Genomic DNA, 60,948 nt, shown 5'->3' on the forward strand with positions numbered 1-60,948 from the left:
GAATGATATATTTTTGTGCACGCTCTCCCTCTCTCTCTCCATTCCTTTGAGCCATTTTTAACCCAAGCTAATTCAGCTGGAAATATTAATAACCCTATAAGGACGCCACCTCCTTGTAATGAAGTGTAAAGGTCACTTCTGCTCAAATCACACAACTCTTTCATTTTGTTCTCTGCGAAGAACAGCTCCTCTCTTTAATTATTCAGTTTGCTTTTATATTGCAGTCGCTGCTCTCTTGTCTCTAATCTCTGACACTTCCCCATTACGCAAGCCCCCGGGAGGCTGGGCAATGTGGCCTGCTGGGTCACACCCGAGGACCGCGGATGCTGTGAGCAGCAGTCAGGACTTGCCTGGGGGAGGAAGAGGAGGCTGAATGTGGAGCAGGAGAGAGGATTCTTGATTTTCAGAGTTATTTCTTTGATGGTGTGGGTCCGCCAGTGTTTCTTCAGGGTGTGGGCATTGTAAAATAAGTTAATTTTTGGTTGAGCTAAATTCTTATGTGTGAGATGCCACTTGATGTGATGGGAAGGAGAGAGGCAGGAGGGCAGTTGGGGCATTCTTGTACTCTAGGGTCACCTTATGGGTGGATGGAGGTGGGAAGCTTACAAGGCCCTGAGATAAAGCAAAGCCTCTGGCATCACTGCGATGTCCTCAGTCATCTCTTGGCTCATGATGCCCACGGCCAGGAAGAACAGAGGGAGAAATCACAGCAGCATGCTGCAAACATGAGCTGTCTTGGGACAGGCTATGGGAGTCACCAGCACAAAAATGGGTGAGGGATTTGGGGAAAGCCATTCTCTGGGAATGAATTTAGGGTCATGTACAAGTTCTTCTTGGACAGGTGCCCCTGAGAGGGCTGGGGAACACGTCCAGCAGGACCACACCATAGCTCCCCACTGCCCCCAGAGAAGCTTTCATTTGTCAGTCCCTCAGGGTCCTTCCCCACTTCATGCTGGCACCCAGTGAGTCCTCCTAGGAAAGCCGCAGCATCCAAACCATGTGCTCGCTGCTACCCTCCCACATGGGAGCAGCTCCCATCGCCCTCCACCCCAGACCCTTGTTTATGTGTCTGGAGGGTGGTGGGGCCCTGGCTGGAGTGGTCCTTTCTCCCTGCTGGGGCCACCAGCCTTCACTTTGCCAAGGGTGCAGTAGGGAGTCTAACACCACAGAGGCAAGAGACCGCACAGGAATCTGTGAGGTCCTGTAAGATCTTCAGGGGCTGGAAGGGGTTATTTCAGTGGCTGAGAAGATTATTGCACTAATTATTACTGTAGCATCCTAAATAATTAATAACCATAATTAATTGTATGGACTCGAGAGAGGCAGAAACAACTTTTGCGGTGGCTGTAACCCCTCCTTTCCCTGAGCACTGCTCCCTCCAGAACTCCTCTGCGGTGTTTTATCTCCCTGAATGTTTAAATGACTTGATCAATGTGGGGTTTCCACCATTTCCCCATGGGACTCCTGGTTCTCTGCTCTAATTATAACCCCGCAGCAGCTATTAATGCCCACAAACAAACACAGGTCCTCGGTAGCTGGGATGAGTTAAGGTTTATATAATCATGTGAAGATTTGAGAGCTGAAAAGCCTTTCACTGTGCACTGCATTAATTATTTAAAAGGAGCCTGACTGATGGTTTTTGCATGTGTGTGTGGTTGTTTCCTTTTCTCCCCACTCCCCACGGAGTCCAGCTGTTCTTGGCTACACACGGTGCGCTCGGCACCAGCCAAGACATTGCTAAAGCCAAAATAATTTCCGAAGACTCATGTTCACACTAATCTGGTGAGCTGGCTGGCATGCCAAGTCATGCACTGTGCTGGTAGTAAAGCAGCATACCAGGACCTCCGATGAGTATGTGTAGAAGTTTTGCTTGTTAATGGTAGGACATGCTTCATGGTATAAGAAGTCTCACACTGAAAGGATAGAACTGGCATGGTCATTTCCAAATTATAGCTGGCAACTGAGGCACAGAGATATGATGTGACACTGGCACAGACACATGGGAAGTCTAATGAAGACCACAGCACTGACCAGCTCTTTGGCTGAGGATGGAGATGTCTTCTTCCAAGCTGTGCTAGTGCCAGGGGCTTGCCCTCTCATGTCCCTCACATGCTGCAGGGGCAGTAGCACCATGGTTAAGTCAAGCTACCAACTTAAATTTTGAAGCTATTTTCCCTGATGTTGCCTAAACACTGGGCTTCAACAGCAGCCGTCCTTGAAACAGCTAGTGCAGAAGAACACTGTTGTCCATAGCGTAAGTTCTGTACTAGCATCATCCCTCACTCCCTTCCTTTCTGTGATTGCTCCAGCAGACCATTAACAGCAGTGCAGTATCCAGTAGCGTGGACCAGATTGGGGCACAGTTTGCTCTGTGGGGAGCTTGGTTCCAGCTGACAGGCTTACATGACCTCATCTCTATAAAACCTGATCTTAAACATGCGCCACTCATTCATTCAAAACCTCATGTGGATATAAAATCCAGAGTTCAAAAGCTGTAACTTTCCAGAGACAGGAGTGGTGGTGGTGAAATAGCTGGGTTTTAGGCGAAAATCCGGAAACATTTGACTGTGGTTTTGCAGATGTGATTTCTATGCTGCATCCAGGATGAACTTCGGAGGTTCGACATCTCTGCTGCCACCGTCCTCCTTTCAAGCCCTTAAGCACGGCTCATGGTAATGAGATTTAAGGATATCAAAAAGTCCTAGAAGAGCTAAGGAAAGATAATCAGGGTTAGTGTGCTGACAATGGGGGAAGAGGCTGAAAGTCTAGGGGGGGCTATGGCCAGGGTGGCTGAATTGCCACTTTCCAGAATCATCATTAAAGCAAACCCAGTCCTCTGGCTGAAGATGTGGACTGTTTTAATAATGGAGACATTGGGATTAGAAACAGAAGCTGAGCAAACAAGGGGACTGGCTCAGGCCTATAGGTAGTAATGCTCTGGGTAATTCACGTCCTAAACCTGTTTGTCTGAAAGCATCTCTGCTGAAATTGATATAGCAGGTATTCCTACGGTAACCGTATGTTATGATGCCTTCTGGTCCCAGCCAAAGGCATTGCAATTAAGGAAACAAATGTCGTCTTTTTCTCATGGTCTTGTTTAGTACCCCAGATGTCTGGTGCGGTACTCTCTTGCTCTTTGGTGGATGGTCTGTGCTGCACAGTGACAGCCCTCACCTGAGTGGAAACACTAAGCTCTGGCATGCAGGGGCTGGCGTAGCTGTCTGTAACCCAGGGGAACAGATGGCACTGCCTGACAAATGCAGACTGTCCCCCCCACTTCCCTGCTCCTTTCTGCTGCAAATTGAGGCCTTAAAAAGGATTGATGGGGCTAACAACAACCTCATCCGGGATGACTCTTTGGGGGATTAATGACTAGTCGCTGGGGAAAGGTTTAATGGTCCAAAGAGATCAGCAGTCTCAAACCAGTTTATTAATCAGCTGGGGCTAAGGCCATTACAGCTTAACGGCTCAGCTTTGGGGGGGCAGAGGAGGCGAGGGGTGGCAGTGATCCATCCCTGCGCAGAAACAAACCAAAGAAAGCAAGGAAATCCCTGGAATCCAGTATAGAAACTTGCTGATTGTCAGGGACTAAGATTTAGCAAGGAAATGCAAAGAGAAAAGGGAGTGATGGGCTTGTTTAATTTATGCCTGATACACGGCAGCCCACCTCACTCCCTCCCTGCTGCAGCGGCTCCTGAACAAGCCCGTGGGCTTCCAGCCAGCTTTGTCTCTAGCGATGACCGCTAGACACCCCTAAACCCTATGCTGTGGCATGGAGAAGTTGTGGACTACTGTTGGGCAAGGAAATTTTTTTCTAACACCTTGTTCAGAGATCAGGTTTCTGCCTGGGAGCGTGAAAACTGAGGTACTTATTATTTTTCTCACAGCAAGTTGAAGCGCAGAAGCTATTCTTATTCATATAAATGTCTAATCCTACTCTGATTCCTTCTGAGCTGTTGCATTTGCTTTGATTACTTTTTCTAGTTATAGCCAAAATAAATTTTGCAGTACAATAATCTGCCTTTACAATACAGCAGGCCCTGAGATGAGGAAAGGAGGCACCGAGCAAATCCCGCTATGGACCCTGTCCCATCTCAGGGCTCAGGGGAGGCTTGGCTGTGTCCTGGCTGCCCCAGAGATGTTAGATGCCATTTGTATGGAGGAGGCGGATAGTGCTATTCCTGGACTACCTAATGCAGGGTGGCAATGCCTGAATCTAATTATTTGCTCTTCAGTTTAGACCCCTTGTGGGTAATCTATAGCACGATGTCTAAATACAGCATAGGGATAAAGTCATTTCCCCTGGGGCACAGTGTGGGCGAGCAGTAGCATTGCTGGGGAAGGAGACCTGCTCCCAGATATCGGAGTTCTATGGAGCAATTTTCACCTGCCTTCATGCAGTGGGACTGGGCAGGAGCCACTGACTTATTCTGGCCACAGTGGAATATTCTGGGAAATATTGGCTTGGGTGGCTTGGGGTCAGTAGGCTCTTTACTTGCTTGAAAGTGAGGTCCCTGTGCTTCATCCTCACAGAGTCTGTTTTAAGCAGGCCACAAAGAGCCCGATCTTCTGACGAGAGCTCTGTCTTTGCTTTAGAATCTGATCACAGTGAGAAATTGTTTCTGTTCTGATACATTTTTAGGTGGCTGAAATTTCATATTATTTTTGGAAATTTTTTTTTTTGCTGTGCTTGCTCCATCCAAAGTCATGAACTACATGGTAGAGCAGATGCCTCTCATCAGCTGCCTTTTCAGGTAAAACTTCTTCTAAAGTCATATTCTGCTCTCCCTCGTTCTTTCTGTATCGGTCATACGCATTTCTGCACCCTTGAGACCCTAGCTGATTCACTCTTGCTTCCCTCAGTAGAGCTCCTGGACCTCTGGCTGAACTAAAATGGTGAAAACCAGCATGCCCCACACGCTCCGGTGCCCCAGCCTGAGCAAACGTCATGTACAGCACTACAGGTCTCTCCTGACTCGGTGTTTTCAAGAGTCTTTTCAAACTCTTCCCTGGAGAGGAGCCTGGACAATCAGCAGGTGAAAGCTGTTTCCGCAAGAGGTAGTTGGTTGCAAAAAATGTGTGTTTGTGTGTGTGTGTGCACGTGGCTTATGGAACAAAGAGGGTGAGCAACCTCCTGTGTCTTTGGATGGTTTCTGCACATCACTTAATAAAGATTCCCAGTTGGCAAGGGCAGTAGCCTGAATTTAATGAATTACAGAGCCGAAAGAAGGTGGCAGGCACGAGGGACAAGCTGAATTCATGGAGTTCCCATTCTGGAGTGCTGTGCCTGAGCCTCACTGTTTTTTATCCATCTTTTCACCAGTGGGGCAGTGCATGTGGACTCAATTTGCTGTAGTTTTGGATCCCAAGAGTTCCAAAGTAGACGTTTCTATTGCTTTAACTACTGAAGGATGGGGATCAATGTGTAGCATGCTGTGAGCTGTGATTCCACAAGATCAATCAAAACTCAGTTACGAGATTTGTAGCATGTGGCAGAACGTCATGCCACTAGTTCAGCTTCAGAGGTGACAGTTCTTGGTGGTCTTGCTTTTTATGGCTATAGAGACTCATGCTATTGAGTCTGATAATGATTTTGGTAAGGCAACACGTGGACCTATCGCTGAAGTTAATTCAGTATAAAATCTGCTGCGTTCTGACTCTTGAAGACCAAGGGCTGCAATAACTGGGGGAGCTGTAGGAGCCATCAAGTAACTCCTTTATGTGAGCCTGAAGTCTGTGTGCACCAAGCGGAATTGGAAGAGCAGAGCTTCCTCAGATGGAGTATGCTGGCCCTGCTTGGACCTCCCCTTAGACCAAATTCTGAGGTTCCCTGCAAGATGAAGAACGCATTGAGGAAACCACGTTAGAAATATGCTGAACTATGTTTCAACCTGCCAAGTTTTCCCCTAATACAAATATATGTGCTGAATTTAAATTCAGGTCCTAAATACTGTAGAAATGCTGGCTACCTATAGTCCACATGGAATGGTGACCCTATAACCCCTGAACTCAGCAACACGTATTAATGGCTTATCTGAAGTCTCTGGCAAACACGTCAGTCTCTTCAGACAGGGAGAAGTGGGTTACTTTGTGAATATCAATGCAGATCAAATAAAACTTATCTCAAGGACAAATGTATTTGTTCTGAAAATTTGGCCGTAGAAATCAGAAACGGTTCTTTAAAATGTATCAGCCTAGAGCAAGTTTTCATCTTCCTTTTTGAGCAGTGAAAGTTGGTGATCAAGCCATAATTGGAAATATGTGGTAGGATACAGCAAAACCAACGCCATCAAAAATGCCTTGCAGTTTGGACATATGGGATCAGAAGATTTGACAAAAACACTTTCGGCAGACATTGGGCTGTTTTCCTTTCATTTGACTTCATATATATTAGCCACCCTGGCTTGTTTTGCACTGATCACAACAGCTCTTGTGTTCTCTTTGATGAACCCACTTGTTTGGTTTATTTCATTTGGTTGGTTTGGGTTGGTTTGGGGTTTTTTTGTTGTTGGTGGTGGTTTAGTTTGGTTTTCTTGGGGGGGGGGCATTATATTGGGCATGATGGCAAGTGTTTTGGAAAAGGGATATTATTTTATTTCTTGCATTTGGCATAACTGGGCCATCAATCTCAGAAGAGCAAGTACAAGGTGCCTAAGTAGAGAAGATACAAAGATGCAATTGCTGTTTTCTTCCTTTACTTATGTAAAATGAAAGTAAAAGTCTTGCCGTGTTTGAAAAACTTCTTTTCTCCTCTGGGGTGAAGTGGTTTATGCCTGCAGCAGGAAAAGGTACCTTCTGGTTCCAGGCTGCATGGAACAATCCTGAGGCTATCAGCAATGTTGGAAAGGGAGAAGGAAAGGAGGGAAGATGATGAGTCACAAGAAGTTTCCTTGTCTGTTATGATTTGGCTTTGTTGCTTTGTGTTCTCTGGATGGCTTAGGGAGAGATGCTCTTCCCTCATCTATAATTTGCTGCCAGATTAATATATTGAGAAGCAGAAAATCGAGAAATCTCGGGAAGCTAATGAGAAATGCCTGAATGAGCTTGGTATGTTTCTCCACTTTCTCCACTCCAACCTCCGCTGTTAGGTTTTCATATAGCAGTGGTGTTAGGGACAGGGGGCACGCAGGGACTTTGAGATGGTTCCACAAGAGTTGTGCAGTTCCTTTTGCTTTTTGGTTTAGTACTAAAATAGGACAGGGGGTAATGGTTTTAAAATAAAAGAGGGTAGATTCAGACTAGATATACGGAAGAAATGTTTACGATGAGGGTGGTGAAACACTGGAACAGGTTGCCCAGAGAGGTGGTAGATGCCCCATCCCTGGAAACATTCAAGACCAGATTGGACGGGACTCTGAGCAACCTGATCTAGTTGAAGATGCCCCTGCTTATTGCAGGGGGGGTGGACTAGATGCCCTTTAAAGGTACCTTCAAACCCAAACTATTCTATGATTCTACCTGCTTGGTCAAAGCACAAACATATCGTCTTACTCACAGATTTAATCACCTAGCATTGTACATATTCTTTTGAGATGTGATAGTTCTAACTTACTAAATTCTTCCTACAGCTTTTTCTTCTCACATGTCTTGGCTTTTTTCCCCAAGCTGTTGATCTCTGTTGGATGCTGCTGGGGTCTGGCTGAAGCTCTGTGGTAGAAGGGTTGATTGGTGAAGAACGTATCCTGGAGAAGAGCAATAAAGGATCTCCCGAATGGCAAGGACCACAGCAGGTACCTACCATTTTCAAGATGCTAACTGTAAACTCTTGGGTAGAGATTTCTATTTTTCTGGCCTGGTGAATCTTTGCTGCTACTGGGAGTTTCTGTGGCTACAACGGGAGAACAGTGTAGGTCCAGTTCTGCCTTAAAATTGATTTCAGATCTGCTTGAACACGGTCCAGCTGTCAATATGGCACAAGACTTTTGGCTTTATGATGGACACAGCTGAAAGCATGGCTGCCAGAAGCCATGAACTGTGTGATCTTGAAAAACAGATTGCAGTGTGAATGCCTGAATTGCTGCCACGGGTATTTCTTTGACCAGATCTAATGTATTTCTCCAGGAAGAGTGAGGTATGCAGGGAAGCTAGTACTCCACTCCCAGATGGGAAGTTTTGCCTTCAGCTCAGCTCTGATTCAGGTAGTGTTTTACCCTGAGGAGATGAAAACACCAAGAGAAGTAGAATAACGTGAGGGAGAGATCTGTGTTCCACCTTGCATTGGAAAGGGGAGATGTCAGAAAAGATTGCCTTAGGAGGTTTGTCAGGGTCAGGAACATGTGAAAGACGCAAATCAGCCCAATTGCAGCCTGGCAATGGCTGAACCTTTCCCTACAGCCTGTTTTGCTCACGTGTGTGACAGAAGCTATCGCAAAGCTGCCTTTCTGTGTTACCACTACACAAGGGACATCACCTTCCTGGGGCCTTTCATGCAGGAAGAGATGCAGCAGTGTCATTCAGCAGCTAGGGTAGGAACCTTCTCTCATAGATGACCGGGTGTCTCTGACATCTGATTTCAAAGTTGTCTGCCTCGCCATGTGGTGTCCTGTGCCTTGGTTCAGAAGGCAGTGAAGAAGCCTGAGTTCTCTCAGATAAATGGCTCAGCTTGGAGCACTGTGGCTTGATGTTCCTGAAGCTGCTAATCCTAATTAACAGCTTTTCTGAGTCCATTTTATAGCACTCTAGGAGCCCAAGTGGGCTTTAAAGTGAATGGAAATGACCCCATGGAGAGCTCTCTCTGGAGATGTTGCTATGCCGACCTGCTTACAGCAACTATTAAGGCTTTGGTTGCGTTACTTCCATCCTGTGGTGTTGTTATTGTCATATGGGCTCAGATGGTGACAGAAGTGTGTCTGGGACAGATGAGGCCTTGACTCAAGTACTTTTTTGGAAGACGTGGGGAAAAGGGGGAAAAAACAAGGAGGCAGGGGTAAAATCATACCAGGCAGCAGTATAAAGAATCAGCAACAGCAACAACAACAAAAAAAAATCCAACCTGAAAGACCTGAGATTCTTCTGACAGAAAACCGAGTCAATTTTCTCTTGCACAACTGTTAAAAAAAAAAACAAACCCAAATTTTTTTTTCCCCAACACACTTCTTTATTGAAGGCCTGCAGGCAATAGGGCATTTCCTCTGGATACTGGGGTTTCCTCACCCAGTCTGATGGGAACACGTTATTATACCCCGACACTTTCCAGCAGGTTACCTCCTGCCCCTCATGGGCTGCCAGACGTTGTGCTCTGCTGTCGGGCGATGGATGCCATTTCTCCAAGAGGAGACAAAGGTAGAAACGGCTGTGGCGTGGCCGTCACCCTGGCATGGGCCTGGGGCTGCAGCCCCCGTGCCAGCCACACCGGGGCTGCGCTGCCACAAGGGTTTATGTCTCCCCTCTTGCCCCGCGGCGCACAGCTTGAAACATTTTTGGCCACGCTCATTCTCCTGAAATTCAATCTTCCCAAAGCCGATAAATCTGAGGCATTAAGAGGAAGACAAATTATAATGGATGTATTTTAGGAGTATAAAAAGTAACGACTTAATATAACTTTCTCTTCTCCCCTCTTCCTCCCTCCCCCCCCCCCCCCCCCCTTCACCACCTCATGTTTTTAACATTTTGGGAACTGTCAAAGCTTGAAGGGGATATAATGTGTGCTGGAGAGAGGGGGTAGGTTTTCCCTTTCGGGACTGGTGTGAACTGTGCCTGGAGGGAGCTTCTCCCCTCAGGCCCGGCCTTTGGCCCCAGGGCACACGGTCACCCCGGCCTTCCTCAGAAACCACTGCCCTCCCTCGCTGTGCTTCAAATAAAAATAACGACGCATCCCGTTGGCACTCAGAAGTGGGGAAAGAAATAGGGTGGGGGGTGGGGGGGGGGGTGGGGGGTGGCGGAAATCACGTTAAAAATACGATGTATTTTAGGGTTCAAACACCGGCGGCAGCGCCGCGGCCTAACGGTTTCCATGGCGACGGACCCGCTCCGCGCGTGCGCGGGAGGCGTTGTCCCGGGCCGGTCGGCGACATGGGCCCGACAGTCCTCGTCTGTCGGGAAAACCCCGGGCGGCCCTGGACAGGGTGGGGGGGCAGGAGGAAACCCACAAAACAAGCCCCCAAAGGAAGATTAAGGAGAGGAAATAGCTTAAGGGGCCGGGAGGTGGCGTGGGCTGCGGCCTCAGGGAGGTGGCTCAGCCCTCCTCCATGTTGTGGGTGAGGCGAGGCCATGGCGGGGCCACATCTCCCCGCAAGTTCGTGAAGCACAAACAGGTTGTAGAGGAGAGGTGGAGGAGTCTTTTAGGGTAGCAGGCCATCTTCAGGCAGGCCGTGTACGATGCTGTGTGCGTTAGGGCAATCCTGTAGTGTTTTTAATGGTCGTGTGGGGGGCTTTTTCATTAGCTTTAATGCTCCCTTTCCTTCTTCCCTCCGTAAATTGGATGTTTAGGGGAAATTCTAGGGGACCTTCAAGGCCCAGGGAATGGCGGCAGCATGTCAGGGCTGCACAGGATACAGGGAGGGAGACAGCACTGAAGGAGGGAGACGGCGTTTGTGTGGGGGATAGCAAGAGGCCAATTAATTTCCTTAGCGCATCAGGCATGGCTGATTAATGCTTCTCCGAAGGAGCAAAGGGTGAAGTTTCATATATGGGGCTGGATTCGGCAGCCACACAGGCACTGCTGGGCTTCGCTCCTCTGTGCGGTTTGGGGACAGGACGTTGGGTGGCTCCTGGGAAAGGCCTTCTTCAGAGCTGGGGTTGTCCTTTTGATTATGATCACCCCAAAAGTTACCAGCATTACGATGAGGAGCAGAAAGGCCAAAATAATGTTCATCAAATATTAATGCCAATCCCGCCACCCAAAAAACAGTTGGGGAAACATCAGTATTTCTTTACAATGGCAACAGACTGAGAGGACAAAGCAAGGGTTTCTCTTCTCCTAGAAACAATGATTTTAAACAGTAGAGACTGTTTCTGAGCAGTGTTGATTTGAAGCAACTTCTGTTTTTCTTTAAAAAAAAAAAATAAATCAGAAAAATCACCTCCTCACCCCAAAAGTCTCACACCAACATTTTTCCTCACTTTCCAACCAGATATTTTTCCCTGGGGAAATAAAAATATTAACCAGCTCCAGTAAGCCCATCAAGAGGGGGACAGGGGACAATTTTTAGCCTTCTTACAACATGTGGATAGACAGTGGTGTTGAAGATGGGTAATCCATACTGTTGTTTATTATCTATAATAAGTAGCATCCAGAAATCGCAGTTAAGGATCAAGCCCTAGCGTGCTAGTCCTTGTACAAACACACAATAAGAGAGTCCCTGCCCTGAAGAGCGTACAGTCTAAAAATGGTCCCCTATATGGCATAATTTGGAGGGAAAGGATAGGAATTGGAGACAGAGAAATGAGAAATCAACCTTTTTCCTGACTTCATCTTCCAAACAAAAACCATAAAACATAATGCTGAGATCATAATTTCCAGTCCCCATCATTAGCCAGATGTTAGAATTATAGAATGATAGAATCATTTAGGTTGGAAAAGAACCTTAAGATCATTGAGTCCAACCATTAACCCAACACTGCCAAGTCCACCGCTAAACCATGTTCCCTAAGCACCACATCTACATGTCTTTTAAATACCTCCAGGGATGGTGACTCAACCACTTCCTTGTTCAGCCTGTTCCAATGTTTGATAACCCTTTCTGTGAAGAAATTTTTCCTAAGATCCAATATGAACATCCCCTGGCACAAATTGAGGCCGTTTCCTCTTGTCCTATCACATGTTACTTGGGGAAAAGAGCCTGACACCCACTTCACTTCAGCCTCCTTTCAGGTAGTTGTAGAGAGTGAGAAGGTCTCCCCTCAGCCTCCTTTTCTCCAGCCCAAACAACCTTAGTTCCCTCAGCCGCTCCTCATAGGACTTCTGCTCTAGGCCTTTCACCAGCTTTGTTGCTCTTTGGACACGCTCCAGCACCTCAATGTCTTTCTTGCAGTGAGGGGCCCAAAACTGGATACAGTATTCAAGGTGCGGCCTCACCAGTGCTGAGTACAAGGGGAGAATCACTTCCCTGGTCCTGCTGGCCACACTATTCCTGATAGAAGCCAGGATGCTGTTGGCCTTCTTGGCCACCTGGGCACACTGCTGGCTCATATTCAGCCAGCTGTCTACCAGTACCCCCAGGTCCTTTTCCCCTGGGCAGCTCTCCAGCCACTATTCCCTAGACCTGTAACGGTGCATGGGGTTGTTGTGACCCAAGTGCAGGACCTGGCACTTGATCTTGTCGAGCCCCATACCATTGGCCTCGCTCAGCCCATCAAACCAGCCTGTCCGGATCCCTCTGTAGAGCCTTCCTACCTTCAGCAGACCAACACTTCTGCCCAACTTGGTGTCATCTGGAAACTGACTGAGGGTGCACTCGATCCCGTCGTCCAGATCATTGGTAAAGATATTAAGCAGAACTGAGCCCTGGGTGATGCAGGAAGGAGACAGCTTGGCAGTGACTGACACTGCTGATGTTGACACCATTCACATCAAGAATATGGTCCCCAGGAGTTCTTCCGTCCACAGCAATGACAGAATCCCACAAGACTTCCTGAACAAGAATGTTCCCTAGTGGGGTGTCTTTACCCCCAGCTATCCTTATCCTTAATTCTTCCTCCAGGTCTTCTTGGGGAATTTCAGTTGTGTTTGTTTCAGCCATAAGAACTCTCTGAAGAAGGTCGTCTTCAGTCTCCTCAAAAGCTGGATTAACCAGTCCAGACTCTGCAGTCCCTAGTGATACCACAGCAGCTGCAGAGCTTTCTGCGACAAGTGATGATCCTCCACTTGGTATCTCTGGAGTCTTGGGTATGTTTGTCTCCACCTTAGTAGAGGGATGTTCCTTCCCTTTGGAAATGGGATTCTTTTTCTGCTGTAATTCAGATTTGTTTTTCTTGAAACCAGGACACCTGTTCTGCAGATGAGCTTTTAGTTCACACTGCTGCATTCTCTGCTGATGCTCTGCCTTGAAAGGACAGATGACAAGAAACTTACTTATCCAATAGGTTTCGTACTAGAAGGCTGGACTTGTGGCACTGCTGGAAAGAGAGCTTTTTCCGATCCACAGGACAAAAGTTGTACTCCTGCATGAAGTTTTCAAGGCATTTGAAATACTACCCGTGTCCACAGGGGGTGTCCATAGGTTGGAGCAGAGCCTAAAGGCAGATTTGGCAGATGAGTTCATCGTCCACTTCATCCTGGAAGTTGTAGAGATGATTGTCCAGCAAGAGGTGGAACTGACCACATTCACAGCAAAGTTCACTAACGTGGCTATGTGGTGTTCTGCTACGGGATCAGCCATGATAGCCAGCATCAGGCACTCTTGGGCCACCAGCAAGGAAACTTGGCATGTAGTAGCTATCTGACAGAGGTCCTCCATAGGTGCAGGGGGCAGGAAGGTGACTCCCTGGGAAGGGGAGGGAGGAGGTGAGGGAAGCCCAGCACCAACTTTGTCGTTGTCAGCAGCAATAGGTGGCTCCTCCGCCAGGTTTCCAGGTGGGGAAGAAAGTCGAAATCATGTGAGAGGAAGGAGGCAGCACAACCTCCCAGGTGTCTCACAGCCATCCAGGTGTCTTGCAGCCACCCTGGTGTTTCCGTCCATCCTGCCTGGTGCAGCACGGCTCAGCGCCATGTTCCGGGGCTGTGTTCCCTGGAGTGAGCTAGTCAGATGCTAATGAAAAGACAACAGCTGTCCCAGACTAAAAGATGCTGTGGTACGATAACCCACTGCAGCATGATGGCAGAAACTACAGCATGCAGGGAAGGGCGGGTGGTTTACGCTGGTCTAGGAGGGGACCACTGGGGCTCGGCTCCCATTGCCTTGCTGAGTGGGGCCACACAGGGCTACTGGATGTCTCTGTGCCCTGGATTCCCTGCTGATAGCAGTGAAACCTTTTCTTCAGAAAGCTGGAGCTTTGCAAAGTAATTCCAAAAAATGGTGGATTTTTCTTTCTGTCTTTTCTTAACTTTCCTTTTTTGAGATACTGTAGAAACTTAAAAACATGATTGAATTTGTGCATGCCTTTATTTATTGAGCTATTTATGATGGGCACAGATTTCCCTAAGCCAAAAAGCCCCCTCCCTCCTCCTTCCCCAGCCTTAGTAATCAGCTTCCTTGTGTTCCAGCCCACGCTAGGCTATTTTCCACTGTCAAATCCCCCATCATTGGTTAAATTACCTAGGTGTGTGTTGGCTTTATCTTTTTTTGGTGAAATCTTATAATCTTTCAAATCTACTTTGCCCAAGTCCCTGTCACCCTCTTAGGTCTCTTGTACACCCTGCTTCTCTCCTGGCTGATTCCATAAAAGGTCTAATTTCCACGAACTGCTGCTCTCAGGCTGTACTCCGGTGCCCATGATGATCATCTGTGTCCATCAAGGCTCCCAAGTGCTTCAAACCTACAGTGAATTGCAGATGTTTGGATTCCTTTGCACATGGATGTGAAATTTTCCCTTCCACCATCCCTTTCTCACATCCACCATCCCTTTCTCAGATGCTCCCCTTCTACATTTCGCTGCCTGTGTTCACTGCAGCCTGCGTTGCCTGCACACCTTTTATGCCACCGTACTGTTAATGAGCATATTTGGCATGGGCCTTGATTTGCCACCAGGGTGCCCCCTCCCACACACACTCTAGCAGCTGCCTTCTGACATGCGAAGACATGCTTCACTCAGAGTCTCTCGCGTGAGCCAGTTTTAATCTAGGGTGCTCTTTCTTTTTGGCTCTCCACAGAGATCAGAGGACCCTGTTTAATCCAGCTCCCTGCCGGTGTAGGGTTGAGTCATAGGAGGTTTTTCTGTTGCTACATCTAATAGCACTTTGCTATCAGGAGCAGAACATCAACCTGCTTGGCTGGGAGTTGGCACTGTCACCCAGCAGCTCTCCTTGTCTGGAAGTTGTTTTGATTCTTTTCTTAGACTTCTCCCTCTCTGTGTCTTTCTCTCTAAAACATTAATTTCCTCTAATTAGAGCCTCCTTAACAATTCTTTTTTCCCCTCTCCTCAGTTAATTTTCTCTAATTAGAACCTCCTTAATAATTCTTTTGCTAAATCAATTTCCTCAGTTAGAACCACCCGCCATAATTTCTTTCCATCCTTTCAAAAGCTGTCGCAGTAGCTAAGTAAATTATGCTTCTGGGTAACCTTTATCTCTTACTTGGTATTTTAAAAGAAGAACTGTAACAGGTTAGACAGGCACAATTTCCCCTTCCAGAGCTATGCTGGTCTGACCCCATTAGGTTATACTTAGCTGAGTGTTGTACTATTGTATACTTAATTAGGCGCTCTAGCTGTTCCTCTGGAGCCAAGGTAAGGCTGTATTTATGAATGAATTAAACATGACACTTCATTATTCAGATCAGATTTAACAGCGTCAAAATCCATCTTTAAACCAGATCAAATTGCTCTCTAAGAATATGTAAAACCTCCTGCCCCTCTTCGCTGTCCTGTGAGCCTGCCATTCCTAACTTTTTCTCTGCAGCCATGCCAGCTTTCTTCTCGTGGCAAGCCTTTTAAGTACAAATTGTTTCTAAAACATGCTGGTTTTAAAAAGATTTTTTTTTGTGTGTTTGTAATTTACACAGTAAGTAACTATTAATGGCGCATTGCTTTTAACAAACATGCTGTGGGCCATATCAGCAGTTGGTATAAATGGGGAGGCAGCTGATTTACACATTATGAACCTTGGGCCCGAGCTTCCTCTTCTACATTATGCAGTTTGTTCCCAGTTGAGACTGTATTATGCATTTCTCTAGCCCTTTAGGATGGACCATAAGGAACCATCTCACTATGTCTGACCTTCCTGAAATCTACCAAGGGCGTCTTGCTCCATTTCCTGGTTTTGGGAAGAAAAGGGCCAAGGTGGCAACTGGGAGGAGCCATAGAGCTTTAGTGAAGTGTTTTGGGGTTTTTTTATGTAATTATTAAAAAAAAAAAGAAGTAAGGAAACACATTTGTGCTGCAGGAATGCTCTCTCCCTGCCACTGCTAGGTGCAGCACTGGTAGCCGATTGTGTTCCCTTTTCTAGTACACCTTTCTCAGCTTAACACCTACTACCAAGCACAGATCTGAGGGTTTCAACAAGTGTCGTGAAGGAGAGCACTGCCCTGCTATGATGCATGGTACAATGGGGCCCAGCTCACACGAGACAGGCCAAAGAAAGCTACAAGAACAGGCCCACGAGACTACCTCTGGTCTTTGTAGCATAAGGACTTTCTCCCTCTTTTGGCTATGCCCAACGTAAGCTGCATAGCCTGATTACAGTCCCGATCACAAAGCCGAATGTCACCGTGGGCCCTGAAGAGCCTGCTCCAGTAAGGCAGATGGGCCCTTCAAACTTGTGAAGTGTTTTTTACCACCATCTGATGAGAATCAGCAACGCCTCGGTGGGTGGATGCTTTGGGTGCCACTTGGTACAACAAGTGGAGTGATCCATGAAGAATGTTCCACGGGTATTCTACGGGGAGCTGGTGGAGGCTTGCAGCTACTCCATCCTTGTCAATACCGCTGTCCGATTTCTGGGCAGGTTCAAAACATTTTAGCCAAGCCCAGCTACTGTGGGAAAGCTGTACTGCTGCTCTTTCACACTTCTTTCCTTCTGACCTTTCCAAGCCTCTAGCACTCCACAAAGTCTATTCTTGGTGGAAGTGGTGCAGAAGTTGTAAGATCTACTTTATTTCCGTTGCAGTCTTAATAACTATGCAGAAAACTCTATTTGCCATCACTTCCCACGGAATTTTGGAGTAGGATTGGATGGAAAAATGAAACGCATTAAGGTTTTTGGTTTTGACAAAATCCCTAATGTCTGAGATGGAATAGGATGCTTTTGGGCAATCTTACAAGGAGTAAAATGCTGGTGGTGCTGGAAGGGAGTTGTTTGGGAAGGGTAGATTCTCTAAAAAGATATGTTAGAAGGCTAAAAAAAAAAGCTTTCTGGTTCTTCTCAGAAGAGATGAGAGAGCAGGAAGAGGGAATCACCAGGTTGGATTGTTCAGACCAACAATTGAGTACAACGGAAGAGATGCTGTTCCCTATGCTCCATGAGAAGCCCATCTTGCTGGTCTCCAGTCCATTCCAGCTGAGGACAAAGAACAGCTAGAGATAGAGATAGGCAATCCAGTAGACAATGTTGAAGAGCAGGAAGGCGGTGGGGAAGAACACACGAGAGTAGGAGTCCAGGCGGGAGATGTGAATGCGGACCCTCCCCTCCCGCCACATTCCTGTCTGACAGTCCTCAATGCAGCAGAAGAACCTCTCGCATTCCTTTCCTTCCAGACACGGGGAGCCAGGGTCTTCATCCTCATCCTCCTCTATCTCTGGGGGCCAGTGCATGATGTTGTTGATGTTGATGGTGGTAAAGGATGGCATCACCTGTGCACTGGCAGGCGGCTGTAATGAGGAGGGGTCGGTGGATTAAAGGCAAGGAAAAGGCAATAAAACCTGTTCTAGACACCAAAACTCATCCAACTGGCAATAGATCAGTTCATAGCATAGGTGCAGTTCAATGGAGAGGGATGACTGATCATCTCCCATCTCTGCACTCGGTTGTATGTCACCACCTTGGCGTACCGTGGGGACTGGCATGCAGGATTGTTTCTTCCCTGGACCCCAAAGGCAAAGCCTTAGTCAGCAAAGATCTAATTGTTCTGATTCCCCACCTCTGCCACTAATAGTCAGTGCAGAAACAGGACCTGTTTGGTTTCAGCTGTGCTAGCCTCCTCTCATTCCCCTGAGCTCAGCTATCTCTGAAGACACAGCACACAGTCCAGATGTGTCTTCTGGTTGCGTTAAGTTGCTGGAAAAAAGCTGGTGAAAGGCTACGTGTGACTCATGACTTCTTGGCCCAGGACAAGAAGTGTATCATGAGCCTCATGGAAGACCTCTCTCCACCCATGCTGGGAAATGAGGCTGGCACAGAAGAGAACTGTTTTTTCGTTTCAGTTCTGTCCAGATTCAGAGGCCTGTTTCAGCTGATGTGTCAGAAGTACCTGCCATGACCTTGGGCAGATCTCAAGGGGATGATGACCACTCTGGGTTCACTATCCCCACACTCAGAAGGTCGTCTGATGGATAGACCACAAAACAAAGTAGGTTTCTGCATCTCTGTGACCTAAGATACCTCTGTAATCCACAGAGATTAAACTGGTACAGGTGGAAGAACCTGGGTATGGATCACCCTGTCTTGAAATAGACATTTACATTTGGTCATGTGAGTCATCCTAAACCGTACTGATAAGCTCTCCAGCAATTTTGAAGATAGCACAGGGTGCCTGGCTCTGACAGAGACCTCATTGTTTTAGGGGAGCCTCAGCTGCTTTTTCTGGTTGTGTCTCACCTTTCAGGTGCTCAGACTCAGCACACAGAGTGGTCTGAGGACCTTATGAACAGAGTATGGGTCAGGCACTAAACCACATCAGCAGTTTCCAATGCAGGCTCAGGAGGGATATTTCTAAATAGCTTGGGGTTCTAACAGCATCCACCTCTGCTGGCTCCTTTGACCTACCAGCCTGGCTTTCCTGTTGTGCTCAAGTGGTTTCTTGTTTCCCACAAGGTAGTTGAGTGTAGCGTACTCCATGAGAGCTGCAAAGACGAAGATGAAGCACACAGAGACAAAGAGGTCCATGGCTGTGATATAGGAAACACGGGGAAGGTGCTTACGGGAGATGGTACTCAGGGTGGTCATTGTTAGCACAGTTGTGATACCTAGGAGAGAAAAGAGCTGATTTAATTAATGAAAAGGAGCACTTCTGTCTTTTACATGCATCCAGCCCCCAAAACATCCCCATTTCCCTTCTCCTGTGGGAGACAAATTCCTCTGGTTGTCTGGTCCCGTTTTTGCTCTGCTCAGCCAGACTCTGGTTTTGAGGTGCCCTCTGACAATGCTCTAAGGAAAAAGTGCCATTCAAAACCCAGGTGTCACACAGGCCATCAGTGTAGACTGGGAAAGGAGTGGGGAACTCGGACTTTGCTTAAGGCTCTACACAGGAACAACTGCTTGGATGGTGAGAGGAGAGTATAAAGGAAGGATATGCTAAGAGGCAATTATACTGGATGGATGGCTTTGGGCAGGCAATGGGCAAGTTGGGATTCAGTCAGTGATGTCTGTCTGAGTCACCAATAAGTATGGCAGTGTCTCAGGTGGGGGACTGTGTCAAAGGCTTTACAGAAGTCCACCTAGATGACATCCGTAGCTCTTACGTTCTCCACTGATGTAGTCACTCTATCATAGAAGGCCACTAGGTTGGTCAGGCAGGACTTGCCCTTGGTAAAGCCATTCTGGCTGTACCAAATCATCTCCCTGTCCTCCATGTGCCTTGGCGTAGCTTCAAGGAGGATCTTCCCAGGCACAGAAGTGAGGCCGACAGGTCAGTAGTTCCCAGGGTCCTACTTTCTATCCTTTTTTAAAAATGGATGCAATTTTTCCCTTTTTCCAATCACCAGGGACTTCACCTGACCTCCATGACTTTTCAAACATCATGGCTTGGCACCTACATCAGCCAGTTCCATCAGGACTCTAGGATGCATCTCATCGGGTCCCAGAGACTTCTGTATGTTCGGGTTCCTCAGGTGGTCACAAACCTGATCTTCTCTTACAGTGGGAGGGACTTCGCTCCTCCAGTCCCTGCCTTGTGGTCCATCCACTCAAGAGGTGTCGGGAGAGAGGTTGCCAGCGAAGACTGAGGCAAAAAGCTGTTAAGTACCTCAACCTTCTTCTCGTCTGTTGTTACCAGTTTGTCAGTTGTGTTCATCAGGTGAGGTATGTTTTCTTTGACCTTCCTTTTCTGGCTGACGTACCTGCAGAAGCCCTTCTTATCCAATTCAGCTCCAGCTGTGCCTTGGCATTCCTGTCCCCATCCCTACACAACCAGGAAGCATCCCTATACTCTTCCCAGGATACCTGTCCCTGCTTCCACTGCCTGTGCATTTCCTTCTTGCCCTTTAGTTTGAACAGCAGGTCTCAACTCAGCCGTGCTGGTCTCTTGCCTTCCTTTCATGATTTCTTAGTGCTGGGGATCAAGAGCTCTTGCGTGCTATGGAAAGCATTCTTAAAGATCTGACAGCTCTGTTCCGCTCCCTTGTCCCTGAGGGCAGTTTCCCAGGGGTCCTATTGACTAACTCCTTGAAGAGCTGGAAGTTTGCTTTCCTAAAATTCAGCGTCCTGACTTTACTTTTCTCCTGACCTGTATGCCTCAGGACTGCAAACTCCACCAGTGTGTGATCACTGCATCCCAGGCTGCCTCCAGTCTTGATGTCATTGATGAGCTCACCTGTGTTGGTGACCATCAGGTCCAGTATCACACACCCTCTGGTAGGACTGTCTATTACCACACTTAAGAAGTTATCCTCAATGCCCTCCAGGAGTCTCCTCGATTGCCTACAGCTTGTCATGCTACTTTTCCAGCAGATACTGTGGTTGAAGTCCCCCAGCAGGGTGAAAGCTAGCGTAAGAAGGCTTCGTCAATAAGCTCCCCTTGGTTGGGGACCCTGTAGTAGACATCAGCCACAAGGTTCCTTTTGTTGTCCCAGTCTCTAATTCTTACCATTAGGCTTTCAACCTGCTTGTGGCTATTCTTCAGAGACAGCTCTTCACAATCTATCCATTTCGTGATGTAGAGGGCACGTGGGCAGGAGATGATAAAGGAATCTCTTTTGACTTGAATGGGGCTTGGAATTATTTTTGCAGCAGCAGTAATGCTCACAGACCTGTTTCCAGTGATAAAGAAGTGTGAACCAACAAAGGATGAGCTTCAAGAATTGGTATCGTGATCTCATCCACTGATTTTTAGGATGTGGAGAAGAAGGAGGATGTTTCTCCTTCTCTAGCATTCATCTAAATCCACCTGCCACCCTTTCCTGGGGTCACCCCAATGGCTCTGGATGGGAGCATGGCAAGAGATTTTCGTATTTTCCTGCTGTATTTGCATTAGCAGATGCAATGTGACTTCCCATATATTTGAAATGCCAATGGAAGTGCTCTGGTTTACATCTCCCTAATGTAGGCTGATGGACTTGAAATGTACAGGGGATCATTTGTATTAAGTACAACAGGGGCTGTGGAGGGAATACATTACTCTTGATGTGCTGAGGTCCCTTCCCACAGAGAGAGGCCCCCCTCCTGGGGAAACCTGCCTTTGTTTTTTGAGACAGCCACCATAGTGGTGTCAGCTGCGGAGAACATTTTGCCTCTTGCTGTTCATTCCTTTCCCAGCCACGGACTATGGCGTACCCTCACCTCCATTGGAAATGACACCCCACTCCTCCTCCTGCTCTCTCCATGGACACCAAAGAAATTGATTTTGATAGGGAGGTGGGGAGAGATGGTCAGAATGGATGGGCACTGAATAGCCCCTGCCTGATGCTGATGGTCTCTCTCCTTTCCCCCTCCCAGCAAAGGCCTGCAGGAAAGGCTGGGAATGCTACGTCCAATTAAAGGGAAAGTCAGCGGGGCTGATGGGAAGGACAGCGCTGGGAACCAGAGCTTGCTGCAAAATGCAGATACAGACAAAGTGCATTAAAGATTCGTAAAGACCTCTCTAGTGCCTATCAGAGCAGGATTCAATTAACATACATTTTTTCGTGCCTCAAAGAGCCACTGCAGGTTGCTGAGAAAATCTAAACAATAGACAGAGCTGTTGCCATGTCCTGGACTCCCACTGTGGTGTGACAGAGAAAGGCTGTACCTACAGGGCTTCCACATCCTGCCAGAGCTTGGGACTCTCCGGACAGAGTCAAGCAACTTTGCTCATTACCCTACAATCTTCATGTCACTGGTCCTGCACTGAGACCTTGAAAAGTCCTGAGGAAATGCAGGACACATGCATGTGACAGGAGCCCTTTAGCCAGCATTGCAATGCCACAGCTCACCCCTTCCCTCTCCCTTTGGGCATATGAGAACACCACATGGTCAACTTGGAAAAGCCTGGTCAGATCTCAGATCAAGATACGAGAGTGTGATGCTATCCTGAAATAATCCAGTAGTCCGAGCCAACACAGCTAGAGATTTGGTTGAGCTTGAGGATAACGTTACAAATAGAAACATGGAGGAGTGGACTGTCTTCCAGGAAGCTGAATAATGCCAGAAAATGGCAAAGTGCTTTAGGAGATTTTGTACCCCCAACGCTGGCAGTTTGCTAGCCTTGCAGAGTCTGACAAGCAGCAGCCATGCAGCAATCTGTGTCTTACCCAGAGATGTCCTGGCTGGTGTAGAGTCTCTCTTGATCCAGAAGGAAACCCAGGAAAGAACAACAGTCAGGATGCAGGGAATGTAGGTCTGAATGGCAAAATAACCCATACGCCTACTTAGGTCAAAAGAAACTGTCATCACCATGTACTCCCCTAGGAAAAAGCAACAGAGACATTGGAATCAATCGACAAAGTTTCACAATTTGGAGTGTTTCTGATTAGATTTTCCTGTTGTTTTAAGTGCCTGGCTGGCTGGTTTTCTTGTGGACTTTGTGGCTACCTTGATGGCTCTGCATCTGTCTGACTTAGTGTCTTTTTGATTAATTTAAGAGCTGACTTTCTGGTTGCCCAGCTGGCTATCTGGCTGGCTGGCTATGTGGCCACCAGGCTGCATTTGTATTGGCCTGGCTATGTGTCCGAGCACACTGAAAAGCACACTGCCTGGAAAAGTTTCAAAGGAGAAACTATAGAGAGTATTCATCTTCAGCTGATTGCTGCAAGGGTTTCTTTTCTATAGAAGCTATTTAGCTGTGACAGGCTACATGGCCTGGCTTGCCAACTAACTACCTGAGCTGTGACAAAGGAGGTGTCCTTCAATCACTTTCATCGAGACTCCGGTTCTGCCCCTGGAAAAGGCATGCGGTGCTGTACATCCTAATTGCTCATTTGGCAACTTACAGCTGAGGTTCTTCCTCTTTTTCAGAGGCTCCTAGTGAGTACTGCAAGAAAGCCACTCGACAGCTCTAGGGTTAAGATGGAGCTTGCAAGCAATTACCGAAAAAGAGAATTACAATCAGACAGCCACCGGTGCATTCAAGACACATTCACTGCACCACTTCTTGTCCCGGTTTGTGCTGCCTTTCTACCCTGGTTAGAGGCTGGCTGCTGACATTGGCAACAGCAGCTTTCTGCAGAGTGGGAGAAACACTACCCTGAACTTGCTGCTTCAGAAGGCTTAAAAATATGAGCTCACAAATTTGCCCCTACCTTCAGGAACCCAAAGAGACTTTCCTCGGTTGTGTGTGGGAAGGAAAGGGGATGTGAGCTATTAGGAGGAGGAGCTGAAGGGCTTCCATTCCCTGGTTTCTTTGCATATGCAGCCTTGTTGCTGTCTCTTAAAGCGTAATTCAGGTGTTCATCAGCTCCACACAACTTTACAGAAGTAAAGATTGAGACCTGCAAGTTCTGATTTCCCCACCCCTGTTCCAATTATGAGCGTCACCCAAGGATCACATAGAATGCACGTACTGCAGCAAGAGGGTTATCTGAGCTCCCACCTCCTCTCCCTCCTGACCCTTCAGTTAGGGATAGCTTCATTCACATCAGCATTGCGCCGCACAGTTCACAGATGTCAATTGTTCTGGCCTACCCCTGCTTCATCTTCCCCTCACCCTTCATCCCCATCACTTCTGCTCCCTCTAGCAAAGGTCCATCCTTTCATTCTTATGTTTCTCTAACTGTGCTGTTGTGACCTTCCCTCCCCACCACTGTGGAGCTGTCTGCTGACTCCTTTGCCTCCCACGAGGTCTCCAACACACTGGCGTTTCTGTGGGCTGTCTCCCTTTGCCTCACCTGCTCCAGTCCTGAGAACTTCCGAGGTGTTCCTCAGCCCTGTGAAGTCAAACTGGTAGAGTCTCCAGGTGCGCTGGTCAGAGACCTCAATGGAGTAGCGCCTCCAGCGATAGACAATCTCCTCACGTGGGTAGCCATCTGGGAAAAGAGGCAAGGACATCAACGAAAGAGTTATGTTGTGTGCCTCCACCTCATTCACTACCCTGACTGCAAAAGCACTGGCATCTCACTCTATCTGTTTTGTAGATATGAAGCTTTCAGGCAGGTATTTCTGATGCCTTGTGTTTAGATTTCCTTAGGCATCCCCACATGCAACGGGAGCAAGGACAGCATCTCCCCTCGTGGGCCACCTCAAATCCTAGAAACGGAGGCTTTCTAAGGACTGCATTGGTGGGAATGAGACTTGGGTTGGTGTAAGAGGACTCCCTCACGTGGGGCAGCATGGGAACCTTCTTCACTCCTCCTGACTACCTTCCCGGGCATGAATACACCAGGAATACAAAGCTGCCAAAGTGGGAGGTAGCATGGCTGTGTCTGTTCTGACTGTCTCTGTCCCTCTCACCCTGGGAGCTGATCTATGTATGGAAAAGAAGGGGTGCATTCTCCATGGAGAAGGAGAACTGGCTCCTGCAGGCTGGAGCATGGCTTCTCCTGGCTCTGGCTTTCTTGACAAAGAAACAAGCCTGCTGTGAAGCAGGGACCTTGACACCTACGAGAGAGCTCCTCAGGGGAGGGAAGGAGCAAGAGCTTGGCAGCTAACTGAAAGTGTGTTTCTAATTATCAAGCATGTAGGGCATGTACCGCTAATTAGCAAAGAATGAGGGATGGTGGGAAATGAGGGGATGGTATCTCCTCAGCATGTTGCTTCCCTCTGAAGCACCTCAGAACCACGTGAGCTGTATCCCTTCAGTGGCAGGGTGGAGGCGGGAGAGGCGAACCCGAGCTAAGATGACTAAATCAGATAACCAACCAATGCATACGGACAGGAATCTCTTGGTGAAGAAAGGCTCCCTGCAAAATCACCCGTAGAGATGTGCCAACATCAGCAGCCCACTCTGTTGACGAGAATGGACACGTGGGGACTGAGAGGGGAGGTCTGAGTATCCCTCCTTTGTGACCGCCTTGGGTGCAGAAAGGGGGCCTGTCTCTGGGCTGAGGTCTGGAAAGCCAGGCTGCCACCTCAGAATGACGGATGCCATTTGTCTGCCAGCTGAAGGGATATATTTTGTCTAGTAGGTGAGAGTGACCAGAAGGTCAGTGAAATAGTCGTCTCCAACTGTCCCCCCAAATTAAGGAGAAATTCAGAGGTGCTGTGAATCTGTCCCTGAACACCTCTGCTAGCCCAGGAGTAGGAGGATGCTTCAGGGCATGACGGACAATGGCCCAGGAAGACAGTTGTAGAGATTAAGTGAAAAATGTAGCTAAAAGGGAGGATGGTCTCCCCAGAAGAGTTTTACTCTCCTGGGGTTTCTCTATTTGCCATCTAAAACTATTTCTAGAAGATGTATACTCACAACTGGAAAAAACCAAAGGGCAGGAGTGAGTGTCCATTGGGAAATTCTGCAGCTGCAGCAGACATTCAGCCTCGATTGTCAGCCTGAGAGGGGAAAAGAGAGAGAGGGAGACTGAGATATTGTGTTGGTGAAGGTGGTTTGATTCCAACACCAGAATGTGACAGAGGAATTCTCGCTTCCTTGAGAGAGAAACACTAATTTGTTGAAGATCAGTCTGTTTGCAGAAACATTTCAAAACAGCAGCAAAACAAAACATATGTTTGAATATTTTCAAAGGGAGAAAAACCATCTAATTTTCGCATTCAAAAAGCCTTTTTGTTTAGGGAGCTTTTCAGATTCATTTATCAGAGTGAGAATTTATGGGAACAAAAGCCACATCTTTACTATCAGAATGAAATAGCTGACCAATACAAACATTTAAAGGATTTTGGTTTAGGAAACCATTTGTAGTTTTGACTTTTTTCTAGGTACGATATGGAAAAACAGTTTGATTTTTTGTAAGCCTTCGTCCTAGGCAGAGGAAGCCCATTCTGCAACCTGTACTGCATGTGTACTCCCATCTGCACTGGGAGACTTCTCCACTACTCTGTCCCAGAGCATCTGGAAACCTCCTCTACTTGGACCAGCTCCTTGTTCCCTCACCTCAGCAGCCAGCTGTGGTGCCTGCTGGATGTACCTGAGCGTGTAGAGTACTTTTCCGTCATTCCAGATACGGAGGAGCTGATTAGGAGTGGTTATCCAGTGGGAGTCGGCCCGCTTGGAGTTCCTAAAAAAGGTATCTGGGATCCAGATGCGGCTCACCATGTTGGTGTTCAGCGTGAGGGCCTTCAAGGTGCTGTTGAAACGAAGACGCCGGTCATACCATGTCTGAGCAAAGAAGATATCAATGGTGTATTCCTGTGAAAGAGAAGGAAGAACATGTCTTTCTGAGAGGGATTCGGGCAAAGCAGAACCCTGTCCTCGGATCTGCAGGCCACCATTTTGGAGTCACAGCCAGAATATTTTCTTTTTAAGTTTGGGAGCAGGTGTTGGTGACCACTGACACCTTTCTAGGCTCATCTTTAGCTCAGTGTCAGGACATCCGTGGCACACTTAGCAAGAGACAAAGACTGTGCTGACTGGTGGGCTGAGCCATAGCATGTTTGGCCTGACCTATGCCTGGAATTCAAGACCGTATGAATGAAGTCTTGAACTTCCTCTTGATGGACAACTCAACCCAGACAGTCCTTTTAAGCGCAGGCATGAAGGGGCAGTGTGGACGTTGGCTGAATCCAGTTCTAAGTTCAGCTGCACTTTTCAAGCGCAGGCAAGGAAAGCTACTCACCACCTCACTAGAGAAGGCAAGCAGACAGCTCTTTCTGTTATTTATTAGGGTACAGCCCAGCAGTGCTCCATAAAACTAATTAGTACATATAGTAATAGTAGTGTTGTGCATAAACCTAGTGAGAATCCATCCCTTGCTGCAGGACTTATACTGTAAATGGTTTATATGAAAAACCAGGACACTACGGGTTCCGGGGCAGATACCCCTTGCTGAAGATTAGAAAAGAAAGCTGGGGCTGGGGCAGGGGCTGCTATGGACTCAGCTCTTGGTGCAACCAGTTAAAAATCTTGAGTCTTTTGCAGACAGAAAACAGAGTTTCCACCTTAATGAGGACCTTTGTTTTTGGTGAGAGACAGGTTGTCCTAGTTCACCCATAACTAGCATTTCTAGGAGGCAGCTCCTGTCTGGATTGGACTTTCAGTAGTCCACACCATTAGCCCACTGTTCTGCTGCTTCCTGCTGCAAGCCAATTTGCTCCTTACCCTCTTTTCCAGCATGCCGGAGAAGGTGCTAATTAGTGCCATGCAGGAGCATGTCTGGCACTCAGTGGCTGTCTGAACCAGACCCCCAGATCCAGTTCCACCAGCCCCTACTAGAGACTGTCACCTGCTCCTGACAGCTCCTCTCTGACTTGGACTTTGCTCCCTTTCACTCCTGTTAAATCCCCACGTCCACAGAGGCATTGTCTCCCGCTCTCCTCTGGGCAGAGACGAACAATGTCTGACTTTGCCATCTCTCCCTCCCATTCTCCTCCTCCCTCTATTGATTTATTTCGGTGGAATTTTTATGACTGCAGCACATCCTCCCTCTGCTGCCCTCGCTGCTGGTTCAGAGCTGACTTCCCCAGACCATGCCGTTAAAATAGACGCGGTGCTCTTAGCGCGCTCCCTTGGACAGCGTGTCCTGCCTGGGGGAGGCAGAGAGGGCAGCGCACGACTCCCCGCTTCATTTTCCTCACCTTCACTCCACTGTCAGCCAACTGGTGATGAGTGAGTGGTACTGAAAACATCCCTTGCATGGAAATGAGATCATGAGAAAAGAGCATTTGCCATCAGACAGTCGAGTCACTCTCTGGGCTGATCCTTCACCCTTGTTAGACACAGGGATGAGTGAAGGTGACGGGGATGAGGTCCTAACATAGCTCTAAATGGGGACAGGCGCAGCATGTTCAAAGTGATGGTGTTGCCTCCACGGTTCATTCAAAACAGACATGAGGAGACAAAGAGCTAGGATAGCAGCAGCCCACAAAACCAAGCGTACAAGCATGTCCGCTGCCTGAAAACAGGAGGCGGGGAGAGACCATTCCAGCATCTGAATGCTCTGGATCACACTGGGTACTGCTTGGAGATAGGGTATGTGGTGATGAAGGCATGGATCGGGTTGTAAAACAGTGAAACAGAGCCCACAGGTGGGCAAAGAAACATAATGGCAGCCCAAGAAAAGGACATTGATGGGAAGGGCTGACTTTATTCTGCTTGGGACCGCTTTCTTTTCCTTCCTGCTCTTGGGGACAAAATAACACAACATTTGACATATTCTCCCCCACCCCTGCAAACCCTGTTTGAGCCAGTATGAGCTTACGTCGCTCCTCCTCAGCAATATCTCTGGTGTAGGAGAAAGCAACTAAAAATGTAATGGTAAGTCCATGTTAGATGCCACTGTTAGTTTCATCTCCTAACTGGAGTCACTTGTGGGATCTCGCTTCTGGGCTGGCTGCTCAGGTCAGATGTCCTGCTGTGAAGTTCAGCATTCGGGTCTGGGATAACCAATGCTAACGTTTTCGGGAGAGTTGGAGGGTCAGCTATCCCAGGGGTTTAGTATTTGTTGTCAAGCCCAGATTTTCAGAAGGGATCAGCATTAAAGAGCTCCTCTTGCGCCATTCATAGCCAGCCCTTGCAAAAGGTGTAGTGCACAAGTCATTCGGCTCTTCTGAAAAATCTGAGCTGTTATTGTCACTGTCCTGTGGTTTGATCTAATTTCAGTGGCTATTATAAGCACAGCTATTCATGAGGAAGAACTTATTAGCTGAGCTGGCTCCCTTGCCTCTAGGTGGGAAATGTTGGCATTTACAAATGTATTTTCATTCAGAATTATCCGAGGCAAGATTTATACAAAAATGCTCTGGCCTTTGGGAGTGCTTCTACCCTTCCAATTCTCTCCCACATCCCACTGCGGGGGGGAGTGAGCGAGCGGCTGTGTGGGGCTTATTTGCTGGCTGGGGTTAAACCAGGAAAATTCCTGAAGACTTTAGCACCGGTTCCTATCAGGTGCTGTTTGCACTGATGCTGAGGAACCTTGCACAGCTGCGGCTCTGCGTTGAGCAGCTTCAGCACAGTGCTCAGACCCTTCTCCGAGCATTAATCAGATCCCCCTTAGCTGTAGGCATCTGACCAAGGTGATTAAAATAGGTGTCTGACCATGGGCTCCCTATAGTCACTGCGGTAGGCGCTTCTGGGGGGAGATCCCCATATGAAGCAGTCCAGGTTGTCTTCTGGAAATGCCTCACGCTCTTACTGACCTTAGAAGAGTCCAGGCTGATCAAGGCTTAATAGCTGAAGTTTGGCAGGATGAGTTCAGCCCCTAAAACTTATGGCAGAGCTGTTTCTTGAACTCCTGCGTCCCTGTAGTTTCTCTCTGCCACTGATTCATTCTCAAGTATCGGAAAGAGACTTCTCTATACCTCAATTTCCCCATGTGGAAAAAGGTTATTGTAAAATACGCCTCCAACATTACTGTACCATCTGCTATGCAGCACATGGAGGTTGTTAACTTCTCTGTAAAAGCACGGGCTTTTTTAGCGTTTTCACCAGAAGGAGCTAGCGAAATAAGAGGAATCGCTTTAAGAGTTAGGTCGCGCCATTTGGATCACCCATGGGGTAGCACACACATGTTGGCATGCATGCAACGTTACATCAAACTTCAGTCATAAAATAATAAATCAAACTACGCCTAAGGCAAACACTGAAGACTGCCTACCCTAAATACCATCACGTGAGTTTATCCCATGCTGAGGAGCGCCCTGCAGCGTCGCCGCTGCTAGCCGTGCGGGCTCGTGGCCAACTCAGCCTTTCAGCATGTCCCTGCTGGCCCTTGGTCACTGTCATCACCTGGCACTGCCACACATCACTGATCAGTCCTCGTTTTCCTCATGTGGGCAGACAGATGCCGGTGGAAACGCAATTCCAGAAAAAGGTAAAATCTGAAAACATTTAGTGGAAAAAAACCTGTCCTGTAAAAGAGCATTTGTGGGAAATAAGGGGATGTGAAGTTGACAGGAACATTTCATCTTGGAAGAAAAAAAAAAAAAAAACAAACAACAGCAAAAAGATTTCACTGCATTCTCAAACCCTTTCATTTTTAAAACGTAGTTTAAATTAAAAGCTATGGGATTTTCGCGTGAAAAGTCAAAGAAAATCCCCAAATTGTCAACACAAAAGAAAATAAACAGGTTCAGAAATCAGCCTGTCCCCAGCACAAGAGAGCTGGGAGCTGGACGCTGTTGTCACTGTGCGCTGCCCTAAGCCCGGCTCCTTGGGTCATCCCAGCCCCAGCTGCACTGCCCTGACCTTCACGGCCCTGGAGCACTTCCCTGCTCCCCGTCCTGACGCCCTGATACAGCAAGGACATCCAGCCTGGCCCCAGCTAACTCCTCCCTGCGCCTTGTCGCTCAGCTCCGTCTGTGTGTGCACACACGTGGGAAATCAGCCCGCATTTCCAGTCGGATTTGGCCCCAGAAACTTTACTCTAGACTAAGTTCCACCCCGGGTTCAGAGCAGATAAGAGTTAGGGCCACCCAATTTCAGACTAACAGCTTAAACTCACAGGGTTAGCCTGACACAACTTGAAATTTGCAGTTTGTATTTTCAGGTTACACACCAAATATACACAGCTGTGCACTGCCAGAAGATCCTTTTGCAAACGGCTCAAAGCAAGTTTGTGTGTGCAGTTCAGGTGACCCCTCTCAAGGGTGCAGTTAGTGGGATACAGAGGAATTGGTACCCCCTGTTCCTCCGTATCCATCTATGAGCTGCTTTCTCTGTGGTCTTTAAGAGCTCAGCTTTCTGACAAATGCCAAAGAGAGAAGCAAAGCCATGAGGTGAAGATGTCTTTGTAAATTAGGATAAAATTAAGGATTTAAAAGTGGTTTTTGCAACTTGACTTGTATTTAACAGCAACAAGAAAACCTCCAAATGGAGGAGAAAGAGACCTGGAATCAGGTTCCTCCATTTTCCTCTGCGGGAGAGAGAGCTTGGAAAAATCCTAAGTAACAGTGGGGCTGAGAGATTAATATCCTAGCCAGCCTCATTCAGCTTTTATTGTTCTGATATTTGTCTTTATTCATAGAGGCGCCTTCCCTCTGCACCTCCAAGCAAATCCCTCACTGCAGTACAATAAAGGAGGCTGCTTTCCCGGGAAGCGCGGACAGCATTTCAGGTGGGCTGACGTGAATCTGATGGGTCCATGCTGTCAGTCCCGGAGCTAAGCAAAGCAAGTATTACAGGCAAACTCGTTGGGGTGCTGCAGTCCAGGAGAATCTCAGGAGTTATTGGAGGAGACCCAGGAATGGGGTGTATTTCTTTCAAGGGCTGGTAGCAAGCCAGGAAGCCTCTCCTCCAGTCTCCCTCTTCTCCAAAACAGGGCTCACCCCAGGCATCTCCCCTTCAGACAGAACTGCGTTCAGCAACTCCACACCCCACAGCCCATCCCAGGTGAGCATTTTCCTCTCCACGACACCCCACACATCCTTCCCAGCCTGCAAACCCCTCTGACAAACCCTGGGCTGCTCCCAGCAGCCAGCTCCACGTCCCAGGGAACATGCTCAATAATAGCAAAAAGTCTGGACACGCTCTCCACACTCGGATAACTGAATAAAATAACCTTAGTTTAGAATAATCTTCAAATCTGATGCAGAACTTCTTGTCCCCACAGCTTGCGGGCAGGAACAGGCTTCTAGCATGACATGTGCAAGCACTCTCCAAAGGCAGCAACCAGAGAGGACGCGTATTAACAGCATATGCTAATGCCTGACACTGACCACTTCAGCGAGCGGTTGGGCAGCATCAGGCTTCGCTCAGTTCTCCGATTAGCATGGTGAGACACCTCGCTTGTCCCTGTCCTGGGTGAGTTTTGTCTCTCCAACACAAAGAGCAAAAGAATGAGAACTTTCATTTGTTTCCAAGGTCCTCCTCTCTCCAACTCAGACCCCAGAGAGCCTTCTGGACATGATGCTGGAGTGACTAGGGGAGCTAGCAAGGACAAAAGGAACACAGCTCTGATGATCTGTGTTTTCAAGGTGACACACTGAACTTCCCATCTGTTTCACTTCTGCAGCAACACCGGCAGCGCTGTCCTTGTCTGAATGTCTTTCGCCTCTGCCCAGGGAATCTCAGTTGAGACAGCTTTCTTTTTATAATACAAACTCGCTGTTAAAAACCATCACCATGTTCTGTGCTCGTGCCAGGAGCCTTCAAACAAGACATGCTGTACATGCTGCTCTGTCGATCGCAAACTCCCCGATCATGGCTTGCTCACCCTTGGAGTTTCTGCAGACGGGAACTGGACAGGGCTTTCGAAACCAAGTGCTGGCTTCTGAGATCGCTACCTGCCTGTTCCCACACAGCTCTGCTCATGCCTGCTCCCCTGCATGTGCAAGCAAGGACATCTAAAAGGCAGGCTTTTATACTTATGACAACCAGCCGCCTCAGACTGTTTCTTTCCCCCCAAACCCCCTTCTCCTGAGCTGTTCCCTTCTATCACCGTTTCCTGTCCCTCAGTGGTGTTATCTCCTCACATGCAGCCCCGAGACAGCTGCTGATTGTCATGGTGCCCGTTCTTCTTTTCATGGGAACGTAGCCTGGCACATGGAGTCTCTCACTGTGAGCCCCAGGGGCACGTGACCTAGACATGTGTATTTTAGCATCTGATTAACAGTCATTACCCAAAGGATCGAGGAAAGTCCTTGAGTCGAGACATGACATCAGCCAGACTCTGGTTTATAGAAGCACAGTCTGTCTGCACTGTCCCTGACGAGGTTATTACTGAAAAGGCAGAGGCGCGGGCACGGGGTGCTATATGCAGATGGGGCAGAATTAATTAAAGGGGAAGATACTGAACACTTCAATGAAGTACTATGCAAAACACTACAGGGAAGAAACTCCCTCCTTTTCGTTTGTTTTCTCACCAGTCTCAGGACAGGACGTGACCTGGGTGGAAAGTCATGTGTAAGCACCTTCTCATGCAAACAAGGATCCAGCCCCATTGCCACGATCTCTAGAAAATGCCTGGGCCGCTTGCAGAGCAAAGCCACGCTCGTCCAAAGTCTTGTTTGTCTATCAAACCTTACTGCTAAATGCTTAAATGCTCCCCATGATGTTGGGCTTGAAGAAACTTTGTGCTGGAAGAAGAAAGCAGGTGGGGAAAGAGAAGAGGTGTGGGCAGGAGCACATAGGATAACTGGAAGAGAATGCTTAGCACTTCGGGCAGGTGCTCTTGTTTATTTGTCCTTTAAGCTCATGGGAGGTTTGATGAGACAAAAAGAAATTTCCTTTGAAAGGGCTAGAAGACAAACCTTCTCACCGCATACAATTAACTCCCCAAGATTGCTCCTCCAGGACAGCTTGGCAAGATTCAGATGAGAAGCTGGAATTTCTTTAATTGCACTTCCCATTCCCATGCCACCCACTGCGATTAAAATGAAACACTGGGATGGGCAGTCTCATACTGCCCAGGACTGGGACAGCAGCTGTTGCAGCTCCCTTGCACCAGGAGGTAGGAGGTCCCACGAATCCCCCAAGGTGTCCTGTCCTAAAGACTCCTGGGGAGGGGTGTCTGGGATGGTCAGCTTGTCCCCATGGAGACATCTGGGTGTTGCCTGGGAACATGATCTGTTCCTCCAGCTCTGACATGTTCCTTGCCCCATCTCTCTGTCCTTACAGAACTCATGGCTGGATTCCCAGGAGGCTGCCGGCAGGCTCCTGCTCAGCTCAGGAGCTGGACGCTGCAGCCTCACTGCCTCCTCCCTAGGATGGAGAGGCAGGAGCCAGAGCAGTATCCTGTTGTGGCAGCAGGGAAATGGCCCTCAGGTGAAGCGAAGGAAGGCAGGAAAGTCCTCCAAACATTAAATGACATGAATGCCTTCAACTGTCAGAGGCACGTGGCTGTGTGGTTTTGAAGTATTAGAGCAAGCATCCTCCTAAGCTTAGGACTTGCCAGCTGGGCCTCTCTCCCTGCCTCCAGTCTGCCACCTCATACAGAACGGACTACCGCTGGCATCACCCTTGGCTTTGCCAAACCCCAGTAGAGCCTACTGCTGAGGCTGGCTCACCAGATGGACTAGGCGGTGTCAACACCGCCTCTGAGATTTAGGGTCTGATTCTCATTTACATCCAGTCCCTATTTGGGGGGAGTGAGGGTTTTGGAGAGATAGGGTAGTCCACAGTAGTCTGTAGACCTTTGTAAGGGTCTCAGCACTTTTCCCTGCATGCCCAGGGACTGAAAAGCCCAACTGTTGCCCAACTTCCTTTGCCGTTTTTTTCATCTTTCCAGGCTTTCTTGGGTTTTCCCTCTTTTCCCTTTGCTCCGTGCTCTAGTTTTCTTTCCTCCAACTCCTCCTCTTCTCCATGCCCCTCTCCACACTCTCTTTGGTCTGTAGCTCACCACTTCGCTTCCCTGCCTCAGCAAGACAGGCATTGCCACCCTGCACATACCCCTCCTCAAACAGAAACAGCTTCAATTCTAGCGGCACTATTGAAGCATCACATAATTTCCCACCCCCTTCCCACCTTCTCATGGGACGTGGCTTTGTCTAGTAAGGCCGTAGGCTCTCTAGGGCAGGGACTGCCTCTCTCTGTGGACTGAAAAGTGCCTAGTGATCTCAGCTGGATGCCGACTGTCACGCAGCAAGGAGAACAGACAAAATCCCTCCCACGGCAGTCTTAGTGATGAAGAAGTTGCTACAGAAGCTGTGCTTCGAGGTCAAGACAGGAAGGAAAGGGTGGCAGAGAGAGGGAGCTGTAGGAGCTCTGTGTGGATCAGAGCCAGAAACATCCTTTCAGTGCAGGAATTGCATGGCACGGCACAGCAGCATGCAAAACCAGAGGGAATAAGAATGGGCAAACAATGTCAGGCAGTGTCCCTCTGTCCCAACAGCCTCCTACAGCGGCCAGTCACAGGAGCTTAGGGACAGAGTATAAGGAGCAGGAAAATCACTTCAGCCGCCTTATAAATACACCCTCCTCTGTGAGAGCCACTCGCTTCCAACAAGCGCTGAGCTCTGTCAAACCAGCATCACGGGCAGCATGCTGACAGCGTGGAGAAGCCAGCAGAGCTCAGAGCTGGCGCTGAAGAAGCGATGCTCACCACCAGCCATGGGAGCTGCGCTGTGCATGGGAGAGGAATCTTAGAGAGAAGCTCACCTCCCAAGCCCTGGTGCTGCTCTGTCCTCCTCCCACCAAAACGGGTCTGAGAAAGCACAGTGCACCCACGTGCCTGGGATGCCATCCATTGAACGGCAATGTCTGTGCTGGCCAGGAGGAAAACCACTGTTTGCTTCTACAAATCCCTTTCTAATCCTCATCCTCAAGGAAAGAAGCACATTCAAAAAATCTGAGAAAGTTCTGCTTTCACCAAAGGGGAGGGGTTTGTGCCCTCTGCAGAAATCCTCACTCCTGACGCTGTTCTCTCCTGGCCCCAGATGAAGCAGGAGGTGAGGACACTGTACTCTGCTCCACTGACTCTTTCAAGGAAACCCGTTTCATGTCGTCTCTCATGCTCCCTTGCTGTGCTTGCCAGCTTTCTCTTCCTGCCCTGCCAGTTCCTTGATTTAGCTCCTTCTCTCTGCTTCGTTTTGTCTTTTTTCCTTTCGCAGTTCTTCTTTTCCAGCCACCACAAAAATCACAGCCCACCCCTAGTGAGATTTCAGGGGAGCACCAGGCTGAGGAAAGCAGCTGGGAGAAATGAATCAGGTTACAGAGAAAGAACTATTTCTCCCGTTGGGTATTCAAAGGGCAAAGCAAGCTGGACTGCAGTTACAGAAGGGACACCAGGCCAGCTGATTCTCCTTTCCAGGCATACACCCACACTTCAGGCCAAGTGTGGCGGTCATTTGGAAACCGGGACACCAGCCACCGGGCAAGCAGGACCTGCAGAGCTCTGCTGCTCTGGGCTGTTTACTTCCCTGGCAGCTGGCAGCTGCAAAACTCTCCCCAGAAACTGGGGGCTGGTATTGCCAGTGCTTTTTTCCAGCTCCCAACTGTTTTGTAGAGACTCAGCCTACTGCAGATGCCTCCTTCAAAACTCAACCACTCTGCCTTCCCCAGCCCCCCCAGATGACTTTAGGACATCTTTGGGGAGTAGTGAAAAAGAGGAAGGCTCAGGTTTTCTACGCAGAGGTATAAGGAATGCAAACTAAGGCTGCAAGCTCTGGACAGGTCTGTCAGTCCACCACTGCCAGATGATGAAAGGAAATGGTTGTCTTGAATATTATGGTTGTCTTTGCCTTCAGCTTTTCTTTTCAAGGAGCAAATGAAAAGAAGATCGGCCAGTTATCATCTTAACTTCACCCTCCTACCTCCCTGTGCCTGTAGGAACAACCAACCTAACTCCCACAAATTTTTCCCACTTCTCTGCCTCACTGCGCCGCTTCCCCTCCTTGTTCTCATTCCATTCCTAAGGTGGCTTTGGGTGTCTGCGGAGGAGAAAGACAGATCGAGGGACACAGGTCTGGTGTGGGAGATGTAACAGGTAGACTGGCAAAGCTGGAGGGAAAGAGAAGCTGATCAGGGGGGATGTGCCAGAAACAAGGCTTACAACATTTGCAGAGTCCCTGCTCTGTCCTTCCCTGTTCCCCAGCCACGTGGAGACAAGGTGTTCCCCCACCCACACTCCTCAATGTTTTGGTTCACACTTCCCCTGTGTATCTGCCTGCAGGTGAGCCATTATCACCGCCTGAAATTCTCCTGCTGAGGAATGCCGATCAGATGGTTAGAGCCATTCCCAGCTAACTGCAGGTCAGAGAACCACAGAAATCCTCACAGCAGAGCCCTCTGGACATGAAGATGGACAAACAAGGCTTATACTAGGGTCCTCAGCTACCATCAGCTCCATGCTACCAGCATACACCAAGCCCAAGACCCCTGACCAGATTTATTCCCCCACGCACAGTGTCCCATGCAGCCAGCACGATTCCTGTGGGGCTTTCAGGAGCTCTTGCGTTGGGAATCGGTGGGGCCGGTCTCCACAGCGCTGGCGTGAAACGGCTGCAGCATCAGCAGACCCGCAGTGGGGAAGGATGGGCTGCCGCCGACCAGCGTGAGGCATGGTGACCGACCTACCTGCCCTCCCACTTGCTGACCCTTAGACGTATCTCCTACCAGCACAAAAGACACCAAGCTGGAGACCCAGAGATCCGGAGGAGGTGCCAGGGGTTGCAGGGAGGAGAAACAAAGCGCGTCCACATCCGAGCCAGCCCCGCTGCCACGGGGAGGCTCAGGCTGTCAGTGTCGCCGCTCCGCTGCAGCTCGCTTGCAATTTGTATCATGGACAATTAAACCCTTCCTGCGCACGGAGATGGGATGTAATAGTCTGAATGTTCAGCTTTTAACGTCGAGGCATGAAGAGGTCCTTGAAACATATTGCCTCTGGTCACCCACAACCACTGAATTCTGAGAAATGGTCTCCATTTCATAACACATTTATAGCAGGCAGATTTCACATCAGCCTTTTAGGGGAGAGGGTAGGAACTGCTTCATCTGGGGATGCAGGAAATAAATAGAGCCGATTTCTACTGAAAAAATGAAGTTTTGTTGAAAATAAATTAAAAGTGTCAAAATCTAAAATGAATTCCCTCAACCTCATCATTTCATTCAGAAACTTTTTTTCTTCCGTAGGCTAACAAAATACTTTGCTTTACCCTTATCGATTTGATTCACTTCATTTTGACTTTTATTTTCAAATATTCATTTTCATGCTTTACTTATAGGACAGAATTCATCACCGTATGAAAAGCAAATCAACGCAATCTGATGATACTAAACATAAATATTTTGATTGTCCCTAAACCCATTTTCCCCCAGAAACGCTTCAGAATTTTGGCTGTTTGTCCCAAGGGGGAGGGGACAACGAGATGTCCTCCCCTAGACCAGAAACCCTGGCCTCTGACCAGCTCTTTGGCTTGGCTCTCACGCACCTGAAATATCCAGACCTCTCCTATGGAGAGATCCAAAGCCTTCAGTTCAGATAAATCAACTCTGCCTTAAAAATAATTCAGCCCGTCAAGTGACAACTATCGGTACAGCTCAGAGCCTATATCTTTCAAATTTGACACAAGAGTGCTTTCCCTTTGACTTGGAAGAATCAATTTAATGAGGTTCAGAGCACGGATCAGTACCGGAATCAAACACATGTTTCCTGGCCTGTCCACGCACACACGCCTCCGCATGAAGAACCGGGGCCGTTGGGGAACGACAGAGCAACTCCATTAGCAAACGCGCTTGTGATGGAGATGGCTGCACCCGCGCTTTTCTTCGCAAGATGCAGCTCTAAGCCGGCATCTCCCAGGCGCATCCCCACCAGCGTGTGACGGGCAAGGTGGCATTGCCACCGCCCAGCGCCTGCAGCCACGTCCACGCCTCTGCATCACAGCAAAGCCCTGGCAGAGGGCAAAGCCCCTCCTACACCAAGAGAGAGCTGCTACCTGCCAGGGTTGCCAGGGCAGGGGACATCCCTCCAGCCTGGTCCAGCTGCTAGTAAGGAGAGTCTCCTGGTCACTGGAAAACTGTCATCATTGTCTTTTAACAAGCAGAAACCCAGTTGGTGGCAGAGACCTCTGGAAAAGGAGACCAGGAGCAGCTGTGGGGGTCATGAGCTGCATTAGAAAAGTTTTCACAGAATCACAGAATGGTTCTGGGTTGGAAGGGACCTTAAAGATCATCCAGTTCCAACCCCCTGCCCTGGGCAGGGACACCTCCCACTGGACCAGGCTGCCCGAAGCCCCATCCAGCCTGGCCTTGAACACCTCCAGGGATGGGGCAGCCACAAACTCCCTGGGCAACCTGTTCCAGTGCCTCACCACCCTTACCGTAAAGAATTTCTTCCTGAGATCTAATCTAAATCTCCCCTCTTTCAGTTTGAGGCCGTTACCCCGTACCCTATCATTACACTCCCTGATAAAGAGTCCCTCCCCATCCTTCCTGGAGGTTTTCTGTGAGTAAGGGGGAGGAATTACAAGTTACAATGCTCTTGGGTCAGGCACGATGAGCACAGCAGCCACTCAGGCAGCACCTACAATAAGCATCCTTCCCAGGCTGCCTGCAAGGGTTCAGGGCAAAAAACCCCTTCGCATTCAGCCCAGCTGAAGAAATGCGAGTTTTCTCCGAAGGCTGGCACGAGCCGAATACAGGATTGAGCCATTCCTGCCAGCAGAAGGCCAGAAATCGTGTTTGTGAAGGAATGTACAAGAGCTGCTTATTTAATTATGAATGTTGATTTATCTCGCGCTGCCCGAGGGCCAGAGGCCGCCCGAGCTGTGGGCTGTGGGGAGGCACCTGCGAGCCAGGACTGATGCTGCAGTTTAAGAAACCTGACCGAGTCCAGCCACGTTCCCCATTTAGCGTCGGACTGGGGAGCACAGATGTTAATTAACTTTAGGGCTTTGCTCTCCAGAAACGCCTCTGAAGAAAAGCACTTTTCCCCCCAGGAGGCCGCTGTCCAGATTTTCATACGTTACTTAGCTCCAAATTTCAGAGGCAAACCCCTGCTTTTTGTCCGTTTTCCCTGATAACAGACTCCTTGTGTTTTCTGCACAATAAACAGCCTATAAATAAAATACCGACATGGATGTCACACAGAAAATATCTAGAGGGGATTAGTGTACGTTCTGGATAATAAAGAAGGAGCTGGTTTAATTATTCATAGTGAGTAAATCAGCCCTTTTCCAGTTTGGGAGCAGACCCTGGAACCTGCGGAAGCTCTAGGGATACGTTCGGAATGGGAGTACCTCATTTATTTCGCTAGACCTTCTCTTGCGGTTCACGATTTGTCCCGCAAGTCACGCCTGATGGGTGCTATTCCTCAGCGGCCTCATGATTATTTTTTTTTCTTAAGGCAATGACAAAGGATGGCTGCAGGACGGCCACTGCCCTTCGCTGGGTACCCGACCTCACCGAGCCTCGCACACTCGAGCGGCTCCGTGCAGAACAGTCACTCTCCTGGTACTCCGGCACACAGGAACGGGCTCAGGTGACCGTTCCCAAACATCAAGGAATCAAGAGATATGAGCACTTGCCAAGCAAATGAGTATTTGGGAAGACGTTATAAATGCACCACCAGCTCCGGCGGCGCCCGGCCATCACTCACGTGGGGAAACTAATGTCCAGAAAAGGCACTGGGGCCCTTAGCGAGCAATACCCATTTCCTGACATTTTAAATTTCTACGATATGCACCTTTGTCAGGGACCCAAACCCAACCTAGCTCATTAACACGGGAACGTGTCCCGTGCGACTTCACTAGATGTATGCCGATGCCTGACTCGCTGCACACCGGGCAGGCCAAGAAGAGCACGCAGTCCTTGGCAGAGCATCACGGCATGCTTCAGGCACTGCAATCCACCCTAGAAGTGGGTGCATCTGGGCTATTGCCTCCCAGACAGATGATTTGTGAAGGATTTTTAAGTCCTTTCAGTTGAGAAGCGCTGTGTGACTGCTGGAGTCTATTATTATTAGGGAAGAAGGGGGGAGGTAACAAATTTCCTTTACCTATAGGCTTATCTTGTGCTCCAGAGCAATACATTCAAGCATCTTAAAAAAAATTGTGCCATTTTCATTTCATTTCCTCCCTACTTATTCCAAAGCAGCCAAAGCTAAGTATAATCAAGACTTAAGTGTTCCTCAGAGCCAGACAATTATTACTGGTCTCGGTTTCCCCATCTATTAAGAAGAAACGAAGATATTAACCCAAGCTTTGCAGCGGGACGCCAGGGCTGTAACCCAAGGCTTCCCACCGTGGCTCCCACACTAACTGCCTTCCAACCGAGCACAGCTGCCGTTCCTTGGGATGCGGCCCCGCTTCCGTGCGGAGATGCCTCCAACCACCTAAGGGCTTTCTGCAAGGGGGGCTTAGCCCCGTACGGCTTTCGTAGAGCCTAGCTCCTCTCTTGGGGAATCTTTGCCCCTGCTGCTGGGATAGCTCAGCCGGTCAGAAGCAGCTGCCAGCTTGCCGCACGCTCTGATAACGTGGCACCGATGGGGATTTTGCTCAAAGAGCCGGGATCCAGCAGCTCGGCCACCCACAGCTCTGAGCGGGGAGGGAAGAAGCAACCCTTGGAAGAGGGTTGTGTGGACAACCACCGCCTCCCTGCCCCGCTAAGCCATCCCTGCATGGAAAGCACCCAGGAGCTAAGGTCCCCAAGGTCCCCAAGCTGGCTTTGTCACAGCAACCCCCTTCCTCACCACTGCCCCTTGTCAGCTTTAACTTCGAAAGCCAAACCGCCCTCCCCGGCTCCTCAGGATTTACATGAAAGCAGTCAGCGGGGAGTTCTCTTCATTCATGCTGGGCTTATACTTCTAAATTATAAAGTGTGTCAAATGAGGATTTAATTTATATTTAACAAGACAACGTTTGTAAATTAATTATTCATCAGCTGATAACGAAAAAAACATTTCCCCCTTCCCTCCCTCCCCCTTTTTCACAGTGTTTTCACAGATGCACCATACATGCAAATCTATTAAATCTATTCTGCAGTACTCCAGACGTGGGAAAACATGTTCTTTATCCTCAGTTTCGTTAGTGTGTTGCATAGTAACTAACGCAGCTAGGCACGGCAGCGTGAATTTAATAGTCCGCAGCATCTCTTTCCTAAAGGGGGAAGGGGGGGAATATTCAATACGTGTATTTAGACTTATCACCTTCTTCGGGTTCCAGTCCCCCACTCCCAGGCAGAGCTAAGAAAATAATTTGCTGTAATAACGGAGGCAGGAGCTTAACCCCGCTCCTGGAAATCACAGGCACTTCAGAGGCAGCACAATCTGGCCCCTGGTGAATGACAGAGGCCAATTTTGCTCTTTCCGTATTTATTATCATTAAGTAATGAGATTGAGGTAGTTCACAATCCCAGCGGAAGAGCTGTCATCAAGAATTTGGCTCCAGAATTTGGCACACAAGGGCACCTCCTCGCACACACCAAAGAGAGGAGCCTCGAGTATCTAAACTGGCCTTGGCTGCACCGCCTCTGACCCCAGACACCTGAAGCAGGTAACCAAGGCAGGTCCCTGGATGAGTGGCATGTCTTTGTCCAGGAGGATACCAGAGTGTTTGGGCTATGTTCTCGATGTTCAACTCCTCGAGCCTCCCACTTGGTTTTGCGCAAGAAAGGAAGAAAAGGATGTTCAGCTCTGACCTCTGGGAGGAATTGGAGAAGCTCTGGACAGGACCTGCTCCATCCCCAAGCTCAGAACAGAATCGCTTTTTCCATTCCCACCCATGCTGGCTCTCATGGACACTTCACGGACATCCTCAGGACTGAAAGACACTCAGCCCCAATAGTTGGCAACCGCTTTACTTCTACAGCATCATTTCCTGAGAGTGAAGCAGCCCTAAAGGAAGGTGATCCAGAACACTAGGTGCCCTTGACACCAGTTAAAGCTATAATCTATAGCAATAAAGCCATTACAAAACAAAACCAGGAGCAAATCCCTCCAGCAAACAACCAGTCAGCGAAAAAAATGAACCCAAGAAGTCTCCTCCATCGGTCCCTGCTGCCGCAGACCTCCCTGGCGCTTCTTCCTGCAAACACGCTCAGAGAGCCAAGGTGGGTCTTTGCACCAGGCTCAGCTTAGTGATACGCCAAGGACACCTAAACACCGTCTGTGTTAATGGGAATCTAATTGGGCATCCAGATCCATGACACAGCTTGGAAAGCTGTGGCGCTGTGGGTGATAACTCATTTGGCTTGAGGTGCTGCTGGCCGGCACCCAGCGGCAGCGGGCAGCTCTGGAAGGGCTCGTGGCCGAGCGCATCCTTTCCCTGATGGTGTAAACGCAGTTTCCCACCACCCTGAGAAGCACCAAGTGCCCCAATTCCACCCAAAACCAACAGGTTCATGGGGATGGGGAAGAACCCCCAGTCCATGCAGGGACTGGACCTGACGGTCCCGCTTTTCTGCGCCCTTTTCCCTCTCAGCCCATCCTCTTTCAAGCAAGCCCCATCCCACTTCCTATCATTTAACCATCTCCTAGCTTTATTTCTGGTTACTGACACATTTTGGCTGGCAGAGCACAGAGGGTCCTTTCTCCAGGGAGGAGAGAATGTAAAATTTGCTACCTAAATGGGAAACAAGACTGCCATTCCCGTCTACAAAAGAGACCAGGAAATCACTTTACATTTCTTCCCCCTCCAAACCTGCCTGCCTTCTGCTGGCTCCTGAATGTTAATGTTATTTATGACAAGTGATTGATGAGGGGGATGCAGAATTCACACCCAGCGCAGGGCATTTTCAAATCACCTATTCATTTTTAAGGACCGGAATCAGTTTTGTATCCTGACATGATTTATCATTTGGAGGTTGAGCAGCGGCTACGCAGGGCCGGCTTCCAAGCCCTGACAGAGCATCACCAAGCTGAAGGCAGCGGTGAGTAGTTAACCCTTTGAGGGGCGAGCAGAAGATCCCAGGACACCAATATTCAAAGTAAATTGCTTAAGTTGGAGCCTTCTATCCCACCAGCCCGTCAGGCTATCCTATAGCCTTCAGCTTCAGATGCACAGACCATGCTGGTCCAAGCTAATAGCCACAGTAATGCTGCTGTATTTCTTAAAAGCAGAACTAATTTTTTTATCTTCTACATAGCCTGGCTATGTGAAAGAGAAATATTTACGTAAGATGCTGTCATCGCAATGCACCTAAAAGAGATCAATGGGACATTTCCCCTCCAGTGGACCTTCCAGCCTACACGAGCTGCTGTATCTGCGGCAGAGAGCAACCTCACCACAGGCTCAGGAGAGATCCAGCTCCGAGTCAAATTCTGGTTTCCTTCCCTCGGAAATGCGCATTTCCTCAGGTCGCGTATGGTACAAGGGAAAGATCAGGCACGTGGGATGGGCCAGACAGCTGGGAGAAGGCAGAGCTTCTCAGGTTGGGAGAAGCTACGTAAAAAGGGAGAAAGTGGGAATGACACGTCCCCAGCAAAGACAGTCTGTGTCATACATTTGATGCCAACCTGCCAGTGGCTGGCACGACCCACAGAATGACTTCATTCATTGCATCAGCATGGAAAAGCAAACAAACACAAAACAAGGGGGTGAAGCAGCCAAGTCCAGAGGTGACACTGTGGCAGCTTTGTCACGGCCCTTTTCTCTTGCTTCAGGAGACCCTACAGCAGGATGCAGCCTCTCTCATGAGCAGGGGGAGGTACTCAGAGTACAGACGGCACAAAGCTGCTGTATGAGGCTACGAGACCTGGGTCTAGCTGTCCTCAGTACCTTTAATATCAGCCCAGCATCTCAGGGGGAAAGGTTTTAAAGCTCAAGGGCATCGCAGATTCAAGCTTAGGAAGTTACCTAAGGGGACAGGGAAGGAGAAATGTCCATAGAGAGTCTACTTGTGGAGTCATATTGGGGTGTTTTCAGATCACTGCTGACTGTTGGGACCCAGCAGAGACCCCTGTACTTGTAGCATCTGGACACTTCAGAGAGACAGTGCAGCCAGTTGTGACTGACACCACAACATCCCTCAACTGTCACTATGCCGAGAGGTTTCCTCCCCTGCCCGAGCAGCTCCTCGCCGTGCCATTCCGGTGATACCTTCCTCAGGTGGGAAGGCCGCAGGTGGGTAGATTAGCCCCACGGCAGGAGCTTCGCCAGCACAGCCCTGCAGATGTAGGCAGCTCCAAGCGCCAGTCTTGCCTTCATGCTCCTGGCTCACGTTCAGTGTGCTGGGACCCCCGGGGATCCTGTGCAGTCACGGAGCCCCACTTCACAAAGCGTAAAAGCTTCTGCTGACTCTTAGAAAGGGCTAAACACACGGGCTGAGCTGCTCTAGGAAGGGTCAGGACTCTCTTCAGCCGCACTCTGCCGTATCATTCTCTGGTTTCTAGTAAGGGTTGAGTTCACACAACAGTTTTTCCCCACGGTGGGGATGGCTGTTGTCACTGCCTTGCATCCCGTTTTCACAGAAATACTGGAGATGCTAAATATGCCCGAAGCTCCTAAACCTGCAGCCATATATGGTTGGTATTAGCCCAGTGGATCTAAAATATTGAAAGACTGGGATAGCTGTGCGTATGTTCTCACATACCCATCACCATGGCATAAGCTGTGTTTCTTAGGAAACCGGACTCGCAGCAGTGCCTGGTATCTCCGTTTAGGAGAAGAGAGGAACTCTGGATGCAAGACTGGATTTTGTAAGCCACTCTCTGCCACTACCACCTGCATGGTTATGCCGTGCTCCTGCGCCCAGGGAGGAGAGCAGAGCTTCCAACCGGAGTGGAAAGGGGTAACGTAAACAGATGAGATGGAAAGAGAAGGAATGAGGATGCGCACTGTGGTTTTCTTGGTGTACCCTTGGGCAGCGCAAAGCGGATGGGACAGCCACCTATAACATGACTCTTATGCTCTACCTCCAGGCACAGCAGTGGCCGGGGAGGTGAGTACACCCAGCCCCTGCACCTTTCCCCGTGCACTCCTGCTCTTACGTCACTCTGGCTTCACATCCACACTCCCACAAGGGATGGAGGAGCCTGCGGTATCTGCTGGTAGTCAGGGATGACATCCACATGGCTTGGGCTGCGGTTCTCCTCCTGGAGACTGGGCCCACAGAAACAATGAAAGGAAATTTTTGCCTTGAGGCTGTCCCTGCTGGGCCTCCTGATGGTGCCCTCATCGTGCAAGCGAGCACCCAGCCAGGTGCCCATCTGGTGGCTCATGAGCAGGCACTGCTCGGAGGCACACGCTCAGCGGTGGCCAGTCAGAAGGGCTGCTTCAAAATGCTTTTTGGAGTGGAAGTGGTACTACAACTACAGTGCCATTCCTCCATCCCCAGAGGGGTTTGTTTGGTGGAAATTTTCTATATGGGAAACTAAAAATAACATGCCCATCCCAAGAACTTTCTTTTTTCGGTTTAAGGGGGCTGGTTTTGTTTCTGCTCCGTTTTGCATTGAGGGAGACAAGAAAAGCCAAATTGTCCTGGCTGTACCTCTCCTTTGTCCCCATTGCCCAGTGGGCCAAAGAAGCCTTTCAAAACTGACAGCAGTCAGGTTTGTTTCTTGATAGAAAAGAGGAAAAAATTACTTCACAGGGAAAATAATAATGGAAGTTTCCTGGGAAAAATAAATAATCAACAGTTGCTCTCCAGCGTGTGGCCTGGAAGCTCTTCAGACCAAAGAGCATCTCTGTTGAGTGTTTCTGCAGCTCCCAGAACAAGCGTCGGGGTCCTGAGCCAGGAGCAGAAACCGTCACAGTCGTGGTGGCATCAGTCTAAGGCGCTACATAATGAAGAAGAACCATCGCACGCGAGGCACCCTGCCCGCCCCTCCCCAGCACCACAGGCCAGGCCCGGGCACCCAAGTTTCACACCATCAGACCATTGCCATGGAAACCATCTCCAGGTACCTATCGCAGTCCTCCTGGGAAACGCGCAGCTCCCCCTCCAGCCACTGGCTCAACCAGGGTGGTGCAACTTGCCCCAGGCACGCCGGTGCCCACACGCTTCCCAGGCAGGAGATAGCAAAACCAGCAGGCAGAGGTGTCTGTCCACGCGTTGCCAGTGGAGACCAAAGAACATCATCATCCTTCTCCCTGAGCTCGTGAGCATGATAGGGTTGCTGAGCTCACCAGAGGCATTTGAGGACCTTCCTCCTAACCAGGGATGGCTGTCAAGCCTTTCTAGCTCCAGCTATAAGCAGGTCGGAGCACCTCTTCCCAAGGCAAGGGAAACAAATCCACCTCTTCTCATGACAAAGCCACCTTCACACCATGTCTAGCCAGCATGACACAACCTGCCAGCAGCGCTGGGCCAGCTACATCCCACACCCTCAGCTCTGGTGATCCCGGGACCCAGCAGCAATGACACCACTCACCATTTGGATGACAGACACCGGCCCGATGCTGTTCACGTAGATATCCACATCGATAAACGTGGGCTTGACTGTAAAAAAAAAAAAAAACCAGATAGAGATGAGCTGGGGCTAGGATCATTTGTGAAGGGATGAGGACTAGGGGAACATCTGGGATCAGCGTGGCTTCATCTCACCCAAAATCCCAACTACAGCAGCCACAAAAGCATGGAAAAGACAAGACACAGCCTGGCCAGGTCACCACCAGTGGCCACAGAGAACTTCAGGGGACACTTACTGCCAATGTCAGGCCTCAGCTTGTTGTCATAGTTCTTCAGCAGTGAGTTGAGGATCTGGGTAGCATCAGTCTCCTGTGCCTTGGGGGTGAGGACCCAGGTTTTATTGATGCTGAGGTAATCGTAATCGTATTCCTCTGTGCTCTCGCACCTGGAGCGGAGAGACAAAAGGAGAGAGACGTGGCTGTGGCAGCTCTCTGGTGCTCTGTGGGAGTAGGGGCGCAGCTGGGTTTCAGAGATACTAAAGGAGGAGGATGCGGCACTGCTATAAGTTGGAACGTAAGGAGCTCAGGGATCTCCTCTCAGCCACGCTGTTGAGAAGACACAACTCGCCTGGCACCTTTGCTCACTTCAGGGTCCCCAGACACACAGACCGCTGCCAGTGGTCAGGACTAGCAGGTGTGTGGCGCACCACATCCTCCCCAGCTCCCTTTGGAGACACGCTGCTCATCCCCAAGCATGGGAACCCGTCCCTGCCTGCCCCACGCTCCTGCCCATCCCTCCTCTGCTGCCAGTAGCTCCGGCTCCTGGAGCTGCCCGTTAACCCCAAATGCTGCTCAGCTGTTCTCCCTGCCGCTTGCACCTGAAGCGGGCTTCCTCTGAGGAAGAAGACAGTGACCAAACAGCATGTTTGAGGAGCAAGGCGTTTCCAATAAGGGCATTTCAGAGAAAAGAGGTCCTAAAACTACCAAGCAGGCAGCATGCACGTCTGGCTTGCCAGGAACCCAGCCATCTGCCCTGCACAGATCCTCAGAAATTAAAGCCTTATGCAAACTCCTCTGCCCTCAGGCCAAGACCTGCCACAACCCGTTCCCTGTACTCACCAAGCCTTCCTCCCCAGCCTTTGGCCTGAGCTCCCATTTAAAGATACTCCATCTTCCTCATCATCCAGTTCCAAGACACACAAGGAAAGCTTGCATCCTCCTTTGGACACAGAAGCAACAGCTTCTCCCGCTGCCTTTCAAATCCACCCTCTCCAAACCTTTTGCACCCCTTCCTTTTCCTAAAGGAGTTTTCCTAAACCCTGTAATTAAATTAGGTCCACATGGTCACCCGGGAAATTCTAACCACCTGCCGCTACGCTGGGCAGCTCATTCACAAGATTGTCCCCGGAATGACACAGCCATATGCGGGTGAGGATGCCGAGCAATCCCACACCCGGCGCGCCCCCCTCGACGTCTGCCATGTCAGCGTGTCACCTGCTCCAGCGCCAGAAAGGGTCTCGCAGCGGGAGCTGCCACTGTGTTGACACTTCCCAGCTGGAGCCTCGCAGCTCCGAGGTGCAATCAGGCACCGCCGAAACACATCTCCCTCCCGCGCCGGGGGAGGCAGAGCCTGGCAAAGGGACCTGAAGCGGGGAGGCGGGGGGAAGAAAAAAAAGCATGCAATCGACATGTTGCAGTCAGTTTATCAGATGCTCCTCTTTGAAAACCCCAGATAAAACTTGCTTTCACAATCGCTTTAAAACTCTTTGCATCTCCCCAGCTTTCAAGCAGCGGGATGTGTCCCCCGACAAGGGCTGGGCTGCGTGCAGCTGGCTGCCTGCCGCTGCACATTAGGTATTGGTACATCAGCTCCTTGTTTCCCCGTCTGATTGCGCTGCACTTTCTAACGATGCTTAAGGAGTCTTAAACAACACTGTCAGGATGCGCTTCCCCATCCCGGCAGCGGCAGCGAGGGCTCGCCTGGCCGTCGCGCCTTCGAGATGCAGCCGAGCAGCCAGCTCTGTGACATCCAGTGGCTGCGGGACAAACAGGGGAACGCCGCTGTGCCCACCCAAAAGCTGGCCAGAGATGAAATCCGGCGCTGGAAACACAGAGGGACACGTGTCTCTGCCCACAGCCCAGCTCCGGGCAGGGGAAATCAATCCTAACGGCTTTCCCGTGCTGCCAGTGTTTTGGGCGACGCAGGCTGCCTCCAGCAGAGTGGGAACAGCTACACCGAAACCTCATCTTGGTGTTCCCATCACCCTGCGTGAAGTCAGTCCAAGACAGGTCACCTGCTGGCACTGAACTCTGTGTGTCCCACTGCCCTGCCGAAATCCAATTCCTGCAAAGCCGTAAGGACCGAAACATCCCTCCAGGGTGGAACAAAACCAGGCTGGTTACTCTGACCTCTGCCTTCTGGCTTCCCCGCCTTTGGTGTGGCTGATGAACACCCCAAGGCTCGGGGGTAGCATTTCCAGGGAGTCACATCCCTATTACAGATGCAGTCACGCTACCAAAAATATGCTTTTTGCTAATGCAGCTAATCCTGGGCTACTAAACCACACTAAGCCATCTTAGCATAAGCAAGCCAGCTTTTGCTGGAGAAAATATGCTTTTGCTGGGTGTCTGTGCACACACAGACACACACCAGCTCTTGCTGGTCAGGAGTGTGTCCCTACGCAAGCCTCTGCCTCCTCCCCACTCTCCCCTCCCAGTGGCCCTACTTCAAATAAAGAAGGGAAGAGTCCAAAAGCTATTGCAGAGGAGAGGAATTAAGGTGCCGTGTGCGTGTTCCCCCACAGCTGCTAATGGAAATGTCACGCTGCAAACCCGCAGCGATCCCCAACGCGCTGCGAACACTTGCTGGCCCGGCGGCTCCGTCTCCTCGTGCAAAGTGACTGGCTTGGTGACAGGGGACAGCCAGTTCTCATATGTCTCCGTGCAGCCAGGAGGAAAGGCAGAGCCACGTTTCCTCACCTCCGCTTGTCAAAAATGTCACAACATCCACCTCACAGCACTCCTGCGCTCAGCCACGGGGCTGGGACACAGCCGCAAGTGTGGGCAGGGGGGACGATGGCAGGGCAGAGCTGGGGAGGGACACCGCAAGGAAACCTCTGGTCTCGCAGACACGGTCGGGGCCCTGGCAGCTCCTGCTGGTGCCCAGAGCAGGAGACCTGCACGGCAGGGAGGTGTCCTTTCCGATGAGCTCACGTATATGGATGGGGTTGGACAACCCTCCTTGGGCAACCCTTGGCATTCCAGCAGGGCAGCGCTCTGCCTTGCCTTCCTAATTCCGCTTTACTCAAGCAGACACCTGTTTTGCTGAGGTTTCCAAGCACACTCATGGTCAAAGTAAAAGCCACCTGAAGAGCTAGTGGCTGGCTCCCTCCCCCAGTGCCCAAGCTGTCTGACAAGGCTTCCCTCGGCAGGAGGGGAAGAGCAACATGGGCCATGAGCCCTCAAGATACTTCTGCTCCTTGCCTGGTAGGACAACCGATGCTGCTTGACCAGGATGCACACCCACTACTAATTGCAGCCTGGTGCGTTAATGAAGTCTGAGACCAGTAAAATTTTGTGCTGAGACCTGCACCCCCTGGGCAGGTGACACACACCCTCTCAGCCATCCCCGGCGCTGAGGCAGGAACATCCCGGAGCAGATGCAGATACCGGGGCAGGTCCAGCCCCTTGGCAAACGCAGCTCAAAGCCTCCCCTGCTCCCAAGGAACAGACAGCAACAAAACGCAAGGACAACATTTCCCTGGGTGGAAAAGCACTGTGGTCAATCCTAATTACCACATGCTAATGTGTCCTTCTAGCCACCCATCCCAATGCCTTCAATGGTTGTAGGCACAGGGACGGTCAGGCAAATGACTCTAAATTAGAAGTAGGCAGAAGATTTAAGGACAGGGGGCTCACTAAACTGTACCCTTAGCCGTGACACATGCCTCTGTACCTCTCTTTTCACACCGCTCTCCATGAAGCCCCAATGGTCAATTCTGCACAGTTTCAACCATCTGCCAAGCCCAGCTTTCCGGTGGTGTGATGCTGTGCAGGGATCCTGCCTTCGGGACTCAGAGTCGGGTGCCTTGGTCCCAACCACAGCAGCGTCCTGGGAAACGCTGGTGACCCAGGCTCTGCGGTGGGGGTGCTGAGTCACCCGGCACAAAGCATCCAGCCCGCTCCAGCGCCAGGAGACAGGGGACAGGCAGGTCTTGCAGCTTCTGCCGGGAGAAGAGCTCACACACACGCGGCACCTGACCCGGGCTCCTTACCCCAGCACCCACCACCAAGTGTAGGGCAGGTGAGGTTCACCCCCCGCTGCAAGGTGCAGCCAGGAAAAATGCAGTGAATGCAGAGCATGACCCTGATGTAACTTGCTTGTTTTCTCCTTCTTCTCCCACAGGCTTCCTCTCCGGCTCCATCACCCCCCCCAGCAACACGCACAGACACTGCTCCTGGCAAAGCGGGGCTCAGGGAAGAGGACAAAATAAGGGGCTGGGCAGGAGGGAAACCGGGCCAGCTACGGGGTAAATCCTGCTGCTCAAGGGCATGTGAATACACGACTTAACTGCTCCTCCGTGTGATCTTGCAGCTTACGACTCACCCTCTCAAAATGCAGTGCTCGTGGCAGCGCGCTGCAGGGACGGTAGGGCACAGGAACTGGGACCACCACGGACACCCCCCCCCTTAGCCCTCAAATGCTGGCGAGAGACTGGGTGTCAGAGCATGAGTCGTGGGGCATCTCTCGCTGCCTTGACCCCGGGGAAGGCCAGCCCCGGAGGACCACGGCAGGGACGGACTTTCTGCCCGTACCCGCGGTCGGGAAGCCTTGGCAGAGCAGACCATTAGTAGCAGGATTCATGCTCCCTGTCCCCGACTGCATTTGTAATGGGATTTGATCGGCTTTAAGGCAGCTTATTCTGCCAATTAGCTTCAGCCAGTAAAATCCCTCTTCCCCCAAACCCTGGGGGCAACAATCTGCTGACAACATGTTCTTTCCCCGATCTAGCCATTAAACTCACCGGCAGGGCTAGGAATTGTAAAAAAAAAAAAAAAAAAAAAAAAAAAAAAAAAGGGGAAAAAGAAACTTGAAAACCCCTTGTACGCGGGGCCTTTCATCGCTGTTTACAGAAAAGCGCTATGAACCACTGGCCCTGGGAGAGAACCGTGATGTGCCAGCCCCATGCTCCGCTCGCCTCCTCGCCCGGTGGCATCGGGCTGGCATCGGGCTCCCAACCGGCACCCAGAGCTGGGACCTGGGGCTAACCTGTAGAGCAAAGGCAGTAGCCTGCACTGCCCTCCTCCTGCAAGCCTTTCGGTGGGTGCCAGGGGATGGAGCGTAGGGAAGGGGACACAAGCTCCTTTCCACCCGGCCCGACTCTCCATGGAAATGCCCCGGTGATGGATGGTGGCCCCAGGAGGTGCCGAGATCCCTCTGGTCCTGCTCTGGACACCCCCAGAAAGGGCTCAGTCCCCTGCAGGATTCAGCCAGCGAGGTGATGGCGGGGTAGAAAACGGGGTGTCCTCTTGATTCCCGGCATGCGAAGGTGGGGGGGGGACGGACCTGGGGTGCAAAGGACATGCTGGCACTAGGTGCTGCCGCGACCAGACCTGATCCTGCCTCGGGGCCGGCTGGAAGAAACCGCTGGGGGCACAGAGGTGCCCAAACCCGGAGGGGGGTGGGGGTGGCCGTGGGGGGAGATGCTGCGACTCCAGCCCTCTCCCCTCCCATTGCCCTGACGGGTAAACTGAGGCGGGGAGGGGGCATCCCGGTCGGCGCGGGGCGGGGGGGGGGGGGGCTCACCTGGCGCGCAGGACCGGCCCGAGGGCCAGGCAGAGCAGCAGCACCGTCCCGGGCATCTCGGCGAGGCGAGGACCGGCCCCGGGGCGGCGGCGGCGGCAGCGGTGGTTCGCCCGCCCCGGCGGGGCTCAGCGCGGGGCCGGGGCGGGGGCGACGGCGGGGCCCCCCCGCCGCCCGCTGCGCCGCGCACCAGCCCCGCCGCCGCCCGCCCGGCTCCGCGCCCCGCGCCCCGCTCCGCGCCGGCGGGGAGGAAGGGGAAAGTTGGGCATCTCTTCTCCGACTGGGCGGCGGGGAGGGGCTCGGCGCAGGGTCCTACCTCCCCGCGCAGGGGCTGGCTCCCCCCGCAACCCCCCCCCCCACACACACACACACCCCGGGGGCTGAGCGCCGGCGGCGGGAGCGCGGGGCGGGGGGCGCGCACGGCAGAGCCCAACCCGCGCATCTGCCTGCTGCCGGGGAGCCAGCACCCTCGGCTGCCGTAAGGATCTCTCGCTCCCCCTCTGCGTAACGAGGCGCTTGATTTCTCTTAATAGTAGCTTTTTTTTTTTTTTTTTTGAATGCACAACAGTTGGCGTTTTTTTTCTAAAAATATAAATTGGGTGATTATTATTAAAATATGCAAGGCGTCAGTCGCCGCTGGGCTGAGCTGCAGGTGGGAGAGGGTCCTTTCCCACCTGTTGGGGCTTCTGTCCTGCAAAAAATAAAAGCCGGGGGGGTGCGTGGGTAAGGACTGCGGGACAGCCGGGGGTCACGGGTGGGCTCCGGGTTTTCAGCCTGGCACTCTCTGCTCTCACGGTTTGCCAAGCTGCGCTTGGGCAATTCTTTTCACTGCAGGCATCCGACTTGTAAACAGGAATAACAGATTCCTTCCTGGCAAGTTTTGGGGTGAGAGCTGCTCGGAACCAACTTTGTTACAGCTACATGAGGTACCAATAATTGTCCTTCCTCATCTCCTTACCGCTATGAGTTGCAGGAGTCTGTCCCCAGAGGGGCCTGGTCCGGCATCTCCCAGAGGGTCTACTAACACTGATGACAAATGGGGATTTGGTGACACTCCTCCAGATTGGAATGGGACCATCCCTGGTGCTGGAGTGGGATCATTCCAGGTACCGGAGTGGGACTGTGGGCAACTGACTCTCTCGCTCCGGGCCCTGTCACAGCCTTCCCCACACGAGCATGGACAAATCACTTCTCTCCCGCTGCAGCATGCTGGTAACCGCTGTCTCAATCGCTCAGCTCGGCAGGATGGGGAGATACCTGCTTCCGAGGCACGTTCAGTGCCTAATAGCCGGGACCAGCCTCGGTGGGGACCAGGAGTGCTGCGGAAGTACAGCAGTAAATAACAGCAGCACACCTGGGTGATTTTTCAAGGCTCTTCCTACGCAGGTTCTCCCTTGCTGATTCTTGCAATGATCACCTTAAGCCCTCAAGCGTGAGATCCGAGCAGCCTCAAAGGCAGGGGAGCCAGCTGCAGGCGTCGCAGCTCTGAGATGGCATTTCCCTGTAACGAAGCAGCTGCAGATAATGTTTCCTTCACCGCATGCAAAGAAGCCAGCTTTACAGGAAGCACATGTCAAAAGAGTAAATAATGAATAGCAAAGCAGCAGTGAAGGTGAAAAGAGCCCTTAAAGCTTCAAAGCAAGCCACTGGATTGCCCCAGAAGTTCTTCAGGGATCCAGATGAAGCCGAAGTTGGGGAAGGTGCAAGAGCAGACGCAGGGAGGATGTAGCAGTCGAGGATTCTGGTCATGGACAGATCACAGAAAATCCGGGGGTTCATATATGTGCTCTCAGCTCCCCCTCAAGACGCAGGATGTGAAGTGGTATGTGGGGAAATTCACGGGACTGATTTCTTTCGACCACCCCTTCTGCTACCTGAGAGAGAACTGAGAGAACTGGGGAGGACTGGTGCTTGGAGGGCTGGAGATGGTCTGAGCAGCGTTAGGGAATCACAACATCCATTTATGATGCTGTTTTGGGGACGCCTTCCAGGCAGTCGTATGCACCGGGAGCATCTCAACAGTTGTCCTCCCTGGGCTTTTCCTTCGGCTACGGTGGTTTCTTGTTGCAACTGGTCTTGAGTCTTTTACTTGGACCAAGGATAAGAACGAAGCGTGTTGATGGTGCAGGAGAGCAAGGGGAGAGTGCTGCTTTTGAAGCAAACACCTTATTTATCACCAGCACAGGCTCAGCCTGGGAGAAACCCCTTTTAAAGTCACGGTGAATAATTTTGACCAGGAAAAACAAACCTCAGTCCAAATGCTGAGTGAGAAGGACAAAATGCTTGTCCTGCACCAGTGTTTGGGGAGGAAACAGCCCCTATTTTCCACTTTGAAGAGACATTTGTTTTGAGGTCTACTGTCATGGGATTCTCCAAACTTAAACAGGAGATGAAATGTTTTATTCAAGATGCTTTTTGTCCCTTCTGGTGTTTCAGTTTAACCTGCAAACTGATAAAACCTATTATTTACAGTGTCCTCATGAGCACAGAGCCCGGCGGGGTGGGGGGCGGGGGGGAGGAATGCTGCCACACTAAATGAGGGTTTGATTGTGCAGTCCTCGCTGCAGGATTTAGCTCTGGGAGACAAGGAGACCATTCCAGCCCTGGCCCAGGATCCCACATCTTGCAAGGCTGGCGGTGCTTTCACAGCCACCCTGTAGCCAGAGAGTCCTCGATGAGCCTTTCTGAATCCCGCTGTGCTCTCTCAAGAGCTCCTTTGCGGAGTCAGTCGGGAAATCTGTGCTGCCTGCTCCCCGCGTTGGTGGGTGGTGTTTCTGACTGCCGGCTGGAGCAGCAGGTGGAGGAAGAAGGCGATGCTCTGCCCTCCTCTTCCTTCTACAAGGCGCTGCTCACTCCGGGCAATGCCAAAGACAAGGAGTGTCTCTCCAAGGAAACTGCTCTTCTGGGCTATGTCAGGAGCGCTGTACTGAGGGAAAATAGACACAAGTGGGGAAAAGTGTTAACCCGAGGTGTTTAGGAGCTCATTTCTGAGAAAACTCAGGTTCTTGGCATTTGCAAAATCCTCCTCAGATATATCTTTCAATGGTGGACGAGCAAGGCAACACACAGCGGGCCGAGAGGATCCCGGGCAGAGACGGATGCCACAGGGCACTGCAGGAGCAGGTCAGGCTTGAGCGCTGCTGGCAGAGCTGGGGACGCCAGGACAAGGAGCTGCCGGCGTATTCACAGGCAGCCCCTGCCAGGGCCGCGCAGCAGGCAGCTCTAAAGGGCTGCACGGAGGTGAATTTGCCTTCCCCTCCTCCCGTCACGGCTCCACGTCATCTGTCTGAGGACGGAGCACAGTCAGAGCCACTGTCCTTGATGCTCACTCTCCTCCTGGTAACGAGCCGGGGTTCGTGCTGTTACCCAGCCAGTGCATCCTCCAGGAGCAACACGGGCTCCCACGCCGAGGTTTTCCATGGATCTCCTCCCCGTGCCCAGGGCTGTGAGTGGTCGGGCTGCGCGTCTCCAACAGCAGCATCCATGAGGCTGAGTGTGCCGACACGCCTGGGATGAGAGCCGTGAAGGACAGCCGAGGAGAAGCTGGTTACAGGGTCCCTTTGGAAAACCTGGAGGATTAAAAACCCCGTCTAAGCCTCAACCTTTTCTCCGAGTTGGGGAACGTCCTGCACGGTAGAAACATTTGTTTACTCTGCCAGGGCATTTGTTCAACATCGCCGAGGTTTTGTCTTTTTCAGGCTCACCCGGCAGACCGGGCACAGCAGCAGATGCTGCATCTGGGCTCACACGACCTCAATAACCGCTCCAGCTGGGCTCTGCCTTCCCACCATTATGGACAGTGATGATATATGAAGCAGACAGGACAAAGTTCGCTTTTTAGGTGCCAGCGTGAACTTGCAGCGCTGACAGATTAAAAAAAAAAAAATGTGTTTGGAGCCTGCACAAATGTGACGTGAATATTTCCCAAGGAGAAGGAAGGGTGTGGGAGGACAGCCCAGGCCGCAGCAAGCGCTGGTGCAAGCTGTCCCAGAGGGTGACAAGAGTGTTGATGGGAGAACTTTACTTTTATCCTCTGCTGCTACGTCCGACCAGGCCTGAAGGAGTCTCCACATCCCTTCCACTGTGGACAGTCCCTCTTCAAAATTAGTTGCTTAGAGGGAAGGGCTCACCAAACTGATAGGTGATCTGATCCCAGGTGTCAGAACGGTTCTGGCTATCATCCTGGGGATGGGAAAGATGCCATTTCCTGGGCTTTTATGGTTCTGCTCTTCTGGCGCTCTCCCCAGCTCAGGGCTTAACACGTTACATTCCTCCCTGGGGATCAATATGTGAAAAGAGAAAACGTACATGGGAAAGGGTGGGGAGGGGAAAAGAATTGGCAGCATTTGACAAAAAAAACCCCAAAAAACCAGGGAAAATCTCACCAAATTGAGCACCAGGTGTTTCAATACTTTTTCAAATGGAATTTGCAGCTATGCCATCCATGCATCCGATGTCGTATGTCCAGCACAGGACCGTGAGCTGGTAGTTTGGCGTGTTACCTCCAGAATGACTCCCAGGCAGTACATCCATATTTTAAATGCTGTACAACTGCTGACACAAACTCTAGGGACGTGCAGCTGCCAGAACAGGGTAGCTGCTTCTCTTCGCTGTAGAAATGCGGCTGCCTCTGGATGGAGACGCACCAGCTCCTTGTCAACCCGTGCCACAATAGTTCAGGGTAGGGGAAAAAGGAGCCAGGAAGGTCACGGAGGCAACAAAAACTGTCATTGGGATGGAAACTGTACCTCACACAGTGATTCCTTGCAGGGTTGCTCAATAGCTGGGAAAAACCTGGGCTTGGGGCTCTCCAGCAGACACGCTGGGGTTCAGAGCAGAGCCTACACATGCAGAAGATGGTGCTCATGACCAAAACCCCATGGATGGGCCCGGCTGGCAGTAACCCACCCTGCCCCTTTCCGTACGGAGGGCAGCTCTAAAGGCGCCGCTGAGGGCACATCATCACCCACTGCCCTCCCTGGCAGGATTTAAGAGAGAGGGAGGCACAGTTGCCATTTATTGTTAATACCCTTAGGCATTCCTGTCCAGAGATGCGGGGATTTCAATGACTTCTCTCTAGGCTGTCTCGGGAGTGTTTATCCTCCAGTAAATAACATTAACTGTTCATCTGTGGCCGAGCTTAGCTGTTGCAATTACAGCCGCTTCCAGCAGTTGGTCCGGGGTCCTGCACTCCGCTCTCCCCCTTGCCCCGGCTCCGCGGTTTGCCTGGGAGTTTGCCATTCTGTCAGCCCGAGGATAACGCAGGGCGGCTGGCAAGTGGAGAAGCCAGGGAGAGAAGCTTTCCTCCCAGAGCTGAGGCGGAACGCAGTCCCTCCTGTGGCAGGCACCAGGCGGTCTGGGGTCGCACGAGCCGTTGTTGCTCTGCTGCCCTTTATGGGAATGGCGCCGAAGCCCCGGGACAGATGCCAGCAGCGAGCCCATGTCCTCACACCTCTTTCCTTCTCGGGAACTACTTAGGCATTTTCAGGACCTCTTTATTTTCCTCCCCTGCGAAGCTCCCGCGGCAAGAGGGAAATGTCCTTCTCGCTCAAGTGCCTGAACTCAAGGGACGCGTTTTGGAGGGGCTGGGTTTTGTGCTTGGGACTGCAGCGCTGCGGTCCGCGGTGCCACCCCAACACAGCTGCATTAGCGAGTGCTCAGCAGGGCTGAGAACGGGCTCGGCACACCTCGGTGCGCTTTGCCCACCTGGTGTGTGGGCCCCCCTACCACATGCCTGCTCCTCACCTGGAGCAGCTCAGTAGCCCCTCTTCCACCCCTGTCCCAAAGCATGTTCATTCAGGGGGAAGAGAGCATCCTCTCTGCTGCTATTACCCAACCCCAGGTGGGGGTAAGCAATGGGACCACCTCTATTCTGTCTCCTCTTGGCCCAGATGGGACACAGCAGGACAGCTGGCCCCCACGGCAGCCCTGAGAGCCCCCCGTGGTCACGCCACCAGGGTTCCCCCCAAGTCCACGGCAGAGCAGGGCTGCTCTCCCAGTCGACTCCATCCAGCAGCCAGCTGCTCTCTCCTGCCGGCACTGCCACGTGCACCCTTTCCACCTCCGCACCCTTGTGAGCATCCATGATGCTCCGCAGCCCGTGCCTGCGAGAGTACATGGAGAAACGCCAACACTGGTCTTTCCCTCGGCTCGAGGATCTCCCGTGAAACACTGACCTAGATCAACCCTGTGCCGCACGCGAGCTCGGGCTGTGCTGCTGTGGCTGCCGGGCACGGCGAGCCCTGCTCAGGTACCCTTTTTGGGATTTTATTTTCCAACCGAATAGTCCTCAAACCTCATCGGGTTGAAAACCAGACCCTATCCAGCCAACGCAGCCGGTGCCACGGTGCCCAGCATCCACTGTCCCCCTCACCCTCGGTTTTCTCCCCCTGCATCCCAGCCCCTCCGCGTGCCGAAAGCAATCAGCGGCAGCTGAAGTGCAAAGAAGCCGACACCGTGAGCTGCGGCTTTCGTGCTGGGTGCCCTCCGGCTTCTGTGCTCCCAAAGTCATCGGAGCAGAAATGCCTGCACACGCAGCGCGTCTCCGAAAAAGAGATGCTGGCACTAGGATCTGGTAATTGCCAGCACGTCAGGAATGGGAGATCTTCTCCTAATACTCGCTAAGCTCCAATCTTAATCTTGTTCGTCGCTATTAAGTCTCAGAGAAATCGGGCCGATGCGTTGAAAGGAGGTAAAATAAAAAGATTCAAGAGGAGGCTGAAGTCTCTTCACAAAACTGAAGAGAAATAATCTTCAAAGGTTCCCACGAGCCGGCACGCCACAGCCTGGAAAAGCGGAACAGATAAACACTGAGAACAGCAGCAGGAGCCTTTGTTGGAGTTGTTTTTTAGTCTGGTGTTTTGAGGGAGGGGACAGAAGAGTTAAGGGTGGGGTATCCGTAAGCAAGTTACAGGATCTCAGCACCCAGGGCTTGACCCCATCCCCTGGGACCCCATCCCTGGCGTCACTGCTGCCTGGTGGGCTCAGGTCCTTGCAGCAAAGCCCAGTTCCCGTTTCCCCACGGGGCCGGGGACCATCTGGAGCAGCGGCACACGAGGGGCTGGATGCTTTTCCCTGCGTGAGCCCCCCCAGGTGGGTCTGGGGTCCCTCCCCACCTGTGAGCGGGATGCAGCCAGGTGGAAAGAGCTGCAAAGAAGCAACCTGTTCTGGAGGGATGGAAGGAGTCGCCTCGGGCAGACGGCCTCTGCCTACATCCAGGCAGGGGTTTGGTGCCCGTCATCCAGGGCTGTCAGGGCTAGGAGCTGGGGCAGGGCAGCACCTCGCTCCCACCACCCTCCGGCATCCCATTGCCTCGCAGCATCCCTGCAGACAGCCCCGTAGCAGCGTGGAGGGGTCTCCCCTTTCCTTGTATCCTCCGGGGGGTTCCTGCAAGTGGAAGCTGCTTCCACACTGTGTACTTGTCACTGCCCACCCAGCTGCTGCTGAATCCCTTCCTCAGCTCACGGGTACTTTTAGCCCCCCTGACAGCCCAGGGTAACACACGTTGCCATTAAATAAGGCCCTGCTATGAAAGGTGCCACCCTTTCAACTTGCAAAAAATGCTTGTGTGTGGAAGAGAGCAGGGATTATGCCTGGTATGCTCCAAACGCACCCCGATGTGGCACGCTGAGCACGCACACCTCCATCCCGCGCCCCACGGAGGGATGCGCCCAGCCCTGGGGTGCTCGGGGAAGGGGTCGCGGTGCAGAGATGTAGATAAAATGAACCAGATTGTGTCTGTGCAAGCAGGGGGGGGATCTAACGGAGGGTCCTGCAAGGTGGGGGCAGCCTGTCTGCAGGCTCTCGGCTAGAGCCGGCGGTGGGGGAGCAAAGCACCTACTCCCCAGGCAGCTCTGCCAGCTTCAGGCTTTGCAGCAAATTGTGCCTTTGTCATTGCCCATGTGTTTTGGTGGACAAGGGACTCCTGTCTTCCAGGAGGCTGTTAGAAAATGCCTTTCAACAGCAGTCAAATTCACCCGAAAAAAAAAAAAAAATAAAATAAGAGCAAGCCATAATTACACCCACACAGCTCTCCACACTGCGCTAAAACTTCACCCCCCTGTCAGAAATGCACCCGCACCGATAGAGTGGATACGTTGATTAAAAGTCCCCCAAAATGAATAGATCAAGAGAAATCTGCCATACCCCTGCAGCAAGGGTGAAGTGCTTTTTAATTAAGGACAAAGAGATGCAAATGTCCTGAATCATCACAAGCAAATAGCAAAATAGCACCTGTCAGAATATTAAAAAACAAGCACTCAGCGTTCCCGTGTGATCAGCTCGAAGGAGGCCTTGAGTTAAAAAAAAAAAAAATAAAAAAAAAAAATTCCACCGAGAGTTGGAAAATGGAATAGGCTGAGAGCAAGCAAAGAGAAGGGCTCGATAAAAGCAAGCAGGTATCACTGGCTGGTGATTTTGGTGGGGCAATGTGCCGACGCGGCCGACAGAAGGGTCCAGAGCCTCCCTGGCCCCAGCGCGGTCCGTGCTGGAGCTGCTC

General features: G+C 50.7%; 1 protein-coding gene across 1 annotated transcript; it reads right to left on the reverse strand.

Annotated features, from left to right (window-relative positions):
- Positions 1–11,181: 11,181 nt before the first annotated feature.
- On the reverse strand, positions 11,182–52,663 carry LOC134520711 (gamma-aminobutyric acid receptor subunit gamma-4). Its single transcript, XM_063346447.1, has 9 exons — positions 52,455–52,663; positions 46,946–47,094; positions 46,672–46,739; positions 25,960–26,180; positions 25,284–25,366; positions 23,770–23,907; positions 22,198–22,350; positions 18,518–18,717; positions 11,182–17,403 (listed from the first exon to the last, which is right to left on the reverse strand). Exons 1-9 carry the CDS (start codon positions 52,508–52,510, stop codon positions 17,110–17,112), a joined length of 1,362 nt encoding a protein of 453 aa, XP_063202517.1. The 5' UTR covers positions 52,511–52,663; the 3' UTR covers positions 11,182–17,109.
- Positions 52,664–60,948: the final 8,285 nt, after the last annotated feature.

The sequence above is a fragment of the Chroicocephalus ridibundus genome, chromosome 9, assembly GCF_963924245.1.
Source record: "Chroicocephalus ridibundus chromosome 9, bChrRid1.1, whole genome shotgun sequence".
In the NCBI taxonomy this organism is placed as follows: Eukaryota; Metazoa; Chordata; class Aves; order Charadriiformes; family Laridae; genus Chroicocephalus; species Chroicocephalus ridibundus.

Excerpts from the sequence above, each read along its gene's own strand:
- LOC134520711 (XM_063346447.1), bottom strand. The coding sequence starts at position 52,510 with ATGCCCGGGACGGTGCTGCTGCTCTGCCTGGCCCTCGGGCCGGTCCTG. Across the intron at positions 47,095-52,454 it reads GGGCCGGTCCTGCGCGCCAG|GTGCGAGAGCACAGAGGAAT; the intron begins GTGAGCCCCCCC and ends TCTCCGCTCCAG. Across the intron at positions 17,404-18,517 it reads ACAACAGGAAAGCCAGGCTG|CCGCCTGCCAGTGCACAGGT; the intron begins GTAGGTCAAAGG and ends TCCTCATTACAG.